This window comes from Canis lupus, chromosome X (assembly GCF_048164855.1).
Source record: "Canis lupus baileyi chromosome X, mCanLup2.hap1, whole genome shotgun sequence".
NCBI classification, from domain to species: Eukaryota; Metazoa; Chordata; class Mammalia; order Carnivora; family Canidae; genus Canis; species Canis lupus.
This window is the reverse complement of record NC_132876.1, coordinates 108,545,493-108,617,581: the sequence shown is the minus strand read 5'-3', so window position 1 is coordinate 108,617,581 and position 72,089 is coordinate 108,545,493. Positions and strand designations below refer to the sequence as shown.

At 37.3% G+C, this 72,089-nt stretch overlaps 1 long non-coding RNA gene and 1 pseudogene across 3 annotated transcripts; both read right to left on the bottom strand.

Annotated features, from left to right (window-relative positions):
• Positions 1–17,464: 17,464 nt before the first annotated feature.
• On the bottom strand, positions 17,465–17,903 carry LOC140627867 (large ribosomal subunit protein uL24-like; annotated as a pseudogene).
• A 1,689-nt stretch (positions 17,904–19,592) lies between these two features.
• On the bottom strand, positions 19,593–49,770 carry LOC140628191 (uncharacterized). 3 transcript variants are annotated; one of them, XR_012026554.1, is made up of 4 exons: positions 49,659–49,770; positions 30,147–30,250; positions 19,981–20,064; positions 19,593–19,793 (listed from the first exon to the last, which is right to left on the bottom strand). It is a non-coding gene; the product is annotated as an uncharacterized lncRNA (long non-coding RNA). The 3 variants fall into 3 exon arrangements; XR_012026555.1 differs by lacking the exon at positions 30,147–30,250 and having other exon boundaries at positions 49,659–49,768; XR_012026556.1 differs by lacking the exons at positions 30,147–30,250; positions 49,659–49,770 and adding an exon at positions 27,549–27,602.
• Positions 49,771–72,089: the final 22,319 nt, after the last annotated feature.

Sequence of the window (72,089 nt, the reverse complement as noted above, 5' to 3'; positions counted from 1 at the left end):
GAAGCTCTCTCTTGACTCAACAATAGTCCACATTGAACTCTACATTTTCTGAACGCCTATAGCATTTCTTATTGTTATCCCTCAGTTTTACACTTATATTCTCCTATCTTTTGTATCAGCCAATCTTTAGTTAGGAGGCAGAAGCCATATAGTAATTAGAATAGGAGGAGCTTAATATAAAGAATTATTAACTACTAAAAGGGAATGAACTACTAAAGGGTAAAAGATAATTCTTTTTAAGATTTTATTTATTCATGAGACACAGAAAGAAGAGAGACAGAGACATAGGCAGAGGGAGAAGGAGGCTCCATGCTGGGAGCCTGATGTGAGAATCGATCCCGGGCTCTAGGAACATGCCCTGGGCTAAAGGCAGGTGCTCAACGCCTGAGCCACCCAAGCGTCCTGCTAAAGGATAATTCTAAAGAATACAGGGTAGCAGATATAGGAGGCAGCCACTACTTCCATGGATAAAGCAGAGTCCCTAAGGCAGGACCAAACTTGGAAGAGATTCAGACCTCAGTGGAGAGGGTGTTGGTGTGGCACACTGGTTGTTGGAGAAATTTGCTGAGATGCTATGGACAGGGGCTAGCAAACAGGAAGCCACTGGCTAGATGCCAGCTGAGCTTATTAGGAAGCTACTTGCTGGGGTATTGATGGGACTCGGGAAGTTGCCTGGGGTGGGGGGCGGTACTCTGAAAACACTCTGAGAAGCTGCCCTCTGGTTGTCCTCTGGAATTTGCTGGGAAGCTGCCTGTGGGGGTGCTCTGAAGCTCACTATGGAGTGAGCACCTCTGGGTGTTCTGCAAGCCACTGACGTGTGCTGCGGAGGTAAGCAAGAAACAGGAAGGCATATTAGGAAGAGGAATCCCTTTGCCCTGCTATCTACCTCTATCACCTTCTATTAACAAATCCTAACACTGTACTAATTTGCAAAGGAGAAATGTTTACAGGGTCCAGCTCCAATATCACAAAGCAGGGCAAAAAATAGTGTATTTGGAGCTGAGAGGCAATACATTGACAATTGGCATACCTTTGTATTTGTAATTTCTCTTGAATGTTAGCAATATTGTATGCCCTTTGAGGGCAAAGGCAATGTCACACTTTTCCCTCACCACCGCACCATGGTTTATATGGCATTGATCATAATGCAGACCACATGTTATATAAGTACTTGGTTAACTGTAAATAAACATTTCCTGAACTTTTATTTGCTCAATAGCTTGGGAAGGCAATGGCATCATCCTCTCCCTTTATGTTACCCTATTCTGAAATCTAATGACAGAGCAGTTCAACCATGGGTGAACAACAGCTGCCATCAAGCTAGCAATTTCCAACTACAAACCAGGCTGTGATTTTCTCCTCAGCTATTATGCCATCTTGGATGTCATTTTCAAAAACACTGAAGCCAAGTTGGGGTGAATTGTGATTTTGTTTATTAAACTCTCACTTGGTGGGAAAGAGCTCTGTCAGCTGTAGGTTCTCCTAGAGTCAATTCTTACTCCAGCTTCCAAGGCCAACCCATCAAGGAAGTATGCTCCAATGTGTCCCACCTCTTCTTTTCTATAAGACTTAGATTGCTGGATTGTTCACAGACCAATCCTTTCAGAATCAGAATGACTCAAACTGAACAAACCTGCTTTGTGTCCATCCAAAAGGAAGAGAGTGCAGTCTAACAGTTATATTCACTTTAATATATTTCTTGGCTTCTACAGGTATCAGAAAATCTTATTCAGAAATCTTATTTTGTGTGAATCCAAGAATCTCTCACTCCAGGGGCTCTGTTAAGTAGCACATTCCAAAAATAAGATTGCCTAGCCATAATTTTATCACCAACCCTACTCCTTTCCAGTATTCTCTTGCTCATAATTAATATATAATAGTATTCTTTCCTTACCCTGAACATAATAAGTCTGCCTCAAATATTAGCCCAACATTAGTAACTGTGGCCTATATAGTTTCTTTAGAGGCAAAACGGGTTTAGGTCTTGAGTTAGACAGATTTGTATGAGCTCAGAGTCTGCTATTTATTACTTATGTGACCTTGGACATGTTACTTCACATCTTTGGATTTCAGATTCCTTCTTATAAATCAGAGCTAGTTGAGAGAAATGGAGCAAGTCATCCTCTTTAAATGTCAGTTTCCTCCTTAGCAAATAGAGCTAATGATGATACTTACTCCACAGGGTGGTTAAGAGGATAATGTTTATAAAGCCCTTAGCCAGTGAATGTTCAGTAAATGTCAACCATGTTTAGAATGTAAGCCAGACAATATCAACCTTTCTAGTCCAAGCCACCATCATCACTTCTTTCCTGAACTACTGTAGTGGTGCCTAACTGGTATTGCAGCTTGCACTCTTGCCCTGAGTCTATTCACCACACAGTAGACTGAAGAATCTTTTTTGAACACAAACTGGGTTTTGTCACACCCTTACTCAAAGACCAATGTTGGCCTCTCATCACACCTCCCCCCACCATGGTCAGTACATTTATTGGAATGATACAGGAAATCAGAGGTAAGGGGAAGGATCAGTACTGGTGGCTTCAAAACCTCTTTCCATTTCTCTACTGTCCTGTCCCCATTCTAAACTTCACCCTAAGATAAGTTCCCTGGTTTGGGGAGGTCTTCTAGTAGTTATTGGGCTAATTATCTCTCTTTTTATATTCCTACCCTTTACATTGATGTGGATGGAACGGGAGGGTATTATGCAGAGTGAAATAGTCAATCAGAATGACAATTACCATATGGTCTCACTCATATGTAGAATATAAAAATATTGAAAGGGACCATAAGGGAAGGGGGGCAACTAAGTGGGGAAAAATTAAAGAAGAAGACAAATCATGAGAGACTCCTATCTCTGGGAGTCTCCTAACTCTGGGAAACAAAGGGCTGCAGAAGCGTAGGTGAGTGAGGGGATAGGGTAACTGGGTGACTGGCATTAAGGAGGGCACATGATGAGATGAGCACAGGGTTTTATACTATATGTTGGCAAACTGAATTTACATAAAATTTAAAAAAATAATAAAAATTAAAAAAATCTAAAAAAAAGTTAGCAGGTTATAAAAGGGAGACAATTAGCCCAATGACTAGTAGAAGTCTCATCACACTTCGAACAAAGTCCAAACTCCTTATCATGGTTTACAAAGCCCTATATGATTTGACTTTGGCCTATTTCTCTGATATCCTATCATAATGATTTCCTTTATCCTTCATTTTTATCTAGTCATGATTTTCTTGTGGTTCTTCAACCACGCAGACATGTTCCAGTTCAGAAACTTTTTATATGCTGGTCTTTCTCATTGGAATGCTCATCATCCCAGATAGTCACATTGTCCATGACTTAACTCCTGCATTTTATTCAGGCCTCCCTGCAAATATCTTCTCTTCGAAAAGGCCTTTCTTGGTCACTGAATGTAAAATGACTACTATCTCCCATCCATTGGTCTTTAGCCCCTTATTTTACTTTATTTCACTCATTATACTTATTGATACCTAACACTAAGTTATATATTTATTTGTTTCTGATCTTTTGTTCCATTAAAATGCAAGTTTCATGAAGGCAGGAACTTTTTTTGAGTCTTGTGGGACTTTGGATCTTTTGTGAAGCTCTCACTAATGTGCTAATGCCTCTGACAATGGCAAACTCATCTCCTTGGTAATTGGTGGAAATCTTAGCTGAGATTCCCAGAAGTAAGATACATGGATTGACTCCAAGTCTTTGGGGGAAGAGAGAAGTGAAAAAAAGTAAGGAAGGGAAAGAGAAGCTAATAGGAGATATGGGAATATTTCAAAGAAAAATCTCCACCCAATTTGTTATTTTGCCTAGAGTAATCCTTGGCTACTTGCTTACACTAGGATTTTATATGAGAGAAAAACTCCATTTCTCTGCCTCCGTTTCCTAAGTCTACTTATATTCCTGCCTACACAATGGAATGTCAATTGCTGAAGAGAAGCAAATTCTAACATTTTTCAAGTTGTCTAAAACCAAAACAGAAGAATTGTTTTGTTTGTGTTTTAGCAATGGAAATCACACCTTAGTTTATAATCTAACAAAATTAACTTAAATGCTACGTCATAGTGTGAGTATGTACCTGGGATTCTGCAAGATCACTCAAAGGAAAGTTATAGTTGAATTATATGAAATTGCTGATGTTCAGTTCTTTTTGACCTAGCAAAATGGCAATTTCATGTGGTTCAATCTAATATGTGGCAGTATTAATATGCATAGATTATAAAGCTCAGAGAGATAAAGCTGTAACTTTTTACTTTTTTAACTAGGAAAATTATTTTGTATTAGTAAAAATAGACTAGGTTATGCTTCAGCAACAAACACTCCCTTCCTCAAATCTCAGTAGTTTGACACAATAAAAGCATATCTCTTGACCATACTACATATTCTAATACTGGGAGTTTTGTTTCATGCAGTCACTCAGGGATACAGACTGATAAAAGTACCACCTTCATGTAGCTGCACATGGAACTCATGAACTTTTTAGAGAATGCCACAAAAGCAAAGATGAAGGAATTGAGCATGGGCATTTTCATTCCAGAAGAATGACCCACCCCACTTCTGTTCTTATTTTATTGGTTAGAGCTGATCCTATGATTCTTGCAGGCTCATTTGCCTCCTCCATCCTATCTCTAGTGCTGTCTCCTCCACAACTTTCTTTTCTTTTCTTTTACTGTTCTTCTTAACTCACACCACAGTGACATCCTGGAAGGCCCAAATGGCTCTTACTTCTCAGATGTCTTCTATGACTTACACAATGTAACATGTATGAATCTCCTTTCACACTATGTGGTAGGAAAGCAAAGGATACCGAAGTTTGCTGGGAGTGGGAAGAGGGGAAAGGGAATGAGGTGTATACAGCCATGGTTAGCTCTCTCTCTGCTTAGAACAACTTACCATCAATTCAACCTTTCTGGGTCTGCCCCATGTTGGTTTAGGGAGCTTTGCAAGAAGTACATCTCAAAAAGACGTGAAGTGAGACATAAACTTCTTTTTCATTCATTTCTCCAAACCTATCTGGGGATTTAAAAATTTTTTTCTATCTGGGGATTTTTATCATCCTTTCCCTATAGATTTTGTGGGGGAGAGTAGAAGGAAGGAAGCAGTGGAGGGTAGGAAGGAACCAAGATGACAATGTCCCACCTTGGCTCTAAACTCCCTTGCTCTTTCCCCATAATCTTACTCAAATTTATTCTCTAAAACCTTATTTCTTCTCTATGTGGCTGAAAAATACTCTTGACACTACTTAGTCTTGAGTCTATGATACAGATAAAAACTCTAGCTTTCCCCTCTCAGGTTTTGGACCCTAATAAGGAAAGCCAAGTTGTTATAATCTCCAGATTTAAAGTAAAATAGTGACTATTGGTTCTAAGTTTGTTCTACCATACTTTGAGGGCATGACTGACAATAATTAAATGGGTAAAGGGCAAGCCATAGGACTATTAAGAACTACTGAAAATTACTGGGAACAAAATACAATCAACGTTATGACGCCAAGACCTACAATTACTTGAATATGAATTAATGATTGGCGCTCTCCCTCCTCACAGCTGCCTCACCCAGTGATGGACTTATTTTCATATTCTCTTTAGAGTGGGTGTGGGTGAATATTATTATGAAAAGATGGGTGAGGACTGGTAAGAAACAGCAAGTTACCCTGTCTAGGGGAACTATGAGGTAGAGGGTAGGTACTTGAGTTTCCAGTATTCTTCTGGCCTATTTTTCCAAATTGGGCCAATAAAACTTGTGCCATCAGGGAAATGCTTGGAAATGTCTGTGTTCTATGTACTCAAAGGATCAAGAGACACTCCCATGAGCTATTAAGTGGACAATGAAATTAGGAGATGCCAAAACATGGCCTGAATCAGAACAGCTGAAATCCTGGAACTCCTGGCAGGCCAGCTGCAAAAAGCTCACCCCAACCTTTTCATCAAATCTGCAATAACGTGGCTCTTCATTTTACAAAATGGATGTAATTGCCTTATTCATTTACTTGTTACTTGTTTAACGTCAATATTTCCCACTTATGAATGCAAGCTCTGTGATGGCAGAGACTGTGTATTTGTAATGCCTACCTAACACATGCCTAGAACATGGTGGGTGCTCAACCTATATTTGTTAAATGAATGAATAAATAAATACAAATAAATGAATACCAGGAACTATACTGGGGTATGAAGATGGGTGAAGCAGGCTTTCCTGCACTAAGGGAGTACACAGGCCAGAAAGGGAACCCTGTTGGCCAGTAAGTAATCATAAATATTGACATACTGGGGCTGAAACCACCAGATGGTTGAAGCAATAAAGAGTAGCCTCCCCTTTATTTTTATTTTTTTTTTATTATTATTTTTTTAGCCTCCCCTTTATAAGGGATCTAAATTCTCTGGCTTGCCACAACCAACTTCATTCATCACATACCTGCCTGGAGTGTGGGGACATTTGAGTGTGTGACTACTGCTCTTACAAGACAAGATCTTAGCCTGAAAAGACAGATAAGCAGCAGAATTAATCTGGTGCTCCCAAGCAGTGACCAAGAGTGGTAGAGAAAGAGGTCTGATAGACTGTAATAAGGTCTTACCTTGATACTTAGCTATGACCCATATGGATTATAACCAAGGACCAGATGGCATGATGGATATCTCTGAGGATCCCATGTAGATAGATGACTTTGAGAACCAGATTGTCAGTATATTTGCCCCTGGACCTTTTGGCCACCAGAAAAGCCATTAAACTTTGATATAACCTAGGAGAAAGGGAAGGGACACCAAATTACCTAAGATTAAGGTCTTGGTAGAAGAGCAGGGGCTCAAGATAGAAATTAAGTTGAATTATAGGAGAATAAAGTTCCATTTCCTACATGCCTGAGTTTGTGCTCTAATATTCTCAAACTTGCTCCCTTTGTATAACAGATACACCACGGGACTTAAAAAATAAGAGCTATATTTTAGGCTATATCCTCATTATTATTGGCCATATTTCAAATAACAATTGAAAATAAAGAGCAGGGGATCCCTGGGTGGCTCAGCAGTTTAGCGCCTGCCTTTGACCCAGGGTGCGATCCTGGAGTACCGGGATCGAGTCCCGCGTCCGGCTCCTCGCATGGAGCCTGCTTTTCCCTCCTCCTGTGTCTCTGCCTCTCTCTCTGTGTGTCTATCATAAATAAATAGATAAATCTTTTAAAAAAAAGAAAATAAAGAGCAATTTCATGAACAAAGAATGCCATAGTTGATATTTTTATCAATTTCAAATTAGAGTTCTTTCATTTTTCTGCTGCTTCCATTAATATTTCATTTCCTGGAAATTTTCTGTTATGTATCACTTCTTCTTTACCTTGATAGGGTCACTTTTCTTTCTGGGGTTCTTTGGAAAGTAAATGATGTCAAAAAGGTAAACAAATAATTTACTCTCTCTGGATCTCAAGGACCTTGTGTATAATAAAGGAAGTCAACTACACAAGTGCTTCTCAATTTTCATGTATGTATCCTGGAGATCTTGTTCAAATGAACACTGAGTTAGCAGGTCTGGAGTGGACCTGAGATTATACATTTTTATAGAGCTCCAAGCAGCTGTTGGTGCTGCTGGTGCAGGGATCTCACTTTAAGTAGCAAGGGCCTAGTTGATCTCCACCATTCTTTTTCTTTGCATCTCTAGTTTATTTATGGGATATCATTCAACTGGCAAAATAAATATTTATTTAAACTGATTTCTTCTGTTCCAAGAAATAAGCCAATTGAAGGGCACCACTTGTAACCCTTGAACGCACACACATACACACACACACACACACACACACATATATGTATACTGTCATTTATTTTAATATTCTGTGGAGATATCTTCTCTCTCCTGGAACAATATAAGGTCACTTATGAATATATTAGAGTCTTATATTTTTATATTATTCATCATCCTATGCGAAAAAATGGTGTGTTTCTAGTAGCAGGATTAATTAGGCAGGGGGTGAGAAGTTATGACTAAACCACTAAGTGAACAATGTGAGATTGATAAAAATATAAAGAGTGATATGGATATTATTGCTGTGTCTATTTGAGTTTAGAGCCACAGAGAAAATAAGGCTGATCTGTGTCACATTAGCCATTGGCAAATGGAATCACGGCATTGGAAATCATTTTGAGGAATACATATTTCTAATGTTTTCTGAGTAAGACACAAGTGAGAGCCTGTATCAGCTAGATTAAGCTGCTATATCTGCATATGTAGTATATGTTTTATAGCTCACAGACAAGATTGATGTAACGTTTAAAGTTCCCAGACCTTATTTTCTTGGTTCTTTCCCAATGCTGCTCAGATTCATCCTAAGTGTCTCTGGGAATCTTCAGAGTCTCTTCGGTTTGTACTGAGAACTAAACCCTTAGAGGTGTCTTTTATTTCCCTTCCTTCCCATTCTGAATTGCTGTCGTGGGTTTCATCCTTGTTGTTCCAGGTGGCAGGTGGCCACAGATGAATGTGGCAAATAGTGTATTGTGCATTCCTACCTATCTCCTTGGTTCACCCCGGCCAGAGGTTGCCTGACAACAGTCCCTTGTACAAGGGGGTTCCTAGCTCTTTCATCCTAAGAGTGTGCTTGATAAGAAATGTTGAGGAGTTAATGCTCCAAGAATGAATATTAACCAGTGAGGGATGGACTTGATTGCTAAGTCAACCCAGCTTCTTCAGGCTTCAGTGGGATAATTCTGAGACATGTTGTCACAGGCAATTTCTCTGAGGCTCTCCAGAGGGATGGAGCCATAGCTGCCCACCATGGTAAGACCTTATGGATTTACCTCTTACCAGTTTTCCCCCTTTCCTTGTCTCATTCTATCTACTCTCTCATTCATACTTTTAGGGACTGCCTACTAAATAACCAACTTGCACTCAAATCCTGGCTTCAGCATCCAGTTTCGGGAGAACCCAACCAAGGCAACGATAATTAAAATCTTAGCTGCCCCTGAGAGCAGCTTGCTCTGGGACTTCAGCAGGCATCCACAAGGTCAGAGCTGGGCTGGTGGCCCAACTGTTCTGTGCCCAAGAGCAATTTCTTAATTCTGGTCACTGACATATTGCCTTCAACTGTTTCCCCACCTCTGCTTTCTGAGGCTGCCAAGTCCCCTTTGTATGTCCATTTTAGGGGGCTTCTCAGAGTTGTTTTGCCTATAATGGCCCTCACGGGACACTCCATTTGCACTCAGATTTTAGCATGGTCCTCTTAGGTTCATGCTGCACTTCCTGCCATACATGATTCTATAATCTAGTTTCCCTTCAGAAGTGAAAATAGTTGACTCACACCATCTACAGAGCACGTTTTCAGAAAGAATTATCTGGTGGTGGTTATGAGTAAAGTCTTGGTTTTCCACTCCACAGTGTAGGGTAATAATTATGAATGCGAAATCTGGAGTCAGACTTCCTAGGTTCAAATCTCAATTCTACTACTTGCTGGTTGTATGAGTGTGGGCAAAGGACTTAAACCTCTATGCACCCTTTGTTTCCTCCAGTGTAATATGGGGATGATAATATCATCAACCTCAAAATATTGTGAAGATAAAACATATTAAGATATGTAAAGCATTTAGGGTAAGCTCTCCATAAATGTTAATGATTATCTTAGTTAGAGTCCCCCCCCAAAAAATGGATCCTGAGATAAGGATTTCAAACGTAAATAATTTATTTTGGAAGTGATTGAGAGAAATCTTGGTGGGAAAGCAAGGAAAGGAGGACAAGTCAGTTACCATTGTGGGCAACTGAAGGTCAATCATACTGGGGAACTCTGGGACACAGTGTAGATTATGCCTCAGAGTTTTTCCAACTAAGGTGCCCAACTGCCCTGGTTTGCATGGGTCTGCGGGGTTTCCTGGGATATGAAACTTCCAGTGCTGAAACCAAGACAGTCCTGGGAAAACTGGGATGATTTGGTCAATCTAAAAAGGAGGAATATTTATGTACCAGTTGTCTATACTTCATTCATTGAAGACTGATTCCAGGAGTGTTAGCTTTCTGACACTTCCAGGTTATCAACCATGTGGGCTGAATAAGTACCTGTGACAAGAGTTACAGATGTTTACCCTAAGTAATCTTTGACCTCTATAGGTGAGTAGGAGAAGATATGGGTGGACACCAACAGCTCTTATTGTACCCAACTCTTTCTACAACATCCCTCTTCCCTCCTGGCATATTTGGTAGAGGGTGGAGGCTTGGGATAAGGAATACTGTCTCTTAAACTTGCTCTCTTTTTCTATTGGCTTAGAAAACATGGAAGCACTTGCATTTCTAAATAATCAGTGATAAAATTCCCCTAGGCCTCAATGTCCTCTCCTGTAAACCAAGAGTAGGATTGGATGGTCTCTTAAAGGCCCCTCTATCTCTGTATAGATTTCTTACTTAAGCATTCATCAAAATTATTTTATACTTCCGTAAAGATACTTTCAGGTTCACAATGTTCAAAAATATAGAGTATATTCATTGTTTAATCAAAATGTGTGTCCATTGCTGAGAAATTCAAAGAATCCTGTCATCCTTGAGAAGTAAATCATAGTCATCAGAAGCTTCTGTAATTAAGTTTATTATAGAGAGTACAATATAATTTACATCTGCAAACTCTGAACTAACTAAAGTAATGGGATGTCAATTTTTATAAAGTACTCAGTGAAGGAACTTTGCTTGAAACAACAGTAATATAAATGAGGGCCTATTAAGGTCTGCATGTCAGACCAAAGGAGTTATAGAGCTGCTATTGACAGTGTGAACAAGACAACTGAGGATGGAAAGCTAGTCAATCAAGTAAATATTTGTATTTTAAGAAATGGTTCAGGAATATCCTTTCTGAAATGGGCCAAGAAAATTTCTGAGTAATAGACCATTTATTCTCATTCTATCCTTATTCTTCCCAGCCCCCAGCCCACTGCAGTAGATTCAGGTATGCTAACAGGTTTTCTGATTATACTCTGAGGTAGTATAAAGTTAAAAACAGGTATGTCTGGACATTATTTTTATTGTAGCAGCTAAGACTCAAATATGCTCATTCCTAGAACAATTACTGGTTAAGAGGTAGGGGAATGCCACAATTGTCTGAGATCAATCACAATTCATTGCCTGGGGCTACATATTGTCAAATGTTTAAAAACAAGACTCTATAAGCATAGAATGAACACATGTCAAAGGTAACTCCTTAATGAGGGAGCCATCAAAATAGTAAAGCTGATTAAAGTTGGTTAGGAGAAAGTAATAGGTAGGGTGAAAGAATGCTAAAATGTAGCTGCTAAATTACTTATAACACTTATTTATTAACAAATGTTATAGGACTATAGCACTGCAACCTTAGTGGTTATATATTTTTTTTACCAGACAGAAATTCCTTGCAAATTATTAATGCTCTAGAAATTAATATGTACCTTTACAGAGTCAAGAGTAAATTGTAAATCAAATAAATGTATACTTCCTTAGAGAATTAGATACTCTTTCATTGGGCCTATTAGCCATTGTAAGAAAGGAAGTCATTATTTTGCCTTATTTCCAAGTTTGGGATACTTTTTTTTTTTTTGATAGCACATAGATAAAGGAATCCAACTGAGGTTTTCCTAGCAAAGATGAAGGAGGAAATGTTTGTTGGGAGACAATCAATAGTGCCTGCCACAAATCTTTTATTTCAAATGACTAAATACCATTAGGTGGTTTAAATATTTTTTTCTAGACCATTATCTTAAACAAGGACAACCATATCAAGCCCTATCAAACTGTTAACATTATATCTTCTATTCTGAGTGTTATTAAAATGTTCTACTTTGAGTGGTATTTCAGTGCCACTAGGACTAATTTTTATTGATATTTCAGTCTAGGTTCTAATTTTGAATGGATATACAGATTTCTTTACTCAATTTCCCTAAAGTAAAGCATTGTCACTGATGAAATGATTATGACAACAGGGGGCATTTTCTTGATTTTCTCCAGAGGGTGTTTCCTATTTGTGATTTGTTTTCTCTGAAGATAATCCTTGAAATATATCTTGAAGAAGAGATTGCTTCTTTCTTTCCACAAACTTATCTATATGGGTAACTAAATCCCAATGACACTGAAGTTTCCTAGTGTCCTCGTCTGTATAGGCTTGTTTGTTTTTCTTTGGTTATTATTATTTTTTCCTATGGAGCTAGTAAAACCAGATTTAGAGCTCTATTTCAAGACTACCTGGGAATTCCACAGGGAACATTTTGATCTGAAGGAAAAGCAAAGTTTGCCTCTTACTTCAAATGGCTCAAACAGAACTGGGATTCTAGTTAAAAGAAGCAATGCATTCACAAATCCATCAACGTGATACATCACATTAATAAAGAAAAGGACAAGAACCATTTGATCCTCTCAATAGATACAGAAAAAGCATTTGACAAAATACAGCATGCACCCTTTCTTGATTAAAACTCTCCATAGTGTAGGGATAGAGGGAACACATCTCAATATCATAAAAGCCATCTACAAAAAGCCCACAGGGAATATTATTCTCAATGGGGAAAAACTAAGCTTTTCCCCTAAGGTCAGGAATACGACAGGGATGCCCACTTTCACCACTGCTATTCAACCTAGTACTAGAAGTCCTAGCCTCAGCAATCAGACAACAAAGAGAAATAAAAGGCATCCAAATTGGCAAAGAAGAAGTCAAACTCTCACTCTTCACAGATGGCATGATACTCTATGTAGAAAACCCAAAAGACTCCACCCCAAAGTTGCTAGAACTCACAGAGCAATTCAGCAAAGTAGCAGGATATAAATAAAATCAGTGCACAGAAATCAGTGGCATTTCTATACACTAACAATGAGACAGAAGAAAGAGAAATTAAGGAATCCATCTCATTGACAATTGCACCCCAAACCATAAGATACCCAGGAATAAACCTAACCAAAGAGGTAAAGGATCTGTACTCTGAAAACCATAAAACACTGATGACAGAAATTGAGGAAGACACAATGAAATGGGAAAATGTTCCATGCTCATGGATTGGAAGAATAAATATTGTTAAAATGTCTACGCTACCCAAAACAATCTACACATTCAATGCGATCCCTATCAAAATACCATTGACATTTTTCACAGGGCTGGAACATATAATCCTAAAATTTGTATGGAATCAGAAAAGACCTCGAATAGCCAGAGGAATGTTGAGAAAGAAAACCAAAGCTGGTGGCATCACAATGCCAGACATCGAGCTATATTACAAAGCTGTGATCATCAAGACAGTATGGTACTGACTCAAACTGGTACAGTATGGTACAGACACATAGATCAATGGAACAGAGTAGAGAACCCAGAAATGGACCCTCACCTCTATGGCCAACTAATCTTCAACAAAGCATGAAAGAATATCCAATGGAAAAAGGACAGTCTCTTCAACAAATGGTGCTGGGAAAATTGGACAGTCACATGTAGAAGAATGGAATTGGACCATTTTCTTACACCACATACAAAGGTAAACTCAAAATGGATGAAAGGCCTAAATGTGAGACAGGAACCCATCAAAATCCTGGAGGAGAACACAGGCAGCAATCTATTCGAACTTGGCTGCAGAAACTTCTTGCTTGACACATCTCCAAAGGCAAGGGAAACAAAAGCAAAAAAGGAACTATTTGGACTTCATCAAGATTAAAAGTGTCTGCACAGCAAAGGAAACAGTCAACAAACTATAAGGCAACCTACAGAATGGGAGAAGATATTTGCAAATGACATATCAGATAAAGGGCTAGTATCCAAGATCTACAAAGAACTTATTAAACTCAATACCCAAAAAACAATCCAGTCAAGAAATGGGCAGAGAACATGAACAGACATTTCTCCAAAGAAGACATAGAAATGGCCAACAGACACATGAAAAAATGCTCCACATCACTTGGCATCAGGGAAATACAAGTCAAAACCACAATGAGATGTCACCACATGCCAGTCAGAATGGCTAAAATTAACAAGTCAGGAAACAACAAATATTGGGGAGGATATGGAGAAAGGAGAATGCTTTTTAAAAATTTTATTTATGTATTTATTTTTTAAATGAAAATAGTTTTTATTTTATTGTTTTTTATGCATTTTTTATTGGAGTTCGATTTGCCAACATATAGTATAACACCCAGTGCTTATCCCGCCAAGTGCCCTCCTCAGTGCCTGTCACCCAGTCACCCCATCCTCCCGCCCACCTCCCCTTCCACTATCCCTTGTTCATTTCCCAGAGTTAGGAGTCTCTCATGTTTTGTCACCCTCTCTGATTTTTCCCACTCATTTTCTCTGCTTTCCCCTATAAAAAAATAAATTTTTAAAAATTCAGTTTGCCAACATGTAGTATAACACCCAGTGCTTATTGAATCCTTTTACACTGCTGGTGGGAATGCAAGCTGGTACAGCCACTCTGGAAAACAGTATGGAGTTTCCTCAAGAAGTTAAATTGAGCTATCCTACGACCCAGTAATTGTACTATTAGGTATTTACCCCTATAATACAAATGTAGTGATCCGAAGGGGCACGTGCACCCCAACGTTCATAGCAGTAATGTCCGCAATAGCTAAAATGTGAAAGGAACTGAGATACTCATCGACAGATGAATGGATAAAGAAGATGGCATATTAGCCATCAAAAAGAACAAATACTTACCACATACATTGACATGGATGGAACTGGAGGGTATTATGCTGACTGAAATAAGTCAATCAGAGAAAGACAATTATATGGTTTCACTCATATGTGGAACATAAGAAACAGATCAGAGGATCAAAGGGTAAAGGACAGAAAACTGAATGGGAAGTCATCAGAGAGGGAGAAAAACCATGAGAGACTCTTAACTATAGGAAACAAACTGAAGATTGAAAGAGGAGAGGTGGGTGGGTGGATGGGATAATTGGGTGATGGGCATTAAGGAGGGCACATGATGTGATGAGCGCTGGATGTTATAATATGCAATTGATAAATCATTCTATATGACATCTGAAACTAAGTATGTACTTTATGTTGGCTAATCGAATTTAAGTAGAAAAAAAAAAGAAGCCAATGCAGACATACATTCCATTTGGGATAAGATTCACTGTTAAGGAATTTGTCTTATGGTAAAGATTGGAAATAGCAGCTGTTTATAATTAAACAGGTGACTTGTAATTTCATTTGCAAGTGAGTCATGACACATGGATTTTATGGAAGCTACATGAGAAACAAGTCTTGTGCTTAGCATTTCCTTTATTGTACCTCTTGGGTTTGTCATTCTATTTTTGTTGCTGTTTAACAAATAAGATTATAACAAATGAAAATTCAAATTTTGTTTCAAAAGCCAAAAACCAGTTAACATTTTTAGAAGGGCAACACAGACAGCGACTCTAACCTAAAATGATATTTTGTGTTCACAAGCTAGGTAAATTTTATTTTTTCAGTGATAGGAAGAGCTAGAAAACCTAGTTTCTGCATTTAATTGAATTCTTCCTGAGGATGTTTATTGTGTCTTTTATGGTTGAGCCTTCCTGATTAGACCAGGTGACTATTGTACTGAGGAGAAATGTAAAGAATATAACAGTAAAGGATTTAGGATTATCTCAGCAGGGCCATAATACTAAAGAAGGAGTTCACCTGAAGAAATAGTTTCACAACTAGCCAATATGAAGAGAAATGAATGTTTAATATTTCAAGGTCTGATTTCTTTTTATTACAAATATGAAAAAACGTATTATAAACTTAAAACTCTCAACCTCAACTCTTCTATTTTGGTTTTCTAACATTTTACTTTAAGACATGTACTTTTTATTTTTATTTTTTTTATTTTTTATTTTTTATTTTTTTTTAAGACATGTACTTTTTAAAGGAAAGTATTAATTTGATGTGATATGTAGGGGAAAAGGATCCATTTTAATACATTCCTTTATAAACAGAGTCATAAAATGACAATGTCTTTCCTACTTCCTTATTTCATCATTTATGAAAATACTGTTTTTATTTTTTTCCAGATCCTTTTGTAGTCCCAGTCCCATGCCTATATGTAGGTACTTTGTTTTAGGATGCACATCAAAGAAGATACAGTTTGTAATCTGCTTTCTCCATCTAATACTATATCATAATTGCCACAATCATTTTAAGTAGCAGTCTCACTATCTGGTAATTTGCATTAATAGTTTGATTATCTGTTAGACATTTATGATTTTAACTATTTTTAGTGTTGTAAGAAAAACTCATATGTAAAGGGTTTTTTTCTATTTAATTTTTTTTGTTATTTGGCAGCTATATTAGTCAGGATAGGCTGGGTTATGTTTCAGTGATAAGTTGACCTCCAAATATGGCTTAATACAATAAGTACTTGTTTCTCATTCATACTGCATGTTCATCATGAGTCAATGAGGTCAGGGCACACAGTCCTCAGAGACCTAGTATAATAGAGATTTCACAATATTGTAGCTGCCATCTGCAACATGTGTCAAGGTCAATTATCATGGCAAAGGAAGAGATGCTGGAAATGTATGCCCAGACTTTTCACTGCATCTACCTGGAAGTGACACATGTCCCTCTATTCACAACAGATTCTAAATAGCAGGGGTGTTGGAAAGGGAAGAAAGATTATTTTCTTAGAACGAATTCTTGATCTGTTGAAATTCCTTGGTCAAAGGAGACATATATGTACTTTTGGAAACTTCTTTGCAGAGTGCATCACAAAGAAAAATGTTTTTGTTTGTGGGGCTGGTGGTATAGAGTGATGGCAAAGAGCATGTGCTGGGGTCTGCGGCATAGCTGTTTCTGTCCTGACATTTAGTGGCTACATGTTCTTGGGCAAATTAGTCTTTCTAACCCTCAGTTTCCTAATTTGCAATAAGGGTGTGATTTTATCTATTGCACTTGTTTAGGATTAAATGAAAAATTATGTAAAATGTTGGCACAGTGTGTCAAGCCTATGTTAACTGTTCAATAAATGGTAAATATTACGGTTTACCACTTTTCATTTTGTTTTTCATTATGAATACATCTTTTCTAATTTTATATGTATCAAATATGAAACATTTTAAGTTTAGATTATTTAGTGGGTTCAATAATTGATGGGTTTAGATGTGGTAATTATCAATGCTTTTAAAGCAATGAGGTGAGGGATCAGATCTTTTCCCTAGTCATAGTGGATCTGACAAGGAGACTCTGGTTTCTGATCACCACACTCAGAATTACCTCTTCTTTAATCCTAATGGATGGTGAGAACATAGAAAGAAGAGGGTGTACCGTGTTATCAAGATTCTAGCTCTTATTTATAAGACTAAGCCCTTATGTATGTATGGATGCAGGTTTTGAGAATCCCATTCTTGAGATCTAGAGGCAAAATTGGGTGTCATGATGCAGATGGGAATAGATGGATAGTGTTTTATAGACTGTAGTATTAAAAACATGAAATCATTCATTTTATATTTTTCACAAAGGCATCAAAATTTTTTTTCATTTTAACAGTTTTTATTTAAAGTCATATAAAAGATTAGACTTTATTCCTGCATCTTCTCCATTGTTTCTTCCTTATATTTGCCCTCTTCCTTTCCTACTTGATGAGATTTGGTTTTACCTTCAAGGATTTTTTTTGTGGTCTTTGTCCAGATTCAGTCTAGTGATAACCACCTTGTTAGGATGAATGCCCACATGGACAGTTATGTCAGTCACCTTTCTTGCTGTACTGTTTCAGAGTAGATGACACATTTCTTTCTGATAAACCTAGACTACTTTGCCAATTTGCTGACCTTTGTAGTGTCCTTGCACAACCTATACTTCATCATCCTTTCAAATGGGTATTGATTGAACGTTTTACTTCTGTCTCAGCTCTTTGGAAAGAGGGAAAGACATAATCTTCCTGTGAATGCAGGAAGGTACATTGAAATAGATTTTGTGGTTCTTGCTCTGGTCAGAAGTCACAAAGGGATCGAACTTCATTTCGGTTGCTGGCATTGCAGGGATGGTTGCCAACAATTTCTTACTTAAATGTTTCCTTGTAATTTTATCAAATAGGTTTTATTTATATGATATGCCATCTGATACTGAACAAATGTTAGTGTTCTTTTTATTTGATGGTACTAATAAACATGTTTAAAAATATTTTTGAGGGCTTTTTATGTAGTCTTGTACCAGGTGCTCTGGTATATAAAACTTATGATTCTTACCAAAAATAAATATATCATAGAGCTCTGGAGATAAATATCTATGGATACAGATAACTCTTATTAACAGTGTGATAGGATAAGGGCCAAAGTAAAGAAGAAATGTATGGCCCTGAGCACAAAGAATTGGCTGATTTTACCTGGATGTTTTGGAGAATCTTCAGGAAGGAGAGACTTTTGAATTGGGCCTTGAAACATGAAGAATGCTTCAACGGTGAAGCAGGAAAAAGTACATAACAGAAAAAGAGAACAAAAGGAGCAAAGACACAGAGGGGAAAAGACCTATTGTTTGTATCCTTTTCTATAGGCATTTGGAAGTCAAGAGAAGATTTTGAGTAGGAAACTGACATAATTTGATCAATGTTCCAGCCATATGGAGGCTGAATTAGATGGGAGAAAAAGAGGTAAGAGAACACCGTTCAGAGGCTCTTGTAACAGTCCAGGAAAGAAGAGTGAGAGAAAGACAGGTTTCTAAAAATTAAATTCTTAAACTTTAATTCCAGTATAGTTAACATAGTGTTATGTTAGTTTCAGGATAGTAATTCAGCACTTCCATACATCACCCTGTGCTCAGCACGACAAATGCCCTCCTTAATCCCCACCACTTATTTCATCCATCACCCTTACCTCTGGTAACCATCAGTTTGTTTTCTATACTTAAGAGTCTGTTTCTTGGTTTGTCTGTCTGACTCTCTTTCCTTTTGTTAATCTGTTTTGTTTCTTAAATGCCACATATGAGAGAAATAATAAATTTGTCTTTCTCTGACTTATTTTGCTTTGCATTATATTCTTTAGCTGATAGGACAGGTTTGCCAGCACTGGTGAAAGCATTGGCTTTGGCAAGGTAAAAGGCATGGCTCTATGATTTGGTATAACAAGCAGAAGATGGATGAAGATAGAGAGAGATGAATTCATAAGGCAGAGCTCTATTTTACAAGAAGCAAGTATTAATTTTTCAATTTAAAATACTAATTATAACATAAAGTAATTTTAGACAACGAGGTTCCTACAGAAGTATACAGAACTTGTGGCTCAGATCTAAAAGTAACATATTCTTTTGGAGTTTAGAAAGTCTAGATTTACAGTAGACCCTATTGATACAATGACATATATTTCCTCTAGCTGTGCTTGGCAGCCTAGAAGCTGGGATGGAGAAACGATTGGGGGAATTTATCTGAAGTTGAGATTCCATAGAGTAGATGCAGCAGAAACTCAGATGCATTGATTAATCTAGATAGTTGATAAGGGCAAAACTGAGGTTTTTGCACATGACATCCAAGTTGGGTAACCTGCAGTTCCTTTAAGCTGTCACACAATAGGGAATTCCTACACCACATGCCTTACTTTTTAACGTTGTTCTATCCTGTCCTCTCTTCTTTGAAGAGTTCTTTGACTCTTCATCTTTTTTCATTCTCACTACTTTTTAAGAATACACTGATGTGAGTAACAGAAAATTCTCACTCAATTGGGTAAAGAAAAAGGAAATGTATTATCTCATATGAAAGGAAATGTATTCTCCTATAAGAAGAAATGTATTAAATCACATAACTGGAAGTGCCAGGATAGGGAGGCTCCAGGGTTGCTTGATTTGGCACCTTTGTTATCATTAATTCAAATTCTTAACACCTTCTTTTCCTGAGTCTTCAATGTTGACATTATCACCAGGCTGAGAAAAATGAGAGGAAAGAGACTATGTCATCCTGTGGCACTTTCTAAAGAGTAAGAAACCTTTTCAGTGGTGCCCAAGCAGGCCTCCCCTCAAGAATCATTGACCAAAATTAGGTCACATGTCTGTTTTTGAACCAATCTCTGTCAAAGGAAATAGGATTATCCTGAGATCACACAGATCTTACTTTGGAGTCGGTCAGTAGTGCTCACTTCCCCTGAAGAACATGGCTGCATGGGGGCAGGGTGGATCCCAGAACAAAATTGAAGTTCTACAATGAAAGAAGATGGGAGAAAAGAATCTTGTATACAAAAGCAATATTTATTACTCTTTCATTTTCAATTTGAAGCTTTGCATATTTGCCCTGAGAAAAAACAGTAGTCCCTGTCATCTGGCAGCTGGTCTGATACGATACCATCAGCTGGGCCTTGGTGTTATTGTAAGCTGGCTGGGCACTCACAACTGAGCTATCGTGTTTTCTTATTGAATATAAAATATTACCTGAACAACAACATAAGATGAGGCTGCTCAGTGGTCACAGTTAGTCAAAACATAAACAAGATCACTCTATAATCAGGTTTGAACACAGATAAAACATGATCATTGCCCAAGCCACAAAAATGAACCAACATGTTCCTCTTTCTGCTGATCTGAATGACTATTGCTTCTTTACCAATCACAGCTTTAGTTTTATTCTAATCCTCCCTCTTTCTGCATAAGATTTATTAAAATAGTAAGTTTATTTTCATGTGTGGTGTAAGAAAATGGTCCATTCTTCTACATGTGGCTGTCTAATTTTCCCAGCACCATTTGTTGAAGAGACTGTCCTTTTTCCATTGGATATTCTTTCATGCTCTGTTGAAGATTAGTTGGCCATAGAGGTGAGGGTCCATTTCTGGGTTCTCTACTCTGTTCCATTGATCTATGTGTCTGTTTTTGAGTCAGTACCATACTGTCTTGATGATCACAGCTTTGTAATATAGCTCGATGTCTGGCATTGTGATGCCACCAGCTTTGGTTTTCTTTCTCAACATTCCTCTGGCTATTCGAGGTCTTTTCTGGTTCCATACAAATTTTAGGATTATATGTTCCAGCCCTGTGAAAAATGTCAATGGTATTTTGATAGGGATCGCATTGAATGTGTAGATTGTTTTGGGTAGCATAGACATTTTAACAATATTTATTCTTCCAATCCATGAGCATGGAACATTTTCCCATTTCATTGTGTCTTCCTCAATTTCTGTCATCAGTGTTTTATGGTTTTCAGAGTACAGATCCTTTACCTCTTTGGTTAGGTTTATTCCTGGGTATCTTATGGTTTGGGGTGCAATTGTCAATGAGATGGATTCCTTAATTTCTCTTTCTTCTGTCTCATTGTTAGTGTATAGAAATGCCACTGATTTCTGTGCACTGATTTTATTTATATCCTGCTACTTTGCTGAATTGCTCTGTGAGTTCTAGCAACTTTGGGGTGGAGTCTTTTGGGTTTTCTACATAGAGTATCATGCCATCTGTGAAGAGTGAGAGTTTGACTTCTTCTTTGCCAATTTGGATGCCTTTTATTTCTCTTTGTTGTCTGATTGCTGAGGCTAGGACTTCTAGTACTAGGTTGAATAGCAGTGGTGAAAGTGGGCATCCCTGTCGTATTCCTGACCTTAGGGGAAAAGCTTAGTTTTTCCCCATTGAGAATAATATTCCCTGTGGGCTTTTTGTAGATGGCTTTTATGATATTGAGATGTGTTCCCTCTATCCCTACACTATGGAGAGTTTTAATCAAGAAAGAATGCATGCTGTATTTTGTCAAATGCTTTTTCTGTATCTATTGAGAGGATCATATAGTTCTTGTACTTTCTTTTATTAATGTAGTGTATCATACTGATTGATTTGTGGATGTTGAACCACCCTTGCAGCCCAGGAAAAATACTTGCATCCCAGGAATAATCACAATATACTGGTGATAATCCAAGCTGGAATAACCACTATAGAAAACAATATGGACTTTCCTCAAAAAGTTAAAAATAGAGATACCTATGCCCCAGCACTTGTACCACTAGATATTTACCCCAAGGATACAAACATAGTTATCTAAAAGGGCACCTGCACCCCAATGTTATAGGAACAATGTTATAGGAGCAAAATATATAATTAATTAATTAAATTTAAATAAAATAAAACATTAAATCATAGAATTACTCCTGCTTCCTGAAAGCAATCAATCTAGAGCAAAGCCCTGCTTCTTCAAACCCTCCTTCAAAGCACCTGTCACAGGCCAATTCCTATGATAAATCTTTTCTAGTATCCTCTCACTGACATTCCCCATGGTGATTTTTCTCACTGCAATGAGTACTAAACTGAGCTTGTTTAATTTTATGTGTGTTCCTGGTGGTCTTTGTCTGGAATGAAGCCTAATTTCATTCTGGTCTAGACTTCTTTTGGCCATAATTCTCATGTGGACCTCAGCTGTGCTACCATAGGGTGGTTTTGAGGAATCATTGCTCTGTATTGTGGACTCTAAGTTTATCCTATCACTCTGCTTGCCATGGCCCCAAGAATTGACTGGTCATATAGAGAGACAAAGGAGGTCAGGATACATTTGACATAATGGAGGAATCATGGGTAGGATTGAGGGCATAGGATTCTTGAATGAATTCACATGATCACTTATAATAGTGTCTAGCACACAGAAAATGCTCTAGAAAATTTATGCCTCATTATTATATTTGTTACTATTATTACCACTATAATGATAATGTCAAATGCTAATTCAGTTTTTATTAAAAAGTGAAATAAGTTGAAGGTAATTGGTTATGGCCACAGATGGAGATTGTAAATAAATCACCGTCCCAGGGCCAGATGATGAGATATGGTGTTTTATGCTTGTGGATTGCTAAACTGTATTTGAAGAATAGTCAAGGAACTGGGTGAGCAGCTAAGTTAGGTTATCTCAGAATCAAACCTTGAAAATAATTTTAGTGTAACAGTTTATGTGGGAGATAATCCCAGGAAACACTGATAAGGAAATGACACAGAGAAGAAAACCTTTAAATAAAGGCTGTATTAATAAACAAGTTATTGGTGTGGGTAAATGGGGCCCAGTCCTGCTGGAGACCTCTGGGAGACTGCAATGAGTATGCCTCAGAGATATTTTGCTTGAGGGGAAGGAAAGCTGGAGTATTTATCCATCAAACCCCATTCTTCCTCAGTTGAGGATTGCTCCCAGAGAGGCATTAACTCCTTGGCATTTCTACATTTTGGCATGTTCCTGCAGCCAGAGGAATCCCTTAGACAGAGTCACATAGTTGGTACTTGTAGTGAAGTTTGGTAGAATATGAGTAGAGAGTGTCTACTATGGCATTTCATGAGCTAGATGAGTCATTACTACTTTTTGAGGTAGTACAAGATTACAGCAGAGAAAAGTTGCTGCTTATATTATTAATGAGAAGCATTGATTTTAATTATATCCCTAAAGGTAAAGCTTTTTCTTCAGTAACTCATTTATATGTTTGTTCAATGTTTCAGAGACTGTGCTAGATGCTATGGATAGGGTGATGAACAAGACATGGTCTTTGACCTCATGAAGCCTATAGTCTAGCAGAGGTAGTAGCAAGGAATAGTTTTTTACATTACTGGGTGAAACCTCGCACAATATGGTAAGTTCAAGGTGTTATAGGAAAGCTAGAAGCAAGATGGTCAGACAGGTGTTCTGGAGGAAGAAACAACTAAAGACTCTAGAAATGACAGTTATGCAGGTGAAGAGAGGGAGGGAAGGAGACAGTATTCCAGGCAGAGAGAACAAAGTATGCAGAGTCTGAGAGAGAAGAAGGGAGACAAGAGAGGGACAGGGTGAGAGAGAGCTAGAGAGCGAGAGAGCGAGAGAGAGAGAGAGAGAGAGCTGCCAGGGACCATGACACATAGTTGAAACATGGCTAGAACATAAAAAGGGGTGTATTGGGGGGTGAGATGTGGTAAGAGGTAAGCTCTGGGACATATAAAATTAGGAAGGACTTTCCAACCAGATAAAGAATTTAGACTTTATCCTGAGAGTGGTGAGAAGTCATAGGAGAGTTTTAATTGGGGGGAACCCCATGGCTAGATTTGCATTTTAGAAAAGTCACTATAGCTGATATTGGAGAATAAGACTAGAGGTAAGGAGGCTGGTATGGAGTCTGTTGAGAGGATACAGAGTAAAGAGTGGAGTAGATGGATGGAATAGATGGAATAAAGAAATAATAATATTGGCAAGACAGTGGCCGAATTGCTGGCTAGTAAAGGAGCAAATAACTGATAGAGTCAAAATAGGAGTTGTGGATAATGAAGAACAAGCATAGCAAGAGTAACTGGAGATGAGACAAAAAAGGATAAGGCATTCTGATTAAAGTCTGAATTTAGGATGAGAAATAGAGGGAGAGATTGAGAGAGTTATAGGAGGGAGAGATGGAGGGGAGAGGGGGAGGGAGATAGAGAGTGGGAGAGCAAGCAAGCAGTTCCTAGTGGTTACAATGTGTAAGGTGTGGCCATGGCAGTTAATTGATATGATTAGTAGAGAGAAGGTTTTTGGAGAGGAATATATGCAGGAAGCTGGGGATATTGGATATTTGATGGATGAACCCCTGAACTCTGAAATGACACAGGACAGAGGCAGGACTAGGGGTAGAGGGGAAAAAAACTGTGATCAGGGGATAATGGCTAAAATAAATGGTGGATGGGATGGAAGAGCTGAGAAAGTTGGTATATAAGTGCAATGAGGGGAATAAGAGGGTATTATAAACAGATGACAGTAACAGTGGATTGGGACAAGTTGCTCATAATTTCTACTATTTTTGTAATAAGGTGGAAGACTAGTGATGTGGGAAAAGCATAAGGAATGGAGAAACTCCTCATTGTATATAAGGTGAAAGAGAACTACTAGCCTCTAAGTAGATGTGTCCTCTAGGGCAGAGTCTGAGTAGAGAAGAAGGTGGAGGAGTAAGGGAAATTTGTTTACAATGGAAGGAAGTGTAGAGATTTTGGAATGAAGGGGAGCCATGGGTGGTCATACCTGGGAAAGGAATATTTAGAGCATTAAGAGATGAAAATGCTGAGTTCAGATGACCAGAAGGGCTTCTGTTTTGAGTGATGCCCTTGGATAACAGGAATGTGAGGCAGATTCATCTGTCCTCTGGGTACATGGTGAGAGAAGGACATTGTACTTGTCCCCAGGAGCCAGCCAAGATTCTCTTTGGAGGAAGGCCTGCTCCAGGCAAGCAACCTGCAGTCTTGTGCACTGCACATGAATTAATTCATTAATTCATTCAACATCATTCAACATTTAGAAAATGTTGGCTATGTGCAAAACTGGGTTAGGGAGTACCATTTTCCCAGCAACAAATGGGTGACCTACTTCAAGGAAAGCAAAAGCTAACATATGAAAATGAAATTCAACATTGATTGCATTAGCACAGAATTCTTTATGTGAGGAACCGATTCATGGTAGGGTTCCTTCCCCAAATTGTGTTTTGGATGACTTTTTGAACCTATTGTGAAGGGATGCCTTTACATGAACTAGGCTCCAGTATTGCCCCCCTACCCCACAAAACATTAAAACACAATTGGCAAAGGAGCATCGCACGGCAGTTGACAAGCACAGATTGGAGCTAGGCAGAGTTTGACTCTGCCTTTGCCACTCATCAGCTGTTGGCTTGGACAGGTTACTTTTTCTGTCTATGCCTCAGTTTCCTCATCTATAAAATAGAGATAGTAATATTACCTACTTCACAGAATTGTTATGAGGATTAAATTAGTTTCAAATTATTTGAAAAATGTTAAAATGATCTTTAAATAGTTAAAATTATTTGCAAAGGCTCAGAGCAGTAAATGCTTATATGTATGTTAAAATTGGGACATAAAGGAAATTTGCGAGCAAGAGCAACCAACTCACTGTTACTGAAATTTAAAAAAGAAGTCCTTACAGTCATTTATTTGTCAACTGTTTTCCAGACTTTGGGGTAAATAGTGGGGACTAATGGAGGCACAGAACCTGACCACAGGGTGCGGTGGATGGTGGGTGGTGGCAGTGGCCATCCTTTTCTTTTTACAGTAAAGAGCCTCCCCACTCACCCAGTGCTCTTTGAGAGTAAGAGAAGGCACTACGCTCTGTGGAGGCTGAATAGCAAGATTCTGATTTCAGGAGTGATGTGAGGATACCAGACAGATATGAGCATGTTCATCGGGAGCATTCCCTGGGGCCTGCTGTGTATCCATTCACTGACACTGATGTACAGTGACTGCTCTCTCTTCTCCTCCCTAACTAACTGGTGGTAACTGTTTTGGTCTGAGTGTTTTGGTTCCTGTGAAGGCCTTGACCTCAATGCATTTCTACAAAGAATCCAAGTATCACAAGGAAAAAAGAAAGAAAAAGCAACTCAATAGTAAAAACTAATTTAAAAATGGAAAAAGAATTTGAACAGATATTTCTCCAAAGAAAATAAACAAATGACCAATGAGCACTAGACAAGATGCTTAACATCATTGCCATCAAGGAAATGCAAATTAAAGCCACAATACGATACCACCTCCTACTCACTAGGATGTCTATAATCAAGAAGACAGATGGTAAGTGGTGGTGAGAATGTGGAGAAATTGGAACCCTCATACACTGCTGTTGGGAATGTAAAATGGTGCAGCCACTTGGGAAAATAGTTTGAGTTTTCCTCAAAATGTTGAACACATATGACCCAGCAATTCCACTCCTAGGTGTATTTCCAAGGCAAAGGAAACATGTCTACACAAAAACTGGTACACAAATGTTCATAACAGCCTTATTTACAGTAGCTAAAAAGTGGAAATAACCCAAATGTTTGTTGATGGATGAATGGATAAGCAGATTGTGGTATATCCATATAAGGGAATAATATTTGGCAATAAAAAGGAATGAAGTACTGAGAGATGCTATAGTATGGATGACTTTTAAAAACATTATGCTTAGGCAGCCCGGGTGGTGCAGCGGTTTGGTGCTGCCTGCAGCCCGGGGTGTGATCCTGGAGACCCAGGATCGAGTCCCACATCGGGCTCCTGCATGGAGCCTGCTTCTCCCTCTGCCTTTCTCTCTCTCTCTCTGTGTTTCTATGAATAAAATCTTAAAAAAAACATTATGCTAAATGAAAGAAGCCAGATGCAAAAAGCCAGATACAAAAATCATACATATTATATGATTCCCTTTATATAAGATGTCCAGAATAGGCAAATCCATAGAGACAGAAAATTGGTGATTGCTTGGAGCTGGGAGAAGGATTGGGGGGAAATGGGGAGTGACTGCTAATGGGTATGGGTTTTCTTTTTAGGTGATAGAAATGTTCTTTTTTTTTAAGAAATGTTCTAAAAATGTGGTGATGGTTACACAACTGTGCAAATAAGTAGGCTAAAAACCACTTTAAAAGGATGAGTTTTATAGTAAATTACATATTATATCTCAAAAAACTCTTCATAATAAAAAAGGGAAACATTATATCTGACTGGAGCCAGGTCAAGCTACCATTCATAAAGATTAGAAATCAAAGTTTTCACCATTTCCCTTCCCTATTCTTATCTGGGGAATACTAGAGACTGGAAAAGAATCTAGAAAAGCCCCTTGCTCCATTCTCCTCTTCCAGACAGAAGGCAGAACATTCAGGGATGTGGATTTTAAAATGCAGCTCTTTAAACTTTAGTATCTTTGTATGATTACTATGAAATTCCCCCAATCAATGGAATATGACAACAAGGTAATAAAAGGTATACTTAAGGTAGGAGATTCCTCATCGGATACTTCATAGGTTGCTGCTACTGAGGAATTTCACTGCAGAAAAGTTAACCTGTTGCTAGGCAACACTGCAGCTTGAATTGAATTCATAGTGATCAGAATGCATCACTGAAACTCACAATTCATATTTCTATCTCCAGTAAGAAGAGTGCAGATAACAAGCACTCTAAATTAAAAAGAGAATATAATCACAGAATTAAAGAAAATTTAAAAAAGACTCACATACTTCTCATTTAAACAGAGCTATTAAAGATTCTGTATATTTTATTAGATTCCTATTGTTCACAAGCATACATTTTTCATGATTATAATTGTAATGTGCATATCACCTAACAATCTTCTTTTGCATTTAATGTATTATAAGAAGGTCCCCATATAGTCATAAAGTCTTCCTAATGATTATTTTAAATGATCACATTGCAGTCCTTTCAGTTTCAGTTCATGTCCCATAGTGCTAAACCTTTGCTTTTTCACCGGACGTTTAGGTTTTTTTTTTTTTTTTTTTTCATTTTCTCTCCTTTGTAGAAAATTCCAGAGCATAGCTTCGTTGAGAAGAATGTATAATGTATAGCTTGACAAGTTAAGTACTGCTCTTCAATGACTATGTTTAATTAGCCTTCTTTTTTTATAGCCATTTGGAAATCACTTCGGAAGCACATTTAATCCATCCAATCAGTCATTTCTCCAGAGTGGGAACACTGTCTCAATGCTTGGTTGAGTCTTAAAGCTCCTGTGTGCCTGGCAAAGGACTCTGAGGGAAGCTTTACATTTTTGAGATTGCCAATTTTGTGGAATGTGGCTGGGGGAATTAACAAAATCATTTGAAAAGCATTCCACGGGAATGAAATGGAATTCTTTCAACTGAAAGGAATGGTGCTCCCTCAACACATGAAATTGACATGCAGAAAACTGGTCACATGCAGATCCTACCAATTTTTAAGAAATTAAAAATGTCTAAGGAAAAGGATTAAGAAAAAAAGAGGAATTTTATTGTCTCCAGTTTCAGGATTGTCACAGTTGCTAATGAGAGATCTCAAAAGGTTTGTTCAAGATTGGGGCTTTTTCTTATAAATATTTTATGATATAACTGCCTCATCTCCTTGCTGCATTTAAAAAAGGTAAAGATTAGACATCTAATAAAAATGTCAACTCTTTCACTTAAGAATGTTTGATGGTTGGGGATTTCAAGTATATAACTTCAATTACAGCCATTATCAAGGCTTTCAGAAATAAGTATTTGAAAACCATGTAGCAAAGGTTGAAATCGTTTTCCTCAAGTTAAAACAAAAATGGAAATCCTCAATCCAAATATGTGTTGTTATTCTAAAAATCTACTTTAGATCAAAAAGGTAATGTAGTTCTGCTGTCAAAAAAAAAAAAAACAAAAAAACAAAAAACAAAAAAACCAAGCTCTTATCCCTTTGGCCTTTACCTTTCAAAAGTGAAATGTTGCAAATTGATTTTGAGATGGGAAGCCCTGCTCATGTCAGTTAAATGCTTACCCTGGAAATTTTTGCCATTTCAAATAGAAAAACCTCTACAGGCTTTCTTCTGATTCAGCAGCAGTCTGCTTAGCATTAAGAAAGGGCAAGCATGACTCTAGAGTTGGGTAATTATGGCTGAGCTCTTGGATATTCTCTTTGGGAGATAACAAGGTCGGGTCTTCCCATATTACAAGATGTCAGGAAGAGCTTGCTGGCTGGCTGCGTCCTGCATTTTGAAAGCAATTCAGCTTGGAACACTTCGGAAGCATCCAATAAAGATACATCCCTTGCCAAATGGAGATTGCTTTAAAAAGAAACTGACCGGGAAATACAGCTCTCAGCAAGAGATCTGCAGAGATCTTTGACCAGGAGGCCATATTAATCATTCATGATCTCGAAGATACTCTCTAACTCAGAGCAAACATTTATTCCAAAAGTACTAAAGCATCTTGTGTATCAAGAGGCAAATGTCTTCCCAAAATAATTGAATGAGAATTTTATGACTAGTTAGAATTAAGTATCTGGTACCTTCATTTTAATTTTTTAAAAAATTAGGATTATTGAGGTATAATTCACCCTTTTTATGCGTACAATTCCATATTTTGACAAACACATACAGTCCTGTAGCCACCACCACAATCAAGACATAGAATATTTCCATCACTCTGGAAAGTTTCCTCATGCCCCTTTGTAGTCAGCCCCCTCCACTTCCTCCTGTCCCTGGCAAACACTGATCTGTTTTCTGTCTTGACAGCTTTGCTTTTTCCATGTCATATAAATGAATTCCTACAAGATGTAGCCTTTAGAGATTCACTTATTTCATTTAGCACAATGCATTTGAGATTTATCTCTGTAGTTTGTTTCTTTTTTTTTTTATTTATTTACTCATGAGAGACACACACACACACACAGAGGCAGGGACACAGGCAGAGGGAGAAGCAGGCTCCATGCAGGGAGCCCGACATGGATCATGCCCTGGGCCCAAGGCAGGCGCTAAACTCTGAGCCACCCAGGGATCCCGCTGTTTGTTTCTTTCAATTGCTTAACAGTGTCTCATTGTATGGATATACTACAGTTTGTTTATCCACTTACCAGTTGATGGACATTTGAGTTGTTTCCCTCACTTTACTTTCATATTATTTTCCTTTTCCATGATGGTGTACAGCTTACAAAGCTCTTTTACCTTCACTTAGGTCCTGTTATGAAAATATTGTTATTTAATTTTTTCTGACAATAATTAATTGAAGCCACGGGGAGCTTAAATGGCATTCGATATTTACCAGCTAGAGATAACAACTTCTTTCCACTATACATTGCTACCTCTCTGGTCTGAGATGAATATTGCCACTTGAAGATCTTTATCCATTGGGATATTACAATGCACTCACTACATGTTTAACAGAGTCTTGGGAAAAGAGGGACTCTAATTTTTCAGAGAAATGAGAATCCTAATGGTATCAGTGTGGTGTGGTAGGCAGAAAATCAGTTTTGGAATCAGTCTTGGATACTTATCCTAGTTCTGTGGCCTGGAGAAAGTTTCTGAGCCACAGTTTCTTTATCTGAGCAATGCTTTATACCAAAGTGGCCTCTAAACATTTTGATAATGAAGTGAAGTTACGTGTAGAAGATACGTCTCACACAGTTAGCTTTCTTCTTATATGTTAGCTTCCTTCTCCTTCTGCCACATGCACACACACACATGCACACGCCTGCCCACTAGTGTGAAAACAAAATTCTGGCAGAATGTGGTGCAGTATCAGGAAAGAATTGGACAGAGACAAAGCTTATAGTTGGAGACAAGAAGGAATGAGCCTGGAGAAAGGCTCCCAATCTTTGTCCTCAAGCTGAAGTACTGGTTGATGTGAAAGCCTTCTCCACCACAGACTACTTCAGTGTCCTCTAGTAGCAGACCTGATCTGGGAGGAGGCCCCTATGACTGCCATCTCTGGCTCCTTCTCATCTTCTCTTAGTTCTCTATCAAATAAGGCTCAGGGCTGATCTTAGATGAAATTGTGGGAAAGACTCAGTTTACTGTGGCTCTTTTTTCATCCACAGACTGCCCTCTCTTAGTTCTGGGAGGGACGTATTTAGGGTTCCCTGACATCCCAGTGTACTTCTCTTCCCTGAGTCTTATACCTGGGATGCCTCTGGCTTTGTGCTCAGACTTTCCTTCTCCACCATCAAAAACTGCCCAGTTCTATCACTGGAAAAGACCCAATAAGGTAATTTACAGGATGTCCTTGACTTCCTATATATTACTTCCTCTACAACTAATACTGATTTAAGTTACTATTCTTCTTAGGAATATTTGTATTTTACCAGTAGACATTTCTAAAGGAAAGGAATGCTAATGGTAGAATTTCAGGCAGTTTTTCGTAGTAGGAAGAGCACTAAATTAGACATCAGGAGACCTATGCTCTTGTCTTTGCGTTTTGACCAGCTCAATCTTGGATCTGAAACAAGTGTCACTCCCTATTTAAAATGGTCACATAATATCTGTCTTGTCTCCTTCCTGGTTCTTTCTGGAGCATTTCACACAATCCTATATGTCAGCCACTTATTCAACCCATCCACAAGACCAACTCTATTTAAGTACCTAAGTACTCCTAAGATGTGATACTTTTTTTTTTTATGTGATACTTTTTAATTTATGATTATCCATTTCCAGGCATCATGCTCTGTTCCTTCGTTCTATGTGGCAGCTTGACCCTAAGTGCCATGGTTACCACAGTTTTTGGTCTCTTCTCATCAGTGGCCATGGACACTCTACAATGCCACTGGCCACAGTGAGGAACCACTGGTCTTTCCACTTTTAGAGCTGTGACTCAGCACTCCATGTCTCAACAGGGTCTGGGGCATTTCTACCCTCTACCCTGCCAAAGAAGCAAGGGTTTTTAACCAACAAAGAATAGTGACTCCTTGAAAAAGGAAAATAAAAATTAAAAGGTGACATAGCAGAGAAACTTTTATTTTTTATTTTTATTTTTTTAAGAGAGAGAGCATGCATATGCACATGGGGGGCAGGGAGGGGCAGAGGGAGAGAATCTTAAGCAGGCTCCATGCCTAGTGAGGAGCCTACCAGGCGGCTTGTTCCCATGGTTCTAAGATCACGACCTGAGCCAAAATCAAGAATCGGACACTTAATCAACTGAACCATCCAGATGGCCCAAACTTTGATTTTTTTAAATGGAGGATTAGAGGACTAAATTTTTCCATAAATGTGTGATAATAGTTTTAAGATTAATGTTAGAAAAATAGACTTTTGGAAGAAAGATCAGTGTACTCTTAGTACATTTTTCTGTATAATAAATCCTGTCCTTTTGAATAGAATGTAATCTAATACATTAGAAAAAAGGTCCTGAGGCTTTTATTTTAAAGGCAGTGATATTGCTACAGGCAAAGTAATTATAACCATTAACTCTTCAAAATGTCAGTGGAGACTTTGGCATCAAAATCCCAGAGGAATCCCAAACTGCCTAACCAGTTTTAAAATTTTAAGAATTGCATTCTTGGAGGGAAAAAGTACTTAAGAGAGAAGGTATTCAGAAGTCTAATGCAAAAAGTAACAGTAATTTAAACTTCTTTTTAAGAATAAATTCTTATGTTGCTCTGGAGCTTTGTCTTTAGATATGTTTTATGTATTTTGCAAACAATTAATGTAACCCTTAAACTTTAGGAGCAAACCACCATTAAGGCTTATTATTGAGAATACCACTTTCTGTTAACAATCTTTCATCACAAAGATTACCTCTTTAGCAAAATAAAGCAAATATATTATGAACAAAAACTGAATCTTTCTTGAATAGAAAATAACTATAACTTGATTATTAGTGTGATTAATTATACTTCTCTATGATTTGTTGTTTTATTTATATAATGATAAACAAATGAAAGCAGTGATTAAAATTGAAGTGATGAAGAAAAGTTTATCCACTTTATATTAGTTATTTAACTAAATATGAAGGCGGATATAAAATAGGATTAATTACTAATTACTTTACCTGGGCTTTTCCTGGTTTTAACACTGAAAGTGCCGTATATGGGACCTTCTTTTGTCCCAGGCAAACTAAAATGGCTGGTTGTCCTAAATAAAGTAAAAAATAAAGTAAAATCTTACTCTCAGTAAATCTAGTCTACCGGGAGAGATGAGATATGTGCAATGAAAAGTTTAATAACAAGGTAATAATTAAATGTACTGGGAACAGTATACTATCAAAATTAGTACAAATTACTGTTTTATAAAATAATACAATTTTAAAACATATTGAATCTTAAGGATACAATTTAAGAATTGAACACTTACCATGTAGTAATTACTGTCTTCCCCAGAAAAATTATATGTTGCCCAGAAAACTGGACTTCAGAGGAATTTAGTAAATTGCACAAGATTATAGTGTCAGTAAAGGGCTGAGCTGGGATTTGAATTCAGGTCTTTTGATTTTTAAATTCATAGGCTTCTCACTGTCCCAGGAGAAGTTGGAGATCACATTTTTACCTTTTTTTTAAAATACAGGAAGCAGCTGATGCCTGAACTAGTGGCCTGCACAGCACCCCAGAGCACTGCAGTGACAGAGCCTGGATAAAAACCCACATTTCTTGGCTTACAGACCAGGGCTAATGACACCATGAAGTGACAGATCACATGGTCTGGAGTGAAGACATGAGTAACAGAATAATATTTGGACTATATCCCTTTGTTTTTATTTCCCCTCTAAGACTCTTATTTGGCATCCTCATCTATCTGGTGTGCAGCACAGTTGGAGGGTGAGGTCTGTCCACTTGCTGGACAGGTCGTAGGGTACACCAGTTGGAGTCTTTCTGGTTCTAACCATCATCCTATTTAGAGGTCTGTTCCTTACTTTAGGCTAGTGTTTGCCAAATATGAAATCTGTGACATCCTGAACCAGCACCATCTGGGATGTACATTAAAAATGCTGAATCTTGGGCCAAGTATCTATTTCATCTCACAAATGTGTGGAGTAGTGACTGAAGCAGCAATTCAGTAACTGACAAGGTTAAGAAACTATTTCTGCCCCAAAATTTCAGACATTTAATATTAGACTTTGCCTTTATACTGGAATACTAATTCTATTTTATTTGAAGCACTTAAGATTTAATTCTTGTGTTCCAAAAGTCCTTTCTATGATGATTGATTTTAAGTTTTGCCCAAATATTGGTTTAAATACTTGGCCATTCTGCCTAATACAATGCAACTATGGAAGCTGAAAGAGTCTGAAAATATGAGCTCCAGGGCTCTCGGGCATTGAACATAACTCCTGAGGGAAAAACGTCAGAAAAGGAATAAATGCCTCTTAACAAAGTCACCGAGTGAACTACTGCTTGAATACTATTGGAAAGGTGATAGGAAGGCATTGATGCAGTTTTGATCAGAAATGTGATCCTTGAAACTTCTGAGAGATTTATTATTTTTATTTTTTGCATTTGTTCATAGCAAGTAGACATCAGCTCGGATAGTCTTTGCAAACCCTTCTGATATAAGTGGATGTTAGGAAAGAATAGTGGGCACAAAAGAGGCTGCCATGGCTTTAATTTCTGAGCATGTGTAGTTTGGGTCCACAGGGCTGCTGCTTCTAGACTAAGGCAATTATCAGAGGGAGCAGTGGGAGGGAGCTCAGGTCATTAGCTCCCATGAAACCCACACTTTACTGCCTCTCTTCATAAATAATGATGTCCACAGAGGTTCCCTAACTTTTTCAATTCACACCACCCTTAGAGTCTCAGTAATTTATTCAGGGCACATAGGCCAAAACAAATACCTAATAGTTCCATTTATTAAGTAGTTAGGTCTAAATAACTTAATAAGTATTTATAGTCTAACAACTTAGCACCTGTTGGACACTGAATACTTCTCAACCTAGGAGTCACATTGAACACTACAACCCTCGTTTCTTATTTCATATTGATTTTCGGGCAGTGCTTGCTTTTTCTTATAGCAACAAAATATGATGTCATCAAAAGGAATGTAGTAATCTAATGATGAAACTAAACTATCTCAAATTAGAAATTCACATGGAGCCCTGTGGTTAAGCACCCAGCTCTTGGCTTCAGCTCAGGTCATGATTTCAGGGTTGTGAGACTGAGCCATATGTTGAGCTCCACCAACACTCAGTACAGAGTCTGCTTAAGATTCTCTCTTTCTTTCCCTTTACCCCTCCCCCAGCTCTCTCTCTCTCTCTCTCCTTGTCACTCTCTCTCAAATAAATAAACAAATCTTAAAAAAATAAAGCAGTGATATTTTGGGGATGCATTAGACATGCCTGTCTTTAGATAACATTAGATTTTCCAGCCTTCTTTGCAGGTCATGTGACTAGCTTAGTCAATGCAATGTGAGTAGAATGGCCTATAAATAATTTCCATACACACTTTTCCATAATCTTTCTCCTTCTTCAGGCATCGTACTAGAAACAACCACAGAAACCTTGAGAGCCATGTATAAGGATGACAGAGCCATAAGATAGAAGGGGCCTTGGTGCCTGAATCACACCTTGTAGGATGTGATTATTATTCAGGGAGAGAGAGAGACAGAGAGAGAGAAATTGATTTTAAGGAATTCATTCACACAGTGGTGGAGGCTACTGCAGGATAGGTAGGCAGGCTGGAACCCCAAGGAAGAGCTGATGTTGCAGCTCAAATCCCAAGGCAATCTGTTGGCAGAGTTTCCCTGAATTCCTTGGGAATATCAGTCTTTTTCTCTGAAGGCCTTTGACTACTTTGATGAGGTTCACCCATATTATGGAGGATAAATCTGCTTTACTCAAAGTTTCTGATTTAAATGTTAATCTCATCTAAGAAATACTTCCACAGTGACATCCACAGTAGAGTTCGACCAAATATCTGGGTATTGTGGCCCAGCCAAGTTGACAAAATTAACCTTCACTGAGGACAATCGCCTGTTAATTAGGGGTAGCTCTTTTAAAACATAGGTTTTGGAGAAACAATTTCTATAGGATTTGAGCCATTATAAGTCACCCTTATTACAAGCAGCTAGCATTATCTTAGCTAATAGACTACAAAAAATACCCATCAATTACTTCTGGTAATTCCAGTTTATTTATTTGCAAATGCTTTCACTTTTGTACTGGCTCCCTGATGTAGAGGGCTAGGAAAGGGGCACTTTTATAAATCTAATAAATAGCAATGACAATGATTATTATATCCGGACCTAGGATTGTATCAAACATCTCAGGGTGGCATTATATGCAGTGGGTCACCAGTAAGCACAAAGAGGCAATCTGTTACTAATTGGTAGCCTAGTGGTTCAGGGAAGTTAATGCACCGTCTCAAGTGATTTGCTCCTATAGAGTAATTGATTTATTGGCATTCCACTGAACATTTGTGAAGCCCTTTGTGCTAATCAGAATAAATGCACTGAACTAATCTTTCCTAAACTGTTAATGACATTTACATGCCCCCTTCTTAGATGGAGGGTCTAAATTCAGTAATTTAGAGCATGTTTTCCAGTGGACAAAAGCATTTATTTTTTCTGAAGTGAGCTGTTGTGAAGGGTAGTATTTTCCACAGGAAGGTGATGAGATACATAACAAAATCAGTGACTAAATGGCCCATTATTTAAAGAGAAATAAGGAGACATAACAGAGAGGATGAGGGCTAAGATGGGTACCATATTTGTAAGATTGTGATGTTTTCTATCATCTGGTTTGTGCAGGGATGAGATGATAACAGTAAGGTTTTATATCATTTAAATTAAGTTGTCAACTCAACTCCTTAGACACAGGCTTCTTCTGAACCATTCAGTGTGCTGTTAAGATTGTCCACAGATTTCCATAGTGACATGGTAACCACTACTTGCCAGCCACTGAATTTGTGTAAACATATTAATCCTGATATAAATCCTTTTTTTCTTTTTCTCAGTCTGTTGAGTCAGATTTCACTCCTGAACCTGAAAGTTACATGGACCTCATAAGTGGTAATGCAGAAACTGAAGACAGTTGGAGATGGAGCTTGCTTTCCTGGTGGGGAAATCACTTAAATAATAGGTTGATTCAAAGGACTTTCTGTTCTTTGGTGTCTTTGGAGGAACAAATGGGAAAACCAAATTCACATTCCTCTTTTAGCCAAAAAGACAATAGCTAAAGTACTGTGGTCAAAACTCATGACACATTAAAAATAATTCTTTTTCCAAATTTTTGACCTCAAAAATGGGGGCTTTGGTGCAGTGTGCGGTTCTTACAGTGTGATTCCTGGACCAACAGCATCACCATCACCTGGAAATTGATTAGGAAAGCAAATTATTGGGTCCCATCATGGAACTACTGACTCAACAATTCTAGGGTTGGGGGCATACCGGGGTGGCTCAGTGGTTGAACATCTGCCTTTGGCTCAGGTTGTGATCCTAGGGTCTTGGGATCAAGTCCAGCGCGAAGCCTATATCTCTTCCTCTCTTTCTGTGTCTCTCATAAATAAATAAGTAAAATATTGAAAAAAGAAAAAGAAATTCCAGGGGTGGGGCCCAAAAAGCTGTGTTTTAAAAAGCCTTCCAGGAGATTCTGATGCAGGCTCAAGTGTAAACCAGACTTTGCATTTAGATGAATCTGGGCTAGAATGTAGCTCCATCATTTAATATATGTATGATTTTGAGCAAGTTACTCCCTCTCCCCACTCCTTTCTTTTTATCTTTTGTATGTTAAAAAAGAGAGATGGAGAGTTCTGGGGAAGATGGTGGATTAGAAGGACCCTAGGCTCACATCATCCCACAGCTATAACTAGTTAACACGTCAGTGAAATAACCCAGAAAATGACCTGAAGTCTGGTGAATAAACTCCACAACTAAATGTAGAGAAGAAGCCACATTGAAGAGGATAGGAAGGGCAGAGACATGGACCAGAACTAAACAGAATCTCTGGACTATCTGTGGGAGGCAGAGACACCACAGGCATGGAGAAGCAAGAGAAATAGACCCCCTGGAGAGCTTGCATGGGGAATATGAATCCCTATAACATTTGGCTTTGAAAACCAGAGGGGCCAAATTCCCTGAGTTCTTACAACCAGTGGGACTTAAACCTGGAATTTCAAAAAATCAGTGGGCTCAGCATTAAGAGGGCCAGGAAACCAAGATGAAACTGAGTCCTCACTCTTAAAGAGCACAACAAATGGCTCAAAGAAATAACAGCATAGAAGCAGCAGTTTGAAAAGCACTGGGAGAGTTATTTACTAATTTCAGAGTGAGTCTAGAAGGACAGAAATCCCTGAGAAACTCTTCCAAATTAAAGAGAACTGGCAGGCACCATTTCTCTCCATTGCTCCCCAGCATGAACACATGGCCACCTGCAAGACTTGCCACCTAACTTGGTAGCACTGCTGCCCCCCCTCCCACAACCAACCCCTGGTGCTTGGTGGATGTGCTCTATCCAAAATGCTCTTGGCCAGAGCCCATATAGCAGCAGTGCTACAGGCTTGGCAGTGTGCAAGCAGCTCCTACAGTGGCCAGCACCATTCCAATATGACTCTTGCTACAGAAGAAAGGGAAAGATAACCACACACACACCAGACAGATGGAGACCCATCAGAGAACTGGAGGCAGACAACTGGTCTGATTACAGACCCTACTAACCAATGAAAGCTTCTCAGGGGATGACACAGGGAAAATGCCCTATAGTTTGGTGCTACTGCAACTTTGGTAAACACCTGCTCTGACTCAACTGAAACCTAAGGCATCCCCAGACTAGCCCACTAACACCAACACCAGGGGCCAAACACTGCCTACAACAGGTAAAAAAGCCATTGCAGATGACTAGACTGAAGGAAAAAGCAACTCATCCCCAACATCAAGGCACATGCAACACACTTAGGGGACACCCCTGAAGCAATAGGTTCTGGTGAACTGGACACTGCACTGCAGGTCACTATAGGGCCTCTTCTTCATAAGGCCATTATTTTCAAGTGCAGGAGATATAGCTTTCTTTCCTAAAATAGACAGACACAGAGAGACAAAATGAGAAGACAGAGGAGGGGGTGCCTGGATGGCTCAGTCAGTTGAGTATCTGACTCTTGATGTTGGGTCAGGTCATTATCTCAGGGTCACAGGGCTCCATGCTCAGGTGGGAGTCTGCTTTTCTCCCTCTTGCTATCCCTCTGTCCCTCCCCTTATTCATACACACTCTCTAAAATACATACATACATCTTTTAAAAAGGAAGACAGAAGGATATATCATAAATGAAAGAACAGGACAAAATCACAGCAAGAGACCTAAGCAAAATGGAAGTAAGTAATATGTCTGATAGAGAATTTAAAGTAATGGTCATAAAGATACTCACTGGATTTCAGAAAAAAGTAGAGGACCTCAGTGAGACCCTCAGCAATGAGATAAAAAAAGAACCAATCAGAGATGAAGAATACAGTAAATGAAGTTAAAAATATACTAGATGGAATACATAGTAGACTAGACGAAGCAAAAGAATGAATCAGTGACCTAGAGGACAGAGCAATGGAAAGTAATCAAGTTGAGCAGGTGAGAGTAAAAAATGCAAATGAAGCTAGATTTAGGGAACACATCAATACCATCAAGTGTGATAACATTTGTAATATAGGGATCCCAGGAAGAGAAGAGAGACAAACGGGTTAGAAAATTTATTTGAAAGAATAATAGCTGAAAACTTCCAAGTCTAGAGAAAGTAAATAGAAATCCAGATCTAGGAAGCATAGAAAGCTCCCAACAAAATCAACCCAAGGAGGGCCACACCAAGACACATAGTAATTAAAATGGCAAAAAGTTGTGATAGAGAATTTTAAAAGCAGCAAGAGAAAAGAAAGTAGTTACATACAAAGAAAACCCCATAAGATTATCAGCTGATGTTTCAGCATAAACTTTGCAGGCTAGAAGAGAATGACATCCTATATTCCAAATGTTGAAAGGAAAAAACCCGTAGCCAAGAATACTTTATCCAGCCAGGCTATCATTCAAGATAGAAGGAGAGATAGAGTTTCTCAGACCAACGAAAGTTAAAGATATTCACAACCACTAAACTAGACTTACAAGAAATATTAAAGAGAACTCTTTGAATGGAAAGGAGATACCATAAACAAGAGTAAGGAAAGTAAAGAAGCGCAAAAGCAGTAAAAATACGTATATCTGTAAAAGTCAGTCAAGGGACTCACGAAATAAAAGGATGTAAAGTATGATGCCATATACATAAAATATGGGTGAAGAATAAAAAAAATGGGTTCAAACTTAAGTGACCACCAACTTAATATAGAGTGCTATATGCAGAAAATGTTATATACAAACTAAGTTGTAAACACAAATCAAAAACCAGTAATAAATATGCAAAAAGTAAAGAGAAAGGAATCTAAGCATATTACTAAAGGAAGCCAGCAAACCAATAGATAGTTATGTAATTATTCCCATTTTGTTACTTGTTTTATGGTTGTTTTCATAGTTCTCTGTTCCTTTTTTCTCTTGCTCTCTTCTTTATTGGTTTATATAATACCCCACTTACATTAATAGATAGGTCATCCAAACAGAACATCAACAAGGAAACAGTGTTTTTGAATGACACACTGGACTGTGTCATTAAATCCATAAATGGATTTAACAGATATATTCAGAACATTCCACTCTAAAAACGCAGAATACACATTCTTTTTAAGTGCCTATGGAGCACTCTTCAGAATAGATCATGTATTAGGCCAGAAAACAAGTCTCAACAAATTCAAAAAGATCAAAGTCATATCACACATTTTTTCTGACCATAATTCTATGAAAACAGAAATCAACCATAAGGAAAAAATCTGGAAAGAGCACAAAAATATGGAGGTTAAATAACATGCTACTAAACAGTGAATGGGCCAACCAAGAAATCAAAGAAGGAATCAAAAAGTATATGGCAACAAATGAAATGAAAACATAAGGTCTAGAAGGTTTGAGAGGCAGCAAAAGCTCTTCTAAGAGGGAAGTTTATAGGAATACAGGCTTATCCGAAGAAGCAAGAAAAATCTCAAATAAATAACTTTACCCTGCACCTATGGGAGCTAGAAAAAGAACAAACAAAGTTCCCAACCATCAGAAGGAAGGAAATAATCAAGGTTAGTGCAGAAATAAATGACATAGAAACTAAAGAAACAATAAAATAGGCCAATGAAACCAGGAGCTGATTCTTTGAAAAGATCAACAAAATTGATAAACCTTTAGTGAGATTCATCAAAAAAAGAGAGAAGACTCAAAATCACAAATAAAAGGGATAAGTAACAACCAACACCACAGAAATACAAAGGATTGTAAGAGTTTATTATGATAAATTAAATGCCAATGAACTGGACAACCTAGAAGATAGATTCCTAGAAACACATAACCTCCCAAAAACTCAAGAAGAAATGAAAAATTTTAACAGACTGATTAGTAGCAATGAAATTTAATCAGTAATCAAGTAACTCCCAAAAAACAAAAGTCCAGGACCACACGGCTTCACAGTTGAATTCTACCAAACATTTATTTATTTTTAAAAATATTTTATTTATTTATTTTATAGAGAGGAGGGGGAGAGGCAGAGGGAGAGAGGGTGAGAATATCAAGCAGATTTCCCACTAGTGAGGAGCCCAATGTGGGGCTCAATCTCAGGACCCTAAGATCATGACCTGAGCCAAAATCAGGAGTCAGATGCTTAACCAACTGAGCCACCCAGGCATCCCTTCACCAACATTTAAAGACAAGTTAATATCTATTCTTCTCAAACTATTCCAAAAGATAGAAGAGGAAGGAAAACTTCCAAATTTATTCTATGAGGTAAGCATTACACTGATACCAAAACCAGATAAAAACACTACAAAAAAAAAAAAGAGAATTACAGACCAATATATCTCGTGAATATAGTTGCAAAAGTCCTCAACAAAATATTAACAAGCCAAATCTAACAATACATTAAAAAATAATTCACCACGACTAAGTGAGATTTGTTTCCAGGACACAAGGTTTCAATATTCACAAAACAACCAGTGTGGTACATCACATCATTGAGAGAAAGGGTAAAAATCATAGGATCATTTCAACAGATGCAGAAAAACCATTTGACAAAGTACAGCATCCATTCCTGATAAAAAACCTTCAATAAAGTTGGTTGAGAGGAAACATATCTCAACATAATAAAGGCCATGTATGAAAAACCCACTGCTAACATCCTACTCACTGGTGAAAACCTGAGAACTTTCCTCCTAAGACCAGGAAAAAGACAAGAGTCTCACTCTCACTTTTATTCAACATAATACTGGAAATCCTAGCCACAGCAACTAGACAACAAAAAGGAATAAAAGGCAACCAAATTGGTAAGAAAGAAGTAAAACTTTCATTATTTGCAGATGACAAGACATTGTATATAGAAAACCCTAAAGACTCTTCCCAAAAATTACTAGAACTATTAAATGAATTCAGCAGGTCACAGGATACAAAATAAATGTACAGAAACCTGTTGCACTTCTACACACTAATAATGAAGCAGTAGGAAGGGAAATGAAGAAAGCAATCCCATTTACAATTGCACCAAAAATGATAAAGTACTTAGGAATAAACTTAACCAAGTAGGTGAAAGACTTGTACTCTGGAAACTATAAATCACTAATAAAAGAAATTGAAGAGCTAGAGGTATCACAAATCCAGATTCCAAGTTATACTATGAAGCTAGTTATCAAAACAGTATGGTATTGGCACAAAAATAGACACATAGATCAATAGAACAGAATAGAAATCTTGGAAACAAACCCATGATTATACAGTTAATTAATCTTCAACAAAAGAGGGAAGAATATATAAGAAAAAAAGCAGTCTCTTCAACAAATGGTGTTGGGATAGCTGGACAGCTACATGCCAAAGAATGAAACTTGACCACTTTCTTACACCATACACAAAAATCAATTCAAAATGGATTGAAGACTTAAATATGAGACCTGAAGCCATAAAATTCCCAGAGAGAGCACAAGCAGTACTCTCTCTGACATCAGTTGTAACATTTTTCTGGATATGTTTCCTGAGGCAAGGGAAACAAAAGCAAAACTAAGCTATTATGACTACATCAAAATAAAAAGCTTTTGCACAGTAAAGGAAACAATCAACAAAACAAAAAGACAACCTACTGAATGGGAGAAGATATTTGTAAATGACATGTCTGATAAAGGGTTAGTATCCAAAACATAAAAAGAACTGATACAAGTTAACACACAAAACCCCCCAAATAATCCAGTTAAAAGTGGGCAGAAGACATGAACAGACGTTTTTCCAAGGAAGACAGACAGATGGTCAACAGACATGAAAAGATGCTCAACATCGCTTATCATCATGGAAATGCAAATGAAAACCACTATGAGATATCACTTCACACTTGTCAGAATGGCTGAAACAAAAAACTCAAGAAACGACAAGTGTTGATGAGGATGTGGTGAGAAAAGAACCCTTGTGCACTGTTGGTGGGAATGCAAACTGGTGTAGCTACTGTGGAAAATGGTATAGAGGTTCCCAAGAAATAAAAAATAGAACTTTCCTATGATTCAGTAATCACATTACTGGGTATTTACTCAAAGAATATAAAAACACTAATTCAAAAGAATATGTGCATACCTATGCTTTTTGCACTATTGTTTACAATAGCCAAATTGTGGAAGAATTTTAAGTGTCCATCACTTGATAAATGGATAAAGAAGTGGTATATATATATTCCACTTACATATATATGAAATATTATTCAGCTATAAAAAAGAATGAAATCTTGCCATTTGCAACAACATGGATGGAGCTAGGGAGAATAATACTAAGCAGTAAGTCAGAGAAAGAAGAAACACCATATCATTTCACTCCTATGCGAAATTTAAGAAACAAAACAAATGAACAAAGGAAAAAAAGAGATACAAACCAAGAGAAGACTTAACTATAGAGAACAAACTGATAGCTATGAGAGGGGAGGTGGGGTGGGTGAATGAGTGAAATAGGTGCTGGGGATTAAAAAGTACACTTACCATGATGAGCACTGAGTAATGTATAGAATTATTGAATCACTATATTGTTACACCTGAAACTAATGTAATACTGCATGTTAACTATACTGGAATTAAAATAAAAAACAATATATACATATGTAATATATACAAATAAAAATATAGAAGTAATTGGGTCATCCAAAAAAATTAACTGTGCATGGTAAAAATTAAACCACATAAAAGTTTTCAGAATGAAAAATAACTTTCCCTTCCCCCAGCTCCTCTGCCCAGAGATAAACACTTTAAACCAATTGCTTTTTAAATATGCTTCTCTGGTATTTAATAGTATTATTTTAGAAAATAAACATATAATTGTATGCCTTACATATATTCTGTTAATGTCCCACTCTGAAGAATGAGGAATTTGGCTTGCACCCACCTGATATCATCTGATTTTGTTATATTATTATTTTCACATAATCCAGGTTTATGTGATTTCATTTTGCAACTTTGACTTTGTCTTTCAATTAATTATATAATATTAAAGCAAATAAAATTAAACTATTAGGTTTATGTAAATTTATGTAAATATTATTCACTACAGGAGAGTCTTCCTATAGAAATATCTATGTCACCAAACCTGAGAGAGGATTTTAAAACCATCAAATTCTAGTGCTTTTTTCAGATCATAGTCAACTGCTATTGTTCCTTGTATCTTAAGCTTTCATGTATAACATTGCTTTTTTTCTATAATAACTTTTGTAAGGCATTTTTCATGCAGATGTGTAGGTGGCAAATTATCTGCATTTTTGCATATCTGAAAATGTATTTTATTCTTAAACTTGTAGAGTGGCTAAGCATAAATTATAAGTTCCTAATCATCTCCCCTCCAAGTTTTAAAAGCATCATTCCACTGTTTCTCAGTTATTTTAATTTCTTTTCTCCATGGAATTCTGAAATTATGCTAATTCACCTCTCTCACCATGGTTCCTGTTGCCCAATTTCTCTCCTACTGATAACTGTTACCTCTCTCATTTACATTGTTCCAGAGTTATTTTGTGAATACACTACTGTTGGAGGAGAGCATCAATAAGATGTGACCACCAGTTGACCCCAGAGCTGGATACGGGCAATTGGAGGCTCCCTGCCCCTCCCCTGTCCTTAGGATGCATGTTCCTCTTGCATTCCCCACTCCCAGATGCTGCTCTAAGGATACAACCTTGAGATAGAAAGGTGGTGTTGAGGGTATTTGGATTGCTAAGTGACTGAACCCAATGAAGGCCTCTATATAAATTTAAAATTCTGGCAGGTGCATGTGGAAATGTAAGCACCCAAGACAAGCCTTGTAAATAAGTTCTCCTGCTTATTAAACCTGCCACCTACCAATGTGCAGTGGCCTGCCTCTTTCTTTGGTCTCTTCCTGCCTTCCCTCTGTATATCAACGTCAGTTTCAGATTATACCTGAGAAGCTCCCGAGGTTGGGAACCAATAACTATTACTTACATATGTGCTAGTAAGTAATATTTTCTATACTCTTTCCCTCTTTTTTATTTTTTACAAATGCTAGTGTACTATTTTCTTATTTAACATGATAATCATGATAATCTTTTCAGATCATTACCCGAAAGATTTCCACATTTTTTGACAATTGTCAAAAAATTTTTTGTATGGATATGCCTTATTTAACCAGTGCCTCTTTGAACATTTTTAATGTTTTCCAATCTTTTTGCAATCACAAACAATTCCACGATGAATAAGCATGTACAAATGTCTGTAGGATAAATTTCCAAGTCATGCTGTTGGTTCAGCAGACATGTAAATTTGTAATTTTGATATATATTGCCAGTTTACCTCCATGAAGGTTTATCAGTTCATACTCAGCAACAACATACAAGAGAGATTCTTTCCTCTCATTTGTCCAACAGAGCATGTTATTAAACATTTCATGGTCACCAGTCTCATAGAAGTATTGTATGTCAGCATAATTTTTCTTTATTTTTCTTTTTATGAGTGAAGATGAGCCTTTAAAATAAGTTTAAAGAATCATTTTCATTTCCTTTTCTGTGAACTGTATGTTCATAGTCTTTCCTACTTTTCTTTTTTTTTTATTTATTTTTATTTTATTTTTTTTTTCTTTCCTACTTTTCTATTGGGTTCTTGATCTGATCTTAATTTGTAGGAACTTTTTACATATTGGGGAAAGTAACACTTTATGGTATGAATTGTAAATATTTTTCTAAGTTGATGTTTGTCTTTTGGCTTTAGGTCATAGATTTTTCCTAGTATTTTCCTTTATGGCTTCAGGATTTTTAATATTTAAGGCCACTCCCCCTAAGGTTATAAAAGTATTCTTCCAGTTATTTTCAGTTTTATTTTATTTTAAAATAACAAAACCTTTTCAAGTTGGAATTTATCTTGGCATGAGATGTTAGGAATGAATCAAATTTTTAGTTTTAGAGGGCTACTCAGTTGTCTAATTAAAATTCAGAATAATCCATCTCTCTCCCATGGATATAAAACATTAGTTTTATCAGAAATAAAATTTCATATGTAGTTTACTTTTATTGTTATCTATTTATTTTTTAATTGTCTTATCTCTAAAATATATTTTAATGTCTGGTAGTGCTAGCTCCTTCTTATTTGTATCTGTTTTCTGGGTTTTTATATGTAATCTTGCTTTATTTTTTCCAAATGAAATTTAAAATCTTTTTATGAGTAGCAAATACAATTTCTTTCATTATTATTCTTAATGAGACTGCATTACTTAGGGAGAGTTGACATTTTTATTACAACAAAACTACTTACTAATCATGAAGTATAGTTTGTCTTTAGATTTCTCACACTTCCTTCTGCACTTTCCACTGGCATTTTAGTTTTCCCTTACATCTCCTGTTATGTTCATTCCTAGGTATTTTGCATGTGTGTATAACTACTGGAAATTGAGATATTTTCCTCTTTCTTTTAATTGCTTGTGGCTTGTGAATGTGATTATTTGTGTACATTTTTTATATTCAGCCACATTATTGCATTGTTATTATTTATAGATGTTTTTCAGTTGTTCTCTTATATTTCACAAGTACATCCTGATATTAGCTGTAAATAGGATAATATTAACTGTTTTGTAAATTTAATACCTTTAATTTAACTCTCTTGTCTATTTTTGTGTTATCAGTTCTTCCAGAGCAATAGTAAATAAGAATAGGCACTCTTGTTTTGTTTGTGATTCGAATGGCAATCCTTCTATTCTGCATGTATGAGATACATATGTTTAATCCGGTTAAAAAATTTCCCATTTATTCCTATGATTAAGAGTCTTTAAAAATTCTTAGCAAAATTTCTAGAGATAGATGGTGGTGGTGGCTGCCAAAAATGTGAATGTACTTATGACATTGGCTTGTACACTTAAAAATAGTTAAAATGGTATAGTTTATGTTATGTATATTTTTGCAACAATATAATATTAGTCAAGAAAGAATAATTCTTGATGGAGGTTGAATTTTACCAAATGCATCTAAGCGGATGATAAAATGACATTTTTCCATATTCCTTTAACAAGATGCAATATAGCATTGCAGGAAAGAACACAGGTTCTGAGCCACCTTGCTTATGTTCAAATTCTAGCCCTGCTGCTCTCTAGCTGTGTAACCTTGGGAAAATCACTTAAGCCTCTGTGTCTCTGTTTTGTTCTTTCTAACTCATGATAATAATAGTGCCTACTTCCTAATGGTTTTACTGAGGATGGAATAAATTGATGTATGTAAAGCACTTAGAACAATACCTAGCACATAGAAAGTATTATGTGAGTTAATATGGTGGATTATTTTAATATATTTTCCATATCCCAGGTATAAAATCCCAATTAGTAATGGAGAATTGTCCTGCTGGATTCCATAAACTAAGATTTCATTTAGAATTTTTCATTATAAATCGTATGTGAGATTGGGTTATAGTTTTATTTTTTGTTAATCTTTGTTGGGTTTTGATATCTATATTTGGCTTTGTTTATAAAAAGAATACAGGAAATTTCCTTGTTTTTCTATGCAATAGGTTATTTAAATAGTACTAGAATTGTTATTTAGATCTTTATTCTTCTGTAACATCAATTAAATCTAGTGCTCAGTTGACAAATTAAAATTATTTTCTACTTAGATTTTTCTATAACTTCTGTTATTAGCTTGGGGAAAATTATATTATCTTAGAAAACCATCATTACATACAGTTTTCACATGCACTTATGGGCATTGTTCAGGTGGCCTGGTCTGTGGGAGGATTTACTTGGGCAGTGAAGGGATTTAATTACTTCCCTTCTGGGAACCAATGCCTTGATTGCCTTTATTGTCTCCATGCCTGTTTTGGGGAATCTAGATTTTCCTCACACCTAATTTTGCTTTTTTTTCTTAGGTCCTCATACTTAAAACCAGGGGCCAGTATAGACAACTCTTCATTTAGAGTTCAGTTCTGAGTGTTGGCTGGGTGCTAGAAATCTCTAATGTCTCTTCCTGGTGGCAGTATCACTAACCAGCTATGGTCATCTTTCCAGGCCCATTCTTGATCTTTCCAGGCCCCCTCTAGATTTGAGTTCCTTTGAATCACTCTTGCAAAGGGTTGCTCCTCCTGCTGATGTTTTGAGTTATAGCTCCCCCTGCTCAGTCTTTCTCAATGACCTGGTTCTAACTCATTTCAATTTTCTAATATTTCCTCAAAGTTTCTGGTTTATTCTTGGTTTCTTTTCTCATTTATACCATAGCTTTGCCATCCTCTTTGAAAAACATTCCTTTTCCTCTGATCTTCAGGATAATGGTCCATAATAATTATAACTAACACATAATATGCTGTTTACCCTTCTAAGCCTTCTAAGTACTTTCATATATTAGCTAACTTAATCCTCACAAAACCCTATGAAGAAGAAACTTATTATCTCTAAATAGTATTTTCAAAATGAATTAGTAATATCTACCTTCTGGGTATGTTGCGGGAATAAAATGTTTCACATAGCACTTTGCACACGCTTTTGCATGCTCCTTAAAATTTAGCCCTTATACTCTGAAATTTGGCTTTGGCTTATGGTAACTCTAGACTTAGAATTCCTAGGCTCTGAGCCATAGTGATACAGCATAGAAGCAGAAGTTTGAAAAAAGCCTGGGATATACAACAGGGATATTTGCTTACTAACTTAAGAGTGTGTGCTGGAGGGGCAGAGACTATTGGGAAACTTCTGGATAAACAAAGGAGCTAGTTGGAGCCATTTCTCTCTTCCACTCCCCAGCCTAAACACATGGCCACCTGGAGGAACTACTGTGGCAATAACACTCACTGCCTAACTTGCTAAAGGTGTCCCCACCCACACATTCTCCTGAGGATATGCCCCCTGCAGCTAGGCCTCCACTCCAGGTCTCCTCCCATAGCAGACTGTGTGAACCTTGATAACTCTGTATCCTACCACCATATCCCTTTGCAGATCTTCCTCTCCAATAGGCTCTTGGCCAGAGCCCATCCAAAGCAGTGCCACAAATGTAGAATTGTGCAAACAGCCCCCAGAGGAGCCAGCACCATTCCAAAATGACTGCTGGCCAGACAGAGGAAAAGATAATCACACACACCAGTCAGACTGCAGCCCAAGCAGTGGGCTGGGGGAAGATAGCTGGTCTGACTATAGTCCTACTTACCAACAAAAGCTTCTCAGTGTACAAAACAGAGAAAGCACCCTGAAGTTTGGTGCTACTGCATCTCTGGCAAATGCCTGGTTTGATTCAACTCAAGCCCCAAGGCATCCCCTTGGCAACAGGCAAAGAGAGATATTGCAGATAACAGGACTGCAGGCAAATGTGGCTAAGTCACAATAGTAGAGTGCATGCAATACACAAAAGAGACACCTCTGAAGAGCAAGGCTCTGTTGACCAGGGAACATTGTACTAAAGGGAACTACGGGACCTCTTCTTCATAAAGACACTACTTTCTACAGCAGGAGATGTAGCTGACTTTCCTAACATAAAACAGTCACGGAGAGTTATCAAAGTGAAGACACAGAGGAATATGTCCCAGATGAAAGAATCAGACAAAATCATGGAAAGGGAGCTAAACAAGATTGAGATAAATAATATACCTGATAGAAAATTTAAAGTAATGGGGATAAAAGTACTCACTGGACTTGAGAAAAGAGTGGCAGAACTCACTTTGCCCTCAACAAAGAGATAGAAAACCTACAAGATAAACATTCAGAGATGAAGAACTCAATAAATGAAATATAAAATACAAGAGAGAATGAATAGTATACTAGAGGAAGCAGCAGAATACATCAATGACCTGAAAGACAGAGTAAAGGAAAGCAATCAAGCTGAACAGGTGAGCAAAAAAGGTAATATACTTAGATAACTCAGCTATACCATCAAGTGTAATAACATTCACACTATAGGGATCCATAAGGAGAAGAGAGACATAGAGGACAGAAAATTTATTTGAAGAAATAATAGTTGAAAATCTCCTGAACCTGAGAAGGAAACAGAAATCCAGATACAGAAGGCATAAAGTTTCCCCCAACAAAATCAACTCAAGGAAGTTCACACCAAGACATATAGTAATTAAAATGGCAGAAGTAGTAATGAAGATACAATTTTAAGAGCAACAAAAGAAAACAGTTATGTATGAAGGAAATCCCAAAAGACTATTAACTGAATTTTCATCAGCTATTAGAAATGACAAATACCCACCATTTGCTTCAACGTGGATGGAACTGGAGGGTATTATGCTGAGTGAAGTAAGTCAATCAGAGAAGGACAAACATTATATGTTCTCATTCATTTGGGGAATATAAATAATAGTGAAAGGGAATATAAGGGAAGGGAGAAGAAATGTGTGGGAAATATCAGAAAAGGAGACAGAACGTAAAGACTGCTAACTCTGGGAAATGAACTAGGGGTGGTAGAAGGGGAGGAGGGCGGGGGGTGGGAGTGAATGGGTGACGGGCACTGGGGGTTATTCTGTATGTTAGTAAATTGAACACCAATAAAAAATAAATTAAAAAAAAACAAAGAAACTTTGCAGGCTAGAAGAAAGTGGCATGATATACTCAAACTACTGAAAAGAAAAAACCTGCAGCCAAGAATACTTTATCCAGCTTGTTTATCATTCAGAGTAGAAGAGATGAAGAGTTTCCCAGAAAAACAAAAGTGAAAGGAATTCAAAACCATTAAGTTAGCCTTACAAAAAAATGTTAAAGGAGACCCTTGAATGGAAAGGAAAGACCATAAGAAGAAGTAACAAAAATAGAACACACAAAAGCAATAAAAATAAGTATATTTGTAAAAGTCAGTCAGGGTACTCACAAAATAAAAAGATGTAAAGTATGACACCATATACCTAAAATGTAGGGAGAAAGGAGTAAAGAATAGGTTAAAACTTAAGTGACAATCAACTTGATCTGCAGAAAGCATTCTGCAGATGATGTTATATACAAACTGAGTCGTAGCCACAAATCAAAAATTGGTAATAGAGAGCAAAAAAATAAATAAATAAATAGAAATGAATCCAAGTATATCACTAAAGGAAGTCAATAACTGAGAGAAGAGAGCAAGAGAACAACTTAACAGAGAAGAACCAGAAAAACAACCACAAAAGAAGTAACAAAATGGAAATAAGTACATACCTATCAATAATTACTTTGAATAAAAATGGACTAGATGTTCCAATCATAAGACATAGGGTGATGAATGGGTAAAAAAGCAAAACCCATGTATATGCTGACTATAAGAGACTCATTTCAGACCTAAGGACACATACAAATTGAAAGTGAAGGGATGGAGTAGCATTTATCATGCAAATGGAAGTGAAAAGAAAGCCAGGGTAGCAATACTTATATCAGGCAAAATAGCCTTTAAAACAAAGCCTGTAACAAGAGACAAAGAAGGACACTAAATAATCATAAAGGGAACAATCCAACAAGAAGATATAACAATTGTCAATATTTATGCACCCAACACAGAAGCACCCAAATACATAAAACAGTTAATAATAGGGATTCCTGGGTGGCTCAGTAGTTGAGCATCTGTCTTTGGCTCAGGGCATGATCCTGGCATCTGGGATAGAGTTCCACATCGGGCTCCTTGTGGGGAGCCTGTTTCTTGCTCTGCCTATGTCTCGGCCTCTCTCTCTGTGTGTCTCTCATGAATCAATAAATAAAATCTCAAAAAAAACCCCAGTTAATAACAAACTTCAAGGAAATAATCAATTGTAATACAATAATAGTGGGGGGCTTTAACCCTTCACTTACATTGATGGATAGATCATCCAACAGAAAATCAACAAAGAAACACTGAATGAATGAAATACTGGACCAGATGGCACTAACAGATATATTCAGAACATTCCATTCTAAATGAGCAGAATACACATCCTCTTTAAGGGCATACGGAACATTCTCCAGAAGAAATCACATATTAGGCCAAAAAACAAGTCTCAACAAATTCAGAAAGACTGAAGTCATGTCATGCATCTTTTCTGACCACAATATTATGAAACTAGAAATAAACCACAAGAAAAAATCTGGAAAGAGTACAAAAACATGGAGGTTAAACAACATGCTACTAACAGTGAATGGACCAATCAAGAAATCAAAGAAGAAATCAAAAACTACATGGCAACAGATGAAAATGAAAATGCAAGGTCTAGAAAGCTTGGGATGCAGCAAAAGCTCTTCTTAGAGGGAAGTTTATAGGAATACAGACCTATCTCAAGAAGCAAGAAAATATCAAAAAAAAATTTAACTATTCACCTAAAGGAGCTAGAAAAACGAGCAAAAACAAAATCCCAAAGCAGCAAAAGGAAGGAGATAATAAAGATAGAACAGGAATGAATGATATAGAACCAAAGAAACAATAGAACAGATCAATGAACCCAGGATCTTTTTCTTTGAAAAGATAAAGAAAATTAATAAACCTTTAGCTAGGTTCATCAAAAAGAAAAAATAAATAAAGAGGACCCAGATAAACAAATTCACAAATGAAAGAGGAGAAAAAAAACCAACATTACAGAAATACAATTATAAAAGAATAATATGAAAAACTGCCAACAAACTGGACAACTTAGAAGAAATGGATAATTCCTAGAAACATATAAACTCCCAAAACCGAAGCAAAAAGAAATAAAAAATTTGAAAAGACTGGTTACAAGCAATGAAATGGAATCAATCATCATCACCATCATCATCATCATCATCATCATCATCATCATCATCTCCTAACAAACAAGAGTCCAGGACAAGATGGTTTCACAGGCAAATTCTACCAAACATTTAAAGAAGAGTTGATAGCTATCCCTAGAAAACTATTCCAAAAAATAAAAGATAAAGGAAAATTTCCAAATTCATTTTATGAGGCATTACCCTGAGACCAAAACCAGATAAAATACCACAGAAACAGAGAACTACAGTCCAATATCTCTGATTAACACAGGTGCAAAAATCCTCAACAAAGCACTAGAAAATAGAATCTAACAATATATTTTAAAAAATCATTCACCAAGACCAAGTGGGATTTATTCCTGGGATACAAGGGTTGTTCGATATTTGCAAATCAAGCAATGTGATACATTACATCAATAAGAGAAATGATAAAAACCATATGATCATTTCAATAGATATAGGAAAAGCATTTGACAAAGTACAACATCGATTCATTATAAAAACCTTCATCAAAGTAGGTCTAGAGGGAAGATATCTCAATATAATAAAGGCTTTATGGAAAACCCACACCTTATATCATATTCATTGTTGAAAAAGTGAGAGCTTTTCCCTGAAGGTAAGGAACAAGACAACGATGTCCACTCTCACCACTTTTATTCAACATAGTACTGAAAGTCCTAGTTGGACACAGCAATTGGACAACAAAAAGGAATAAAAGGCATCCAAATTGGTAAGGAAGAAGCAAAACTTTCACTAAATGCAGATAACATGATATTATTTATAGAAAATCCTAAAGACTCCCCCCAAAAAAAATCACTAGAACTGATAAATGAATTCAGTAACATCATAGGATCCAAGAACAATATACAACAATCCATTGCATTACTATACCCTAATGTGACACAGCAAAAAAAGAAATGAAGAAAGCAATCCCATTTACAATCGCACCCAAAACAACAAAATATCTAGGAACACACTTAAACAAAGAGATGAAAGACCTGTACTCTGGAACTTGCCTTTAAAGTAGGTGAAGCCTGGGGTGCCTGGGTGGCTCAGTAAATTAAGTGTCTGCCTTTGGCTTAGGTCATAATCCTGGTGTCCTGGGGTCAAGCCCCTCATTGGGCTCCCTGCTCAGCATGGAGTCTGCCTCTCCCTTGGCTCCTCACTTCACTTGTGCTCTCACTGTCTCTCTCAAATAAATAAATAAAATCTTTTTTAAAAAGTAGGTCAAGGTTTATGTAGATGAAAGCTCCTATTTTCTAAGAGTTATTTCACTTTCCAACTGTAATACCAGAATAAACTCTCCATCGTGGCTATAACTTTGGAGTCTGTGCCTGGGTTAACAGGTGTTCATTAATCTGGATAATTAAGACTAAAGGAAAGAAAACTGACAATATGCCACATATTTCAAGTTTCTTCAGATTTCCCCAATTCTAAGCCCACTCACTGGATTTTGTCTCTTTTCCATAAACAGTAATCACAGTGGCTTGAGCCACATTCATTGTACATGGAGAGGACAGGCATTCATATTTTTGCCCAGAGGCAAAAATGAGAACAGAAGCCACCTCCTGTGGGGAGAGATAAAGAAGACAAAGCATGATTCATGGCTATGGGAAGATGAATTTAATTATTTGGTTAAGGAGTTATCCTGTATTGTCTGTGTCATTGGCTCTACCACCATTCCTATCTAAGGTGGGGAACTATATTTTCCAGTTCATAGAAACTGATACATACAATCATACAAGAATGATTCTTGTATGATTCTAAGTTAGAATTTGTTAAAGGAGAGGTACTCCTGTGACATTTGGAAGGTGGAAATGAAAGAAGCTATAATTATTTGGCTGTTGTGGATCACAGATACAGCAGTTTTGTGATATGTAGTGGATTTTATGGACTTGGTAGCTTCACAGATCTTTCCATGAGCTCCCACTTTGGTGACCAGAATGATGACTTCTTGGATGTCCTCCCTTCTTGTTTCTCATCCCCCTTCACCTACTTCAATGCTTTAAGCAAAGTCCTTAAACCTTCTGTCCCCTGTCTACAACCTCTTCCAGATTTTCACTCCCTCAACAAATCTCACATTTGTATAAATCTTGATTTCCATGTCCAATTCCATAATTTTGTAATAAATATGGTGACTCTGTTTTCCTAACAAAGACTGGCACAGGAGTTCTTGAATTTACTGAATTTTAGTGGATTAGAAGGATATTTAATGGCTTTTCAATTAATTGTTAATTCACTGGTGGTGAATGCTTGGTATGGAGCTGTAGTTAAGTGTGAGGAAAAGAGAATAGAATTTGTGGTAAAGGGAGCAACATGCCTAAAGGCCTGAATGACAGAGAATGGTTGACATTTTGATAAACAACAGAGTCCATCTTACTAAAGCATGAGAGATTTTACCACGTTCTGGAAAGATGAGATGACTCTTGGGAACTCAGAGTTCTAGATGTACACAATGAGCATATCAGTGGCCAACCTGCTCTTGAGACACTGGTGTAATAATTAAGGCTTACTGGAGGCAAGCACAAAAAATCATCAGGGCCATCTTTGTCAACTCCAAGCTCTTTATATTTCCCAGCTCTCTCTGCCAGGGTTATGAAGTAGGCACAGAACCAGTACTCTTGGTTAATTCCTCCAAAATCAATGTGTTTCTTCATCGGCCTGATCATCTGCTTATCTCTGATGTCATACTTCCCAATGGACACCATTCTGGGATGTGGCTCTTATGTGGCACTTCGCATTGCTTGCTGGGCTTCTTTTTTTCATCACCTGCAGGCCTCTTTTTTCTCTTATACACTTTGCTGCAGCTTTTGATAGCAACCACTCTTACTTTTAATTAAGAATGTTTTACCTTGATGCAATGCAAGTGGTCTAACCTCCTTGCTTGCTCTATGCCTTTTCTGCTTTCTCTTTTCCTCATTTATTTCCTTAGACATATACATTGTGTGATGCAGTGGAAAGAACAGAGGCTTTAGATTCTGGCAGACCTGAACCAGAATCCAAGAACTCTCACTTTCTATTGATGTGACCTTGGGCAATTATTCTAATCTCTCTGAGTGTAAGTTTACTTACTTGCCAAATTGGGAAAGATGTTGCCAAGATGAAATAAAGCCATGTGTGCAAGCATTTGGCATAAGGTAGACACAGGATAGGTTATTGCCCTTTCCTTTTTTATCTGGGGTTTTAGAAATTAATTGTGAACTTCAGCTAGGTGAGGAGGGGGTTTTCTTTTTTGAGTTATTGGCCCAGCTGATTTTGTCTCCCAATGGCTATTGGCAGAGATCAGTTCTTTTTCCCCACTGGAGTTCATATTTCTAGTTTTTTTGACATTAACCTTAGCTGCATCACTGAGCTGGCTCTTATTTCCTGGTCCAGTTCTGCTAATAGGATTACTTTAGGCATTTCCTAATCTGGATGTGTGATCAGTACCTCTGGACACAAGCAGCACTAACCCTCCAAATGAGACAAGCACTACCCAAGTAGCACTTCAGGTTTCATGGAAGGAGAGAGAATATGTTTGTATTCTATGGGCAGATAGGCCATGATGGTTATAATTGGCCCTCCTGGGTGTTCTTGCAAGCTAATGTTCTTCAGAGTGCTGCAGAATTACAGTCTAATTTAATTTCCCCTCTGATCAGTTTACAGATCTTTATAAACGCAGTCTGGACAGATCAATGTTAATAGCCGCTGGTGTTTTGAAGCTAGACAAGTGGGGAAAACAAACTGGAGCTTTACTTTTCAAGGGCATGGTTTAGATTTCCCAAGTGACTTTCAAAGGCTGCTACAGCTCCAAATGAACCTTACCCCTTGCTGCCTATATTAGTTAGGATTTTTTAGAACCAATAGGATATACATAAAATAAGGAATTGGCTCATGTAATTATAGAGGCTGAGAAATTCTAAGATCTGCAGTTGGCAAGCTGGAGACCCAGGAGAGCTGAGGGTATAAGTTCCAGTCTGAAAGTTGGTAGGCTCAAGACCCAAGAAAAAACATTTTTGTTGTTCGAGATCAAAGGCAAGAAAAGATTGATGTCCCAGCTCAGTGGGCTGGCATGCGGAGTTCTTTCTTATTCTGTCTTTCTTGTTCTATTCAGTAATCCATTCAATTGGATGAGATCTGCATGCATTAGGGAAAGCAATCAGCTTTACTCAGTCTACAGATTTAAATATTAATCTCATCTAGAAACACCCTCATAGACATATAGAATAATGTTTGATGAAATGTCTGGGCAATCTGTGGCACAACCTAGTTGACACATAAAATTAATTATCATGCTGTCCCTCTCCCACTCCCCAGTAATGACAATTGCTTATGGAAACTGGTACCATGGAGAACAGTCTTTCCCTTAAGTCATGAGTGGCTTAAAATTAAGCTTATATTTCAAATGTTCTTTTCTAATTTGAAAGGAACCACCAACATCATTTGTACAATAACTTATGTTAGAAGAGATGACTAATACTTGCCAGTATATAGGCAGCTTGGACTCCACCAGCCAGTGTTGTTTTCCTGTTTACATGTCTACTATGGAGACTGCTTATTAGGAGTGATTAGAATTCAATTTACTCATTCTCATCATAAACATAAGCATCAAAAATATATTTAAAGCCAATGGTAACCAAAAAAGCCCAGGGGTAGCTATACTTTTATCAGACAAAACAAGTTTTAAACTAAATATGTTTAAAAAACACCAAGAAGGTCATTATATGATGATAAAGGGGTCAATCCATCAAGAAGATAATAACAATTGTAAATATGCACCCTAAATCAGAGCACCTAAATATATAAAGCCAAAGAGTAACAGCTAAAAAGAGAAATAAACAGCAATACAATAATATTTGGGGAATTTAATATCCTTCTCTCAACAATGGATAAATCATCCAGACAGAGAATCAATAAGGAAACAGTGGATTTGAACACTGTAAGCCAAATGGACCTAACAGACATATAGAGAGCATCCTATCCAACAGCAGCATAATACACATTCTTTTCAAGTGCACATGAAACATTTCCTAGGATAAACCACATGTTAGGCCACAAAACAAATTTTAGCGATTCAAGAAGGTTGAAATCCTACCAAGTGTCTCTTCTGACCACAATGGAATGAAAGTAGAAACCAGTAACAGGAGGAATATTGGAAAATTCATTAATTCATGAAAATAAAACAACACTCTCTTGAACAACCAGTGGATTAAAGAAGAAATTAAAGGGAAAACAAAAGTCTCTTGAAACAAATGAAAATAAAAACATGACATACCCAAACTTATGGGATGCAACAAAAGTAATTCTGAGAGGGAAGTTCATGGCAATAAACACCTAACATTAAAAAACAAGAGAGGGGTACCTGGCTAGCTCAATTGGAAGAGCGTGCAACTCTTGATCTCCAGGTTGTGAGTTCAAGCCCCATGCTGGGTGTAGAGATTACTAAAAAAAATAAAAACAAACAAAAAAACTCCCTAAAACAAAAAACCTCTCCCAAAACAAAAACAAAAAATACTGAGAGATCTCAAATAGACAACCTAGCTCTATGCCTGAAGGAACTAGAAAAAGAAGAACAAAATGAGCCTAAAGTTAGCAGAAGGAAGAAAATTATAAACTTATGAGCAAAGATAAAGAAAATACAGGACAGAAGATAATAGAAATGATTTTAAAAACTAAGAGTTGGTTCTTTGAAAAGATAAACAAAATTGACAAACTTTTACGTAAGGCTACCAAGGCAAAAAGAGACAGGACCCAAGTCAACAAAATTATAAATAGAAGAGAAGACATTACAGCTGAAACCCCTGTAATACAAAGAATCATAAAAAGCTACTCTGAAAAACTATATGCCATCAAACTGGACAATGTAGAAGAAATGGGAAAATTCCTAAAAACATACAACCTACCAAGACCGAGTCATAAAGAAATAGAAAATCTGAACAGATAAATTACTATTATAGATATTGAATCAGTAATCAAAAATTTCCCAACAAAGAAAAGCCCAGGACCAGATGGCTTTACTGATGAATTCTATCAAATATTTAAAGAATTGACACTAATCCTGTCTGAAGTCTTCCAAAAAATCAAAGAAGAGGGAACACTCTCAAACTCATTTTGAGGCCAGCATCACCCTAATAGCAGTCATAAAATGACACTAGAAGAAAAGAAAACTACAGGTGAATATCCCTAATGGATAAAGATACATAATTTTTCAATAAAATACTAGTAAACCAAATTCAGCAGCATATTAAAAGGATCATTTACCATGATGGAGTGGAATTTATCACTGAGATACAAGATTGTTTCAACATCTGCAAAACAATAAATGTGATACATCACATTAATGAAATGAAAGAAAAAGATTACATGATCATCTCAATAGATGAAGAAAAAGCATTTGACAAAATTCAACAACAATTCATGATAAAAACTCTTAACAAATTAGATATAGAAGGAATGTACCTCAACATAAAATAGTTCCATATACAAAAAGCTTATTGTACTCGATGGTATATGGTTGAAAGCTTTCCCCTTACAATTAGGAACAAGACAAGGGTTCCTACTGTGACCACTTCTATCCAACGAAGTACTAAAGTTCTAGCCGGAAAAATCAGACAAGAAAAGAAATAAAAGATATGAGAATTGGAAAGAAAGAAGTAAAATTGTCTTCATTTGCAGATGACATGATTTTATATACAGAAAATCCTAGAGATCCTACCAAAAATCTGTTAGATCTTATCAGTGAATTCAATGAAGTTGCAGGATACAGAATTAACATACAAAAATTATCAGTGTTCCTATACACTAACAACAAATTATCCGAAAGAGAAATAAAGAAAATGATCCCATGTACAACAGCATGAAAAAATTTAAGTAAAATATTTAGGAATAAATTTAACCAAGGAGGTGAAAGATCTCTACACTGAAAACTATGAGACATTGATGAAAAAAATAGAAAAAGACAAAAATACATGGAAAAGTACCCCATGTTCATGGATTGGAAGAACTAATATTGTTAAAATGCCCAGACTATCCAAAGCCATCTATAGATTCAATGCACTCACTGTCAAGATTCTAATGGCATTTCTTACAGAAGTGGTAAAACAATCCTAAAATTTATATGGAACCACAAAAGATCCCTAATAGCCAAAGCAATTCTGAGAAAGAAGAATAGAGCAAGTGGTATCACACTTCCTGATTTCAAGCTATATTATAAAGCTATAGTAATCAAAACAGTGTGGTACTGGCATAAAAACAGAAACATAGATTAATGGAACAGAATCAAGAGCCCCAAAATAACTCATGCATTTTTGGTCAATAATATTTGGGAAGGGAGCCAAGAATACTTAATGGCAAAAAGACAATCTCTTCAATAAATGGTGCTGGAAAAATTAGATATTCACATGTAAAAGAATGAAACTAGAACTTTATCTTACACCACTGACAAAATTAACTTGAAATGAATTAAAGACTTTATTTTTTATTATTATTTTTTTTTGGCCAATGTCCCACGTTTATTTACATATGAAATGTGTTTAATACAGTTATGATGGATGTAGTGCATAACACCTGACAGCAGCAAGACCTTTTGAGGAACCGAACGTTGACTACAGTATATCATGCAAGTATCTATATATACACAAACGCATTTCTTTTCTTTAAAAAAAAAAAAGGTACAAAACATGTTTAGGGATAAATACAAGATATAAAATGCAAAAGAAAACACAGAAACAAAAACTGAAAAATAGAACTCTCCCAGAGAACTATAAACGGAAGGGACAGAGGAATACCCCTGCTGCACTTCGATGAAGCAGAACTGCTGATATTGTAAAGATGCCTATCGAAACGACCGAACTGAAGCCCAGTGGCTCCGGTGCGTAACCGCAAGGCCAATCGCGACACGCACTTCGCTGCATTGATAGGTCGGTGGTGGAAGTTGTACATCCCAACTCCAAGTACCAGAACATTTGGCAGTAGCACCCAGAACAGGAAATGCCAACTCTTTAGATAGCAAAGGGTTAAGTCGACTGTGATTTGTTTTTTTCCTGTCAAGAGCCAGAGAAATACTTGATATTTTTAGTTGTGTCTTTGTAATAGTTAATAAATTACATGACAAAAAACTCGACTATATAAATCTATTGGTCTAACTACATGTGTGTAACTTTTACAGTAGTCCAGCCCTTTTGTGACGTGACCTCCTTGGAAGGGAGCACCAGAGGCTGGCGGTTCTCTGGGCATCTAGGTTTGCACGGCTGGCTGGAAGAATTAAAGACTTTAATGTAAGACCAGTAGCCATAAAACTCCTAGAAGAAAACATATACACAAAAAGCTCTTTGATGTGGGTCTTAGCAATGGTTTTTTTGATATGACACCTAAAGCATAAGCAACAGAATAAAAAAATAAACAAGTAGGGCTACATCAAACTGAAAAGCCTCTGCACATCAAAAAAAATAATCAACAAAATGAAAAGAAAACCTATAGAATGGGAAGGATATCCTTAAACCATGTATCTGATAAGCGGTTAATATTTAAGCTATATAAAGAATTCATACAACTCTCTAGCAAAAAAAAAGGCCAAACAAATAATCCAATTAAAAAATAGTCATATGGAGAATATAAAAAATAGTGAAAGGGATTATAGGGGAAAGGAGAGAAAACGAGTGGGAAAAATCAGAGAGGGTGACAGAACAGGAGAGACTCCTAACTCTGGGAAATGAACAAGGGGTAGTGGAAGGAGAGGTGGGTGGAGGGATGAGGTGACTGGGTGACAAGCACTGAGGGGGGGGGGCACTGGATGGGATGAGCACTGGGTGTTATACTATATGTTGGCAAATCCAACTTCAATAAAAAAATATACAAAAAAAAAGATAAAAGGAAAAAAATAAAAAAGTTAAAGGACCTGAACAGACATTTTTCCCAAAGAAGGTATACAAATGGCCAACATGTGCATAAAGAAAATGTTCAGCATGACCAAGTGTAAGGGAAATACAAATCAAAGCCATCTATGAAAAGCCCACAGCAAATATCATTCTCAATGGGGAAAAACTAAGAGCCTTTCCCCTAAGATCCGGATCACGACCGGGATGTCTAGTCTCACCACTGCTATTCAATACAGTACTGGAAGTCCTAGCCTCAGCAATAAGACAACAAAAAGAAGTAAAAGGCATTCAAATTGGCAAAGAAGAAGTCAAACTCTCCCTCTTTGCAGATGACATGATACTCTACATAGAAAGCCCAAAAGACTCCACCCCAAGATTGCTATAGCTCATACAGCAATTCGGCAGTGTGGCAGGATATAAAATCAATGCCCAGAAATCAGTGGCATTTCTATACACTAACAATGAGACTGAAGAAAGAGAAATTAAGGAATCAATCTCATTTACAATTGTACCCAAAAGCTTGGCAGCCCGAGTGGCTCAGCGGTTTAGCGCTGCCTTCAGCCCAGAGCCTGGTCCTGGAGACCTGGGATTGAGTCCCACGTCAGGCTCCCTGCATGGAGCCTGCTTCTCCTTCTGCCAGTGTCTCTGCATCTCTCTTCCTCTCTCTGTGTCTCTCATGAATAAATCAATAAAATCTTATAAAAAATTTAAAAAAACAAAAACAATTGTACCCAAAAGCACATGATATCTAGGAATAAACCTAACCAAAGAGGTAAAGGATCTATACCCTAAAAACTACAGAACACTTCTGAAAGAAATTGAGGAAGACACAAAGAAATGGAAAAATATTCCCTGCTCATGGATTGGAAGAATTAATATTGTGAAAATGTCAATATTACCCAGGGAAATTTACACATTTAATGCAATCCCTATCAAAATACCATGGGCTTTCTTCAGAGAGTTGGAACAAATAAGATTTGTGTGGAATCAGAAAAGACCCCAAATAGCCAGGGGAATATTGAAAAAGAAAACCAGAGCTGGGGGCATCACAATGCTGAATTTCAAGTTGTACTACAAAACTGTGATCATCAAGACAGTATGGTACTGGCCCAAAAACAGACATAAGATCAATGGAACAGAGTAGAGAATCCAGAAATGGCCCTTCAACTCTATGGTCAACTAATATTCGACAAAGCAGGAAAGACTATCCACTGGAAAAATGGTGCTGGGGAAATTGGACAGCCATGTGCAGAAGAATGAAACTAGATCATTCTCTTACAGCATACACAAAGATAAGCTCAAAATGGATGAAACATCTACATGTGAGACAAGAATCCATTAAAATCCTAGAGGAGAACACAGGCAACACCCTTTTTGAACTTGGCCACAGTAACTTCTTGCTAGACACATCTATGAAGGCAAGGGAAACAAAAGCAAAAATGAATTACTGGGACTTAATCAAGATAAAAAGCTTCTGCACAGCAAAAGAAATAGTCCACAAAACTAAAAGACAACCTACAGAATGGGAGAAGATATTTGCAAATGACACATCAGATAAAGGGCTGGTATCCAAGATCTATAAAGAACTTATTCAACTCAACAGCAAAGAAACAAACAATCCAATCATGAAATGGGCAAAAGACAGGAACAGAAATTTCACCAAAGAAGACAGACATGGCCAACAAGCACATGAGAAAATGCTCCGCCTCACTGGCCATCAGGGAAATACAAATCAAAACCTCAATGAGATACCACCTCACACCAGTGAGAATGGGGAAAATTAACAAGACGGGACACAACAAATGTTGGAGAGGATGTGGAGAAAGGGGAACCCTCTTGCACTGTTGGTGAGAATGTGAACTGGTGCAGCCACTCTGGAAAACTGCGTGGAGGTTCCTCAAAGAGTTAAAAATAGACCTTCCCTACGACCCAGCAATTGCACTGCTGGGGATTTACCCCAAAGATACAGATGCAGTGAATATCTGGGACACTTGCACCCCAATGTTCATAGCAGCAATATCCAGAATAACCAAACTGTGGATGGGGCCTCGGTGTCCATTGACAGATGAATGGATAAAGAAGATGTGGTCTAATGTATATAATGCAATATTACTCAGCCATTAGAAAGGATGAATATCCACCATTTGCTTTGATGTGGATGGAACTGGAGGGTATTATGCTGAGTGAAGTAAGTCAATTGGAGCAGGACAATCATTATATGGTTTCACTCATACGGGGAATATAAGAAATAGTGAAAGGGATTATAGGGGAAAGGAGGGAAAATGAGTGGATAAAATCAGAGAGGGTGACAGAACATGAGAGTCTTCTAACTCTGGGAAATGAACAAGGGGTAGTGGAAGGTGAGGCGGGTGGAGGGATGGGGTGACTGGGGCACTGAGGGGAGTACTTGACAGGATGAGCACTGGGTGTTATACTATATGTTGGCAAATAGAACTTTAATAAAAAATATTTTTAAAAAAAGCCACAATGAGATATCATCCCATGCTTATTAGGACAGCAATCATAAAAAAGATAAGAGATAACAAATACTAGCAAGTTTGTGGAGAAAAGAGATTTTTTGTGCACTGTTGATAGGATTGTGAATTGGTACAGCCACTATGGAAAAATGAATGGATGTTCCTCAAAAACTTAGAATTAATATATGATTTAGCAATTCCACTTCTGGGAATATGTCTTAAGGAAACCACAACACCATGTCAAAGAGATAATCTGCACCCCAATTTCATAGCAGTGTTATTTGCAATAGCCAACATGGAAAAACCTAGGTATCCATTGACATATGAATGTATAAAGAAGTTGTGGGATGGGATATGAAAATGACATAATATTCAGCCATAAAAAGAAAAATATTCTCCCATTTATGACAACATGGATATACCCTGAGGGCATTATTGTAAGTGAAATAAGTCAGAGACAGACAAATACTATATAATCTCACTTATGTGTATAATCTAAAAACAAAACAAAAAACCTTCCACCAAACTCATAGAAAAAGTGATCAGATATATGGTTAGCAGAGGTTGGAGGAGGGAGAAGGGGGAATTGGTGGAAGATGATCAAAAGGTACAAACCTTTAGTTATAAGATAAATAGGTTCTAAGGCATACAACAAAAGGCTATAAGCATTAACACTGCTGTATGGTATATGTATTTGAAAATTGTTAAGAGAGTAGATCCTAAGAGTTCTCATCACAAGGAAAAAATTTTTTTGTATCTATAGGAGATGATGGATACTAACTCAACTTATTGTGGTAATCATTCAAAGTATATGCTAACCATTATGCCATACATCTTAATCTTAAACAGTGCAATATGTCAATTATGTCTCAATAAAATTGAGGCAAAAGGAAATATAACCATCAGTGTTTCCTTTGAGTTTAATCTTTGTTAGAGTAGCTTCAATTGGAGTTGGGGATATGCTAGATTACATTAATAGCCCTATTCTTCACCCTTTTCTGTATTCATGTCCTTTGCCATGCACCTTTGCTATTCCTATCATTAGAGTCAGAATTTATTTCCCCACCCTTTGAATTTGAGTTCACTTATGTGACTTGCTTTGGCCCGTAGAATGAAGTAGAATTGATGATGCCCTAGTTTTGAACCCAGGCTTCGAAGCTTTGTTTGTTTCTAGTAGCTCTCTTGCACCTCTGTCTTCACTGTGAGAAAGACACACTTAGGCCATCTCATAGACTCAGGAGGCAGAGGAGAGACATGTGGAGCAGACCTGCCACCTAAGATGCTTAGCCTAGTGCACTCTAGTCCAGAGCTCCCAAATGACCTGCAGACAATTGAATAAGCCAGCCAACTTGCAGATGTGAAGGCATGAACAAGTCCAACCCAGGTCAGATGAACCCTGACCTACCCATTACCATGTGAGCTGTAATAGTAAGTGAATATTGTTTCAAGACAGTCAATTTCAGGGTGGTATATTTTGCAGCATTAGCTAGCTATATAGGAGGACTATTTTAAACTCTGCTTTAGGAGTGGGGATTTTAAGTCAGTGTGCAGTGGTCTATTTTCCTTCCTTTTGCTTCCCTGGATTAGACACACGTCTATCATCCTGCATTTTTTAAAAAATCATTTATTTGAGAGAGGGAGAGAATGTACACACAAATGGAGGAAGGGGCAGAGGGAGGCAGACTCCCCACTAAGTGCAGAGCCTCATAAGAATACTAATCCTATTCATGAGGGCTCTAACCTCATAACCTAAATACCTCCCAAAGGTCCCACATCCAAGTATCATCACATTGGGGATTAGGGTTTCAACATCTGAGTTTTGAGCAGATACAAACATTTGGTCCATAGCAGACATCAAGAGCTCATGAGCAGACTAGAAGAGAATTTAGGGAACAAGCATCTCTGAATTAGGGGGTGGTCAGTAAATTGACATCTTTCCTAATGATCCTGTTGCCCTGGGGTTTAGGGGGAGGATGGAACTAAGGGATTCAAATCATAGCAATATGAGAAAAGGTATTTTTTTGTTCAAGATATACTCCTTTGAATAAGGTTGCAAGTATTCCTAATCTTAATCCTTTAATGTGTCCAATAAAATAGTACCAATGCACTTTTCTAAGTTGTGCATTGTAAGCCAGACTGGATTCTCCCTTTTCTCTACCTCTGTAAGATTTCAAGGTGCTTCTCAAAGGGGACTCTGTTTCTAGTCAACCACAACCTTGGCATACACTGGATTGTCACAAACAGGTGCATTTGGAAGATAAGCCCAGTAGTAGTTCATTGTTCTCTCTCCTGTTTGGCTGCTGCTCATTGGCTCTTGAATGAAAACAGAAAACTTCCTCTGCCTTTAACAAAAGGCCTATTTTCCTTGTCTTTCTCTCTTCATTAGAAAACACCAGATGTGTATGAGTCAGTGGGAGGTCCAATTCAGTTCTAGGCTGGCTGGTCATTGGAAAGTAGTAAAAAGGAGTATGAAAACCTAGCTTTCCAAAGAATCTCAAACACAGCCTTTGATTTCTTAACTGCAAAGCTAAGAGAGTAGTATCCGTTTCCCAATAGAACTACAAGCTAGGACACTCAAGGCCAAGTGCATATGTAGAAGATGGTGGTGGAGCTACCATGACTTTGTAATTGTAGTAACTATACCCCACTAGAAATGGCAAGACTCACATGCTATGTGAAGTAAGAATAATATATGGATAATTTTCACATCATTGAAAATAATTCGTACTTTTTCCTATCAGTATATTGCTATCATTTTCACTTTGTTATGTTCTTTAAGGGTAGATGCAACTTAGTCAAATTCTAGTTATGTTTGACCACCACTGCATGATTTTCAAAGTGCATTCTTACATATTTTACATAATTCTCACAACTGTAGAAAGTTTTCACCACCTGTCACATATGAGGAAACAGAGGCTGGGTGCACAAAAAATCAGTGTGCAAAAAGTTAATGTTGGTGCTGACACTTGAAATTCACAACTCCTCAGTCTACATCTGGTGTTCAAAACATCACAGTTCTTTTACAGTGATCAGGGATTCAACAATTAAGGTCTAGACTTCCTGTGTATGTGTATGTGTATGTGTGTGTTATGTGATGTATCTACAAAAATATTTTATCGCTGTTAATTCAAGATACGGTCAGGGAATTACTCAGCTATTACTATCACCATTTCTTCAATATAATCTTCCTTTATCACCACTGTCATATTGAATGGTAAGTGGCAAGAGTGGTCACACAATCTCTTAAAACTCAGGGTTTTTAAAAAATTTATTTATTTATTTTTATTTTATCGAAGTTCGATTTGCCAACATATAGTATAACACCCAGTGCTCATCCCATCAAGTACCCTCCTCAGTGCCTATCCCATCCTCCCGCCCACCTCCCCTTCTACCACCCTTTGTTCGTTTCCCAGAGTTAGGAGTCTCTCATGTTTTGTCACCCTCTCTAATTTTTCCCACTCATCTTCCCTACTTTCCCTTATAATTCCCTTCACTATTTCTTATATTTCCCATATGAGTGAAACCATATGATGATTGTCCTTCTCTGATTGACTTACTTCATTCAGCATGATGCCCTCCAGTTCCATCCATGTCGAAGCAAATGGTGGGTATTCATCCTTTCTAATGGCTGAGTAATATTCCATTGTATACATAGACCACATCTTTTTTATCCATTCATTTTTCGATGGACATCGAGGCTCCTTCCACAGTTTGGCTATTGTGGACATTGCTGCTATAAACATCAGGGTGCAGGTGTCCTGGTGTAAGACTCAGGTTTTGATCCATGTTACTAGCTATCACTTATTTTTCTCATCCATAAAATAGGGATAATCATAATATATTAGTTTGCTAGGGCTGCTGTAACCAAGTACCATAAACAGAATGGCTTAAATAGTAGAAATGCATTGTCTCACAGTTTTGAAATCTAAATGTCCAAGATGAAGGTGTTGGCAGGATCACACTCCCTCAGATGCTGCTAGAGGAAGATCTATTTTAGGCTTCTCTCTTAGCTTCTGGTAGTTCTTTGGCTTGTGGCAGTATAGCCTAATCTATATGGTGTTTTCTCTGTGCCTGTGTATCTGTCTCTTCATATGGTGTTCTTTTAATAAGGGTGTGAATCATATTGTATTAGGGGCCCACCACATTCCAGCATGACCCATCCAAACTAATCATAGCTGCAACATCTCTATTTTCAAATAAGGTCACATTCTTAAGTACTAGAAGTTAGGCTTTCCACATGTAAATATTTGAGGGGGAGGCACAACACAATCTGTAAAAAATAGTATCTGTATCATTGGGTTATTGTGAAGATTAAATGAAATGATGTCTGAAAAATTCTTATCATGGAAATGTCAATGGAGTAGTAAAGTTCAGAAATAGTTATTCTTATTATTTTTGTTTTTGAGAGTTTGCATTTCTTTGAAGATGGCAGAAAGTATAAAGTTTTAGTCATTTTGAGAAAAATAAGCTAGTTGGCATCTTTCTCCTCAACCTTAACTGCCTACCCTTTCTGTTGCTCCAAGTCAGTGAGAATAGTAAGGAGCTATGGACAGTTCTTTCTAGGTGGGAATCACAAGATGTCCAAGAGACTACACTCTTTCTGTTCATTATTTCTTTGAAGGGAAGAGATACAGCACAACCGTTGGAAATAAAACCCACATCAGACTTGGCAAACTGTTTTTGATTTGCCTCTCGCTGTATGTAACCTTGAGTGAATTAACTAACCATTAAAAGTCTTAGGCAATCATTAGGATGGAAGGGAAATCAAATAATAAATTATATTCCAATAAGTTTATGCAGGCCCACAGTCATACCACCATAAACAAATAAGAATCAATGTTATTTTTTAAAAAGTCTAGAGAATGAGATTTTGTAACCTCTCTCGTTGTCAGCAAATAGTGGATTTGATCTGAATCCCTCAAGCTCTAGTTTAAAACCATTTTTGTTTGTTTATTCCCACTCTACAAGCAGAATGACTGGTTATTGTAAATTATATTAAAAATCCTCTAGGTACATGGGTTGTTTCTTCTGCCTTTGGAGTCCCCTCTCTTTTTCACACTAATGACTATCCATTCAGTCACAATTTATATGCATATATGGGTTATACAGCTTTATTTCCAGGCCTGAAATTTTCTCTTTTCTTTTAGTAATCATTTTCCCTTTCTGCCCAGAGGCAATATCCATTTGGACATTCCCCAAATCCTATGCAGCTCTTCTTTCTCAGATTCATAACACTGGAGTGATAGCTTTTTCTCTTTTCCTTTGTCATTAAATTGATCTTCAGGTACTGTAGCTTCTTCCTTCTACTCTTCCCTTTTTCCAATTCCTTACCATTTTTGTCAACAATGCTAAAGTTCAGAGGTTGTTTCTGCATGTAAGCAATAGTTCCTGGTTGTCTACAAACTTTCCATCCTCCTACCATACTTCCTAGGTATCTTCTTCCTGGCTACTACTACTGTGAATTTGCTATCATTCTGAATTGCCATGCATAAGTAAGACTTCCAAGAGTAAGATAATATCTCTACACCAGCAAAGCAAAACAATTCAATTATTGAGTTGATAATTAAGCAAATATTTATTGAACATCTCTGATGTTCCAGGCTCTGTGCTGGGAAGGAGATTGATGATGGAAGACTGTCCTAGTTTCCTTGTACTTGTGACTCATTTGTTTTCCCATTCAAACCTATGCAAATAACATTGCCCATACCACAATGACCTTCCTCCTCTCTGAGAGATGGTGTTATTCATCCCTAAAATTCATTTCCTTCTTGAAGTTTTCTTGAACTAACTACATTGCTTAGATTACTCCAGCCACAGCTGGTCCCAATTACAAAAACATCTGTATAGCTGCCCTTAGTAATAGGTATGTTTTATAAATACACATGGTTGCATTTATGTGTCGCATTTCCTCAATTAGAAGCCCAACTGTTAGAACAAAAGAAAGTAGCCTAGTATGTCCTATTAATGTGCCCCTCACCTTTTTCAAGACAGAATTATCTGACTGAATCTGTCAGTTTCAGTCGGGAGACAAAACCACATTAGCTAGTTCAACAGAGAATTTACTATAACAAATTGTTAACCAGATATTGGAAATCCAGAAAGGCAAAAGGGAAACACTGAAATCTTGCAAGGTTCCAAATGTAGTAAGCTGCTCTTACCCCTGGGACTGGGGACTACAGAGAAAGAGGTTGAGATTAAAATTTAGTAGCTTATGGGGGAGGGTGTTGTTCAGCTGGTGCTGATATCTTTGAGGGAACAAAAGTCCCTGCCAGGGTGAGGATACCTTACTGGGGTGATGTTGATAAAAACAGTGAACAAATGGGGATAAGTCCCTTCTCCTGTCACCATCCTCACAGCCTCTCTCCTGTGCTCCCTATTGGCAGAGTCTAATAGGGCAAAGATGGCCAAACAGAGAAGTGGCTAGCTGACTCCCAGCCTCTGCCTCAGAGAGAAGAATAGAGAAAGGGAGGGTGGGTTTGGAACTGAGAGAGAAAAGCTTTATAACCAAGAGAATCACTTGGGAAAATTCTTTAGTGTGCAGTTGATCATGGAAATCTAAACTTTCCAGACACTTAAACTGAATCCCACCCCTTTACCCATGTTCTTAAATCATGTTCTATGCATTTTACTCCTCCAAAGCAATCCATCATGTTTGCATTTTAAGAGAATGAAAGCAATGTGCAAAATCAGCACACAGTAGCAAACTTTGAGAATTTGTTAATGGGGTTTTCATGTGTTCTCAGGAACAGAGTCAGTGGGGGTGGGGGGTGTCCTGCAAAGCTTAGCCTTACCTGCTACACTGCACTACACAGATAACCATGTACTGGATGAGCTTGGGAGAGGCGGGCTGGTATCACCTCGTTCCAGTGAGCCTGTGACCAGACATCTTAAGCCCAGCAACAAAGAAAAAAAATGTATACTTTCTTGCTGAGCCGCAAGTGGCTGTTGGAGATTTTCACTGAGACTTAATTTGTTGGAAGGCCTTTTCATTTTTATGCTATGTGTTGAGGAGAGGTGATGATTGTTTATTCTTTGTAATTTCTTCCATTTCTAGTTATGCTTTGCTCAGAAGACTGTAGCTTTCAATTACATAGGTAGGAGGTCTTCAGATTATTTTTTTAAAGATTTTTTTTTCTCAGAACAAAGGTTACATATTCATTGTAGATAATTTATAAAACACAGTCAAGTAAAATAAAAGAATAAAGATCACCTGTAGTTCTGTTTCCCAGAGATAATCATTATTGATATTGTGAAGATTGTGTTATATATCATTCCATATGTATATATGTATATGTTTTCATATATACACACATACTTTAAAATATATACCTTAAATGTATTTATAGTTAAGAGTGGTATATGTGTATTATAAAAATAATTATTTGCTGCTTCTTTTGTAATCTTCCACTTAACAATCAGATTATCTCTTGTACTAAAATTTCTAAATTGTTCTCTGTAGTAAGTATTATTCCTGTTCAGTTACTCTGGTTACATCTGCAAAATGTAAATGATTTCACATACTAGTCATGTGTATTAGTTGCTTATATAGATTTGCTTCAAAAATCATCTGTATATCCCAAGTATGAAGCG